Raw genomic sequence first — 69,216 nt, 5'->3', positions numbered from 1 at the left:
GGAGTTGGTTTGCTAAATGATCTTTGTTTTGCGTGTTCTGTTTTAATCGCCCCTTCTCATAAAATGAATTCCTTGTTTCACAAAATGATTTACTCCCTCTGTCCCATAATATAAGATGTTTTTTGACACTACACTAGTGCCAAAAAGCGTCTTACAGTATGGGACGGAGGCAGTATGTTTTATGTGTTAATTAGTTCGTATCATGTACTGCCTTGGAAATTTGGGTGTTTTTAAGATGACACTTTAACCTTGTGGCCAAAAGCAAAGCAAGAAACATCGCCGGCAAAGCAGACTGCAAGTTTACTCATCCATGAACCATCAAGTGTTATTGTTAACTGAAGAAACTGTAAAGGGTTGAACAAAAGCAGAAATTGATGGAGATACTACAGCAGAACTGCAAAAAAGCCATGAACAATTAACAGAACTTAGATTGCGCTTGCAGGCTAGATTGACGAACGTATATTCTGTGGACAAATGCACTAGGGTAAAGCGAACATAAGAAAATGCACTACACCTGCGACTACCCCTTGAATGCCGCTCATGCATAGCATATCAGAAGAGCACAGCTGAGAACAGAGTTTCTTCCAGGGAGATAAACATGCAGGCGGATAATTTGTGAGTCACACATCCCTAGAATAAAAGTGGCTCCTGCAATTTGACATCTGCTGTGAAGTCCTCGAACTGCATGAAGCCCCAGATTGATGCAACACGTTGAGGCAAACAGACCCACTCAAATCTGTTTCATAGCTCTTCTGTAAAAAGTTTGTGTGCTTCTTTCTCCATAACAGGAGCTGCAGAAGCAGAGTAACCAACCAAGGGAGTGATAGGTGTTCACCGGATAACCCAACACATATATGGAGGACTACCGTGTGTTGCCACTAACATGTTTTCTGCTTAAAGGGCAACAACACCAAGCCAGCAATCAGCGTACTCGGTCAGCTATTGCTATCTTCGCATGACACGGAATTTTTCTCGCTTGCGGAAACGCTCGAGCAACAATTCATCGGTAGCAGCTTCTCTACGTCCTGGAGGTGGACCACCTGGATTGTTACTATCTGTTGGTTTGCCTCCAGTTTCATTAGCTTGTGAATCTTGACCTTTGTACGACTCAGGATGTTCTGCATTGTAAACAATGGTTTAGTATGCTTATTAAATGACAAGAAACATAGCAAAGATGTGATATCAATAACATGACAACATAATAGCATTAAAATGGCATCACTGCCACTAGATTTTCCGTGGGACGTCAATTTGCAGAAGCACAGATTGTTACGCAGTCGGATTTAACCAACGGTGCATTTTTAATGATACGGAAATATGAATTAAAATCTTACGTTCGACTTTCTAAACTAATCCTACCACAGACTCAAAATACCAATAGCAGATACTCTCTGAAGAGTTCTGCTACAGGAACAAAACTGTCTTTTTGACACATACCATGCCAAACAATATCATATAAATATTTCGTGTAATAGTGATACATGTCCTCACTAAGAAAATAAAATTAAGGAAATGACCTTAAGCGTATACAAACCTCTTCGCAATTTTTCAGCATAATCTCTCCCACGATGGAAATAATCAGCACTGTAACTTGATGGAATGTTTGCATCTGATTTTGTTTTACCCGCAAGCCTTCTCTCTTGCAACATTTTTTTAGCTGCCTCGGTTTCTTCAATATTTCTCAATTTGTACCTATCATGCGACGATAGTTTCTGTTAGTGATGATATTCACAGAAAAATCTTTTGAGATCACCAAGATTAATTTCAGAAAGCAAGAAATATAATATATCACCAACATCGAATTATTGTAAGCACGAAACCTGGTTACTGAAAATCCTATATCCATGAGAAATTGTCTTGGAGAAATTTATTAACCTAGACATTAACCACACTGTTAGGTTACTGAAAATCCTATATCCATGAGAAATTGTCATGGACAAATTTATTAACCTAGACATTAACCACACTGTCAGGCCTTGAATATCAACAATAGCATTAGTGCAGCAGAGATATGTCTGTAGGTTTTCTGCATCCTTACACAACTTAATAGCTTCAGTTCCTATTTACTAGCATGCATCAATGACAAAGAAGATCAATAAACTAGCCATGATAGGCTGAACTCATTGCAAAGCAATCTTGAATTGGCACTGTATATATTACAGGGATAAAATGCATAAGCACACTTAATAACACCAAACGAGATCAGTATGCTTTCCTAGGCTTCGGGCCGCAAGGATTTTGCTGATCATGAAAAACAAAAAATAAAATTCTAAATGAACTCTAAAAAATAGGATGTTTGGAGTTCACACAAAATTAAACCTATCTAGCTGATTAAATGCAGCAAACACTGGAATAGAACTGCTAGCACCCAGCAAAGAAACTTTGTCGACAATGGACCATTGGATCGAATAGTTGGCACAGGTTATAACTGATGTGCACAAATGGGAATTAACTAGTAGGTTTCATGCACTTATCTAGAGATTTATGAACAGTAGTAAATTGCTCTCCCTCACTGGTCGATATAGGCAATAATAAGAAGTACACAACACTTGAGACTTCTTTTAGGCTAGTCATAGTGGGAGTAACATAGCGCACTCCAAGAAATTTTTGCTTATGTGGCAAGTAGTTAATGAGAGGTGGTAACATAATATGTTACTGTAACATAGCACTTCCCAAGATAGAATGAGTCTACAAGCTAATAAATGAAACCATATATGACACTACTACCATGTTATTTTGCACTATGAAGGTAGTAACTTAGACTAGTGTCATATGCATGACACTAGTATAAGTTACTCCCCACTATGACCAGCCGTAGGCACCTTCCCCTCTCAATCCAACATAATGACACAACTTTAGCAAGTTTTACTCTAAATGAAGACAGAAAAAGAGGGGTGCAAGCACACACTCGATGGGCAGCTGAACTTCAGCGATGCCGGTGGTCCACTGGGTCGAGCTCTCCTCCATGTTCTTCTTCCTCACCTGCAAGCAAACGATACAACATCAATATCATTGCAGACTCACGAATAATCTCACCCTGAGGAGTGAATCACAGGGCTGTTCAGCCACAAACAAACCTTCAGGTGGTCCGGCACCACATAGAGCTCATCCACCTCGTCCTTATCGTCCTTGTCGTTGACCTCGATCGTCTTGCCCCTCTTCTTCAACAGCTCGTTCTCCACATACCTCAACCTTGAACGATCATACCCAGGTTTATGTCAGTTCTGGAAATCGGATTGGCAAGAATAAGCAGATGCAGATGCAACAACGCACATATTGGGGTCTTCGATGGTAACAGCGGTCTCCTGCGCAAAGGTGTCCTGAAGCACGAGGTCCTCTTCGCCCGCTGCCCCTGCCCCGCTGCCACCTCGGCCCCGAGCGGAGGACGCGTCAGTGGTGGCGGAGGCGGCGGCGCCGGTGGCCACGGACGCCGCGGGGATGCCGAGCTTCCTCTCCCGGAGCTTCTGCGTGTACCTGATCTCCTCCAGAGCAACGCTGCGAGGGGTGAAGGGCAGGAGGCATCAGCAAGAAACCCTAACGAGGCAAGAGAGGGGGAGCGGGAGAAGGGTACCGGCGGGTGTCCTCGTCGTCGGAGTTGTCGGCGGCGTCCGACTCGAGGCTTCGCTTGCGGAAGTTCTTCACCATGGTGAACCCGCGCTGTGCTCGGGCCGGTGCCGGAGGAATTTGTGAGGATTCCTTGCCGGAGCGGGAGTCGCCGGCGGCGAGCGGTGGAGATTTGTGGAATGCTGAAGCGGATTAGGGTCGTCGTGTCGGAGTTTATTTTTATTTTTTTGAGGGGTCGTCGTGTCGGAGTGAACCGGTGGATAGAAGGAATCCTCACAAAAAAAATCCGGGCCCGTTGCTACCCAAAGCCCATAGACCGGGGTGGGCTTCCTCATTGTTGACAGTTTTCTCTTTTTCTGCGCATAATTGTTGACAGTTTTCTCCGCCGTGCACACGTCTAACAACACAAGTTCACAGCTCAAAAATAAAACTCAAGTTCACGAAATCACTAATTGAGAAGTACTCGTTGTAAAGACCACTCTCACCTTCTTAGGTTGTGACAAGTGGCGTGTTTCATATGCATCACTTGTCGCAACCTGAGAGTTTTCTTTTTTTCGTAGATCCGTTTATTTAAAATGTTTTATCTCTTAAACCGTGTGTTCAATTTTTGAACCGTTTTCACTGTTTGATTTCTCACGTCAAGATCCTCAAAACTATATCCCATGTTAATAGATTTTGACGAGCTTCTTTTTCACGAAAAGATCAAACAAAAAACCAAACTGAGAGCATGTTTTTTTTTCGTTTCCGAGAGGCACAACCATGCCCCTCGCGAAAAAGCACAACCGTGCCTCTCGCGAAAAAAAAAAAAAAAAACGCGTCTTTTTTCATTTCCGAGAGGCGCAATCGTACCTCTCGCGAAAAGAAAAAAATAAACGCGTCTTTTTTCATTTCTGAGAGGCACAACCATACCTCTCGCAGAAGAAAAAAAACAAAAAACGCATTCTTTTTTCTGTTTCCGATAGGCACGGCCATGCCTCTCGCGAAAGTACAACCGTGCCTCTTACGGAATCAAAATCGTGCCTCTCGCAGATGAAAAAAAAAACAGAAAACGCATTTTTTTCTGTTTCCGAGAGGCACGGTCGCGCCTCTCGCGAAAGCAAAACCGTGCCTCTCGAAAGAGAACGCGTTTTTTGTGCAATTTTTTCAAGAATTCCTTTTTGTTCCAAAAGCTAAGGAAGATGGTTGAAAAACCAAAAAAACAACACTAAAAAAGCTGAAAACGCGTGTGCAAAAATTAAAAAAAATCTAGAGAGAGCGTCCAGAGCGCGACACAATGTCCAGAGCTCTACTCCAGAAACCTGACTCTTTGAATGCTTGCATCTTAAAGTCTCCAAAATAGAGGATAATTCGTCCAGGGTGCACACCCACTACGACCGAACAAGCCGGCTCCCTAAGGACTGTACCAGTAGTGTGGGTTTCTAGCTATTTTTTCTCAAGGTTGGTTCATTTTTAATTCTTTTTGTCTATTTTTTGGCTGATTTTTGTTCACTATTATTTTTCTTTTCTTCTCCCTTTTCATTTTAATTTCATGAACTTCTATTTTTATAAAATTGTGAAAATTGTAAATTCACAGTTTTTTAAAAAAATGGAAATTTTCAAATTTGTAACCTTTCTTCAAATACGTAAATATTTTTCATGATTTTTTAAAAGTTCTTGATTATTTCAAAATGAACGAATGTTTTCCAAATCTGTGAACTCTTTCAAAATCCATAGAATTTTTTGGAAATCATGAACAATTTTCAAATTCACAAACAATTTTTAAAAATTGTAAACTTTTTGCCAATCCGCGTAATTTTAAAAATTCATGAACTTTTTTTACCAATTACATGATTTTTAAATCAAATTCATAAACTTTTTGAATGTGTGATGTTTTTTTTCAAATTCATGTACACTGTTATGGCAATCCCTGGTTTTTTTTTTGCAAATGTTTCAAAAAAAATCAAATGGTCAAGGATCAAATGATGTATGGACAATGGGCAGCAGTTAGAGGTCAAAGGTTAAGCTATTAGCCGTCAGCCGGTCAAAGGAGTCAGCGGTCAAAAACAAATCCTCGCTCATGTGAGAGTCAGTTGTTGGGCCGGCCCACAAATCCTCTCATGTTAGCGTTTGTTGCGTTACCTGCCGCAATGAGCACTAACAAGGACCTCTCCTTAAAGTCTGTGTATGACCCTACGAGATCTATTTTGGAAGCGAGCCTTGAGAAGCACACTTTGCAAGTTTGGTGGTCCATTTTTTAGGGAAGGGATACCCTCAAGTTGGGCCTCATTAACAAGATTGGCATTGTTGAAAACACGAAATTTGAAGGTGCGTCCGGTTTGCCAAGAATCTTTACATCTGTCGTAGCTGGTTAATGAGTCTATTGACCATACTTTGGCTCATGGAAGGTGGAAGCAATTGAAGAACATTTTTATGATATGGACAATGGCAGTTTCTCGGGCCAGGGCTACCTCGCTACGTTAGTTCCTGGCCCGGTGGATTAGGCTACATACCCCTAGGTCAGTTCCGTCCTAGATCATATTGGGCAGCCCATGATATTTATACGAAAGGCTATAAAAGACTTGTCGTACAAGACGATGATTCTAGAGCCGAGGAGAACTCTACCTCCACTAAGATAGTTGACTGGGACCTCTAACCCTAGAACTCCTGGTGTGCTATATAAGCCATGTGAAGGCTTGTCAATATATCATTATACAATTCCTTTGGTTCTGTACATGTACTTTATATACCCCTATCGCAATATACATGAGCAGGGTTAGGTTAATACCTCGATCCGAGAGGGCCCGGACCTATGTCAATCTTGCTCCTTGTTTCCCTTCTGACCTAATCGCTACGCTCTGGCACTTAATTGAACTATATTAGTTCTTTATGTTTTGGGCGCATAATTATAACTTTAGTATACATAAAACGAAAGTTTAGATCACGCGCTAGATGTAGTTTTTATCTGATGTAAAATTGTTTATGAAGTCAAAATTTTGATTGTCAGTTGTTCATAATAACATTGAGAGTAAACTTCAGACTGTATTTCTATATCCGATGCTAAATTGATTTGAAGATCTATCTTTCTCGGGCCTATCAACTAAGAATGTTTTTATGTTGGACTTATAGCTCAATTCTCTTTTGTTGTTGATCATGTGCTTTTAGTACATTATGTCATGAATATATTTGAGGCGTATATATTTTCATATGTGGATCGACGTCTAAATAGTCAGACAACATTATATGAATATATTTTTATGGTGCTTCTAGAACCATTTGATGGTATTTATGAATGAAAAAGGGAATAAATTGCTTAATGAACTCAATACAAATATATTCTCGCAAAAAGATTAATACATATATTGACATCTTACTATCTTGGTAGGTAATGCTTTTATTGTTGTGTGTCTTCACCCACATAAAATTTTCAATCCCATGGCACCGCCGATATCTTTATGAGCTGGCCACAAGTATCCTACGATATAATTTAAGGAAGTATGCACCAGACATGTGATTGGGCATTTTTATGTGTGTGAGAATTACGATGATATTTTCTATCTCGACCATAATTAAACTCTTTAATATATAATAATAATATATTAATATTTATTACTCCCTTCAAACAGGTGCATAAGGCATGCGTGTGTTCCTAGGTCATCAATTTGACTAACAAAATACATGTTATATACCACCAAAAATATATGTTTAAAAACTTTGTTCAATTACAAATCCAGTGATGTGCTTTTTATGGTATATAATACATGTTTTGTTAGTCAAACTAAGGACGTAAAACCCGCACCAACCTTATAAATTTGACAAAGGGGGTACTTGCTTAGCTGCAATACAATGGTCTGTTTATTGTGATCTCGTTAGGTACATTTGGTAAGATGAACCATTTGGGTGAATGCCTACCTTCTCTAATCCATTTGACCTAGGCTCCGTAGGAGCAATTGATATATCAGTAAAAAAAAGTCTACCACGTGCCGATAGCTGGATGTGTTTTTTGCGGTTGATTCGTAGTATATCCCTCATTTGTTGTACTATGTCTTTGTATCGAATAATAGATCCAAGAATTCCTAGACCATGTTAGATCGACATGAAATTAGTAGCTATTTTCTCTTACTATTAGAATGGGTGTGCTTCATATAGTAGTCCAGAACAACTGGGTAGCCGCCTATATGTGCCTTGTGTAGTTTGCCTCTATTTAATTGTTTGTTGTCAAGAACATAGAATCAAGTAAATCTATCATACGTATTTCAGAATAACCATGAATAAATGAATATGGTGAGATGTTGACCATCTGGACCAAACAACTAATATAATCAATAATAGAATCTTCATATTTTTCATTAACATCGAAGTTTGTAAAAGCTTTATTTTCTTGCATCAATATGGAAATTTCAATTCTCGAATGAAAATAACAGATGTGAAATTGAGGAGTAATGCTACACCTACGTATGGATTCTTACGTACCTACGTGATCGCCAATTTGTCAGTTTTTAATTCTTCATTAGTTGGGGGCACAGGCCCACCCTAGAAATCAGGGGGGTGGGGGGGGGGTTGATTAGTGGTTACGGTAATTACGTTTGTTAAGTAAGACATGTTCGTAGGTGTAGCATTTTTGGAACTTGAGTGCATCATCTAAAAAAAGTTATATAAATAATATTGGTTAATACAAATCAACTTGTGGATTACTTATTTTCCAACTCCTTAAGAAGTATGGACTGTTACCACTTATACAACTTTGGGATTATTTAGTCCTAACCGCAAATTCTACCAATCCATTTTTTATGCCACGTGCTTAGTTTTTTTTAGATAATGCCACGTGCTTAGGTAGTTTTTTTTAAACGCGTGTCTGTGTACGAAAAATAATAAAGAAATAGACGGAAGAAAAAGAAAGCGTTGAAGGTCTGGAGTCCACTGGGCCGGCCCATTCTGGTGCGCTTCAGGCAAGAGCTCGTTCAGGATTCCATCGTCTTCTCATCAAGAAAGAAAAAAACATAGGGTTCCATCGAGAGAGGAAAGAGGGGATCGGGAGTCCGTTATGCGCCGCCGCCTGCCTTCCGCCGGCGACGGCGGAGGCCTCGAATAAGCAGCTCCTCCTTCCCCGAGCGGCTCCACTCCGGAACCTAGCAGCTAATCTTCCGAGGAGACGCACGGCAACAGCAACTCTAGACAACAGTTTTCAGAAGACAATGGCGAGGACCAGTCGCCGGCGAGAGGCTGCCAAATTGATGGCCAAACCATCGGTCAAGGCCGGATCCTCCCTCGACAAGCTGGTGAGTTGCTCCTCCAAATCCCTTTTCTTATATAATAATAATAACATTACACGCAAAAAATACTATTTCTCACAACAAGGAATGGTAAAAAGTAGGAACCATGACCAGATTTGCGCCCTTCTGTTGGTAAGTATAATAAATTGTCATCAGCAGATCTACGAGGGAGCCATGGGGGGCGTCCTTAGCAAACCAGGGGTCAAATTTCAGTCTTTCACACAGCATTCAAATTGCATCTTTTGTCAACAACTTTGTGTTATCTTATATCCAAATCAAAGCCGCATCTTTGCGACAGTAGACAAATTTCATCTCTGATATTGCGTATTTTTTCTGTAATGTGATACCAACTCTGATTTGTTCCAAATGCCAAATGCAGAAAGTCGATCCAGATGATAGGATCAGCAAGTTGCCCAATGACATCCTGCTCAACATTCTTGACCGTCTCGATTTCCGTGACGTTACAAGAACCAGTGTCCTCTCCAGATGTTGGAGTCAGCTTCCTGCCAGTCTCTCACGGCTTAAAATAAGTGCTCTCAGTTTCATGCCCTCACAAACTAGCATATCTGATGATGAATCGGGTGGAACATTGCTTCGGATCAATGCAGTTAATGCAGCCAATGCAGCCGTGGTCAAAGCAACAAAGAGTATGCTGGCACACAGGGATCCAGGTGGATGCACCATCCGCCTCTTGAGCACGGTGTTCTACTTGAGAGGTGATGCCCCCATATCCATTGGGCATACTGTGGGCAATGCCATGGCGACACACAGGGTTGAGAAAGCTGAACTCATAGTTCTGACAGAGAAGAAGGGACACATGTGCAGTATTGCTGATCTGGCGAACTATGGGACACGGTTTGTGTCATTTTTTAATGAATGCCACAATGCATTTGCTGGTCTCACACGCCTCTACCTGGAGAATTTGAGTTTCCGTGAATCTGACTTTGTCTCCAACATCCTTGTCACTTGCAAGCAATTGAATTATTTAGGTTTTTTCAATTGTGACACAGAGGATTGGAAACCGCTCCAAGTTGAACACGCACAGCTCAGTGACCTCAGTATTGTCGATTGCTGTTTTGACATGGTCGAACTCACCTGGGTTCCGAAACTCACATGGCTGGCGTTGGAGATACTGGGATCTCCGGAAGAACCACCACTGGTGCTGGGCTATGTCCCATTGCTTCGGGTTCTGAGACTTTCAACTATTGCTCGCAAAATGGTCAAGTTGAGTTCATTTCTTCATGAGACCTCTGTTCGAGACCTGACATTGGGGTTTAAATGCGAAAAGGTAAGTTGCGGGTTGATTGCTTTGTTCTGGCTTCACTTGTTCTCTACTCACCCTATCACGTGCTTATTGTTGCAGATTTGGGTTCAACCAGAGAGTTTGACCAGAAGGCAGGCATATGTGTTCCAGCAACTAAGGATTCTCAATCTAGTTAAAATTCCTGAAGGGTATGATCTCACCTGGACAATGTTCTTCTTGGAAGCGGCGCCGTCCCTGGAGGAGCTCTACATGATGGTATGTTCTTAGCTAATAAATCTTGTTCTATTCTTACTTTTTTTTTGAGGAGTTGCTCTACTACGTGGCTGTATGTTCTCTCCTCCAGTCTTTTGTTTGAGGGGTTGCTCTATTATCTCTGCTTTCACTTGGAGTGCAAAAATTAACCTGTTTCATTTACCTTGTCCTATGGGTGGCATACATGTAGGTATGGGAGCATCGATGTGAAATGGAAATGAATCAGGAGTTTAGCGAGAACAAGGGCGTTGAGTGGGAATCGCGTACATCAAATTTCAAGCACCACCGTCTGGCCAAGTTCATCCTTGTCGGCTTTCAAGCTAATGACTACATGGTGAGTCATGCCAGGCGTGTCTTGAAAGCAGCGGTGAATCTACAAGATGTGTACCTGTATGATAGACTAGTATGTGCCAAGTGCCAAAACAAAGTAGAGGTTGCGCGCATGTATGATGCAGTGGTACGTGGCATGTGCCTAGGCGTGAATCTGCCTATAAAGTTCCCATATACAAATGAGGACCAGCGTGCAGTGCAGAAGCGAATGCCTCGGGGCATTGGGTCACTTGCCAAAATCCACTTCCTGACATCTAAGGAAATAAGGGCCGAACATCTTCCAAGGATAATTGGAGGCTGTTGAGGCAGATTGTTTTACTTGGAGCATTTGTCAGGTGCTTTTGTGGTTGCAACGCGTTATATAACTAAATTCAGTTGAATGTAATTTGCAGCACTAGTGTCCGTGAATTCAAGAATTCGATGATACAGTCAAATTTCATACCAAGTGCGTTGAGTTATATTGATCCGGTGATCTGTGATGGTGGTGAGTGCATCTGTTGATGTGGTTCTTTGAGAGCATATGTTTTTGTTTTTATTTATATTTATATAGAAGATGAAACATGTAATGATCATGTGCCCCTTTTGTCAACAATATAATTGCTGCAGCACGTAACTTGGGTGGCATTTGAAACAATATAAACCATTTGGTGAAACAGGGAACTCATTTTATGAGAGGAGGCGATTAAAACATTACACACAACACCAAGATCATTTTGCAAACTGACTCCAGCCAGCTAGAAAGTAGTAAGTAAATAAAGTAGGTTCATCAAACAAAGGTCCATAGATACAATAATATCGTCTACTAGCAATACAGTTTCTGTTGACCACATAAAAGAGTATGCAGGGCATTTCTCGACTGCCATATAAAACACACTTGCTAACACAAACTGTCAAAAGGGTGTATGTATACTCTTGCCCAGACCTTCAGATGACATAGCAAAATTCAGCCAAAGTAATGCAAACCCGGCAAATGAATCCCATGTCCAATATGTTCGCAAGCCGGCTGACTGTTTCTCCGCAGAAATATGCGCTTCCATGCTGTGTGTTTACAGTACTCACACATAGGCTTCTCATACATGTATACGTCCTCCAGGGCTGCCGATGTTTTCATGACACTTTTGATGCAATTCACGATCTCCGCCTCACACTGAAACCCAAAGACCCTGAGCATAGACAAATTGTGGTGCTTGAAATCAGATGAAGAAGGTGCTTTCCATAGTACGTGTGCATCCTTCTGCTCGTTGCTAAACCCATACTTAGTCCTCTCTTGCTCATCCACTGTCATTTCACATAGATGATCCCACACCTGCATTCTGGCAAGCAAAATTTAGAAATGTAAGAAAAAAAAAACTACTTATGTGATTACTCAAAAAAGTTAATGCGCTTGGGAAGCTTGAGATGGGAAAATTCCGCTGTAAGTTGAATGGGCAGCAGAAAGGGGAATTGTTTGGAGATTAGGTACAAAACTTTATTATGACCGGCTCAGGGGCACGGCTGGTGCTGTTTTGAGAGATGATAAAGGAAAATTCATTGCAGGGGAGAATTGGAGAATTGATTGGTGCACGGTTGTTCTGACGGCTGAAGCTATGGCGCTTGGTTATGGTCTATCTATTGCTCAAAGGGCGGGCTGCAACCGCTTAGTTATTAACTCAGATAACATGGAGGTTATCGAAACCATGAACAATGGAGGACGGTCATCTAGTATAGCGGCGGCAGTGTTTGACGATTGTTATTTTTTAGCATGTGACTTTCTCATTACTAAATTTGAGCATTGTAATAGAGAAGCAAATAGGGTCGCACATGAACTTGCTAAGTTAGCTAGATTTTCTTCATCTTTGAACTGGTTTGAGGAGCCCTTGAGTGAAATTGTATCCCTCCTCATAAACGATGTACTTGTTATCGCAAATGAATAAAGTTTCTATGTTTCTTTTAAAAAAAAGGTACAAAACTTTACCTTGATGCATAGCTCGTGAAGGGACGGTGCACCTTGGAGAATGAACATTGTCCAATTCAGATCACATTCTTCAGAAATGTGGGTCAAAGTCACATGCCTTAATTTGTGGAACACCTGCAACAATTGATTTGGTTCTTCTGGTTTAACCCAGATCTGCAGAAGACAAAATATGTTTGTGTTAACCTAAAGAACAGAACATAATGCTGGCGCGAAGAAGGAAACTTATAGATGACGACAAGATTATCACATTCACTAACCTTTTCACACAGAAAGTTCAAATTCAGGTCGCTGATGGTGGTTTTCCCAAGGAAGTCACTTAACTTGAGCACCTTCTGCCGGAAGCGAGCCCTATTAGTGATGCTCGGGGTCTGGAGCAGTGGCATATAATCTTTTCCCAAGGAAGATTATCATGCTCACAGGACCACCGAGCATAATTCTTTATCACATAATGACCATGGGTGGCCCTTGTAGGAAAAATACTCAATTGCACTGGGCCGGAGGGCCGGACCCATTGCCTATGTGCAAGGCATGTGACCGATGAGCCAAATAATGTCAGGGCCTAGCTATAAATGATCGGAATGCAACCGGCAGCCACCTAATAAAAAACGAATCGTTTTTTGTCACTAACGGGTAGCATTGGTGGGCAATTTCTATCAACTTTAGGGGTAATTTTTGTGACGTACGACCAGAAGCAGTAGACACTTTATTATTAGGAAAAGATTTGTCTGAAGTCAAACTTTGTAAAGTTTGACTATATTTATATACAAAAATATCAACATCTACAATACTGGGCTTCTTTGATTCGTAGGATTTTAAAAACATAGGAATAGGAAAAGTATAGGGTTGGAGTGGCATGCCCACTTGAACCCTATAGAATCACCAATGAGTGTTTGATGGCACGGAAATAACAGAGGAATTGTAAAAAGAGGTTGGAGTGGATGTTAAATTTCCTATGAAATGTAGTACAAAAGATTACATAGAAAAAAATCCCATGTGATTCAATCCTATGAATCAAAGGACCAACATAGGAAAAAATCCTAAGGATTTTAATCCTCCAGAATCCTATAAAATTCCTTTGAATCAAATGAGCCCTAAATGTATACAATATGAGAACTAAATTCCTAGCAAATCTTTTTTTAGGAATGCCATCATGGCTGATTATTATATTGATTTGGGGAATAAAGATGCATCCTCAGCCAGTACATCAACTAAGAAATCATGTGGGTCTGCCGTCCACACAATCGTTTGGGCATCAACCACTATACTAGCTACCACATGAGCTGCCATATTTGCTTCTCTAGGACAATAAGCAAAAAATAATAAAAATAAAACTGCGACACAGAAAGCTACACTCTTCAGAGGTCGTCGCCGCAGGTCCAATAAAGTTTCCCCCTTGCTGCATAGCCTCTACCACTTCCATGCAATCTGACTCAACAAGCAGTTTAGAGCATCCCATTTGACCAGTAAGAATCAAACTTTATTATTTTCTAAGTTCATAAAGATTTCGTATTGTGAATGTTGATACTCCCTCTGTTCACTTTTATAAGACCTTGAAGACATTTCAGACAATGTACAAAACAACCCATTTTGAGTTGTCTGAAATGACTTACAAAAGTGAACGGAGGGAGTATTATTTTCTATAAAGTTGATCAAGCTTTATGAAGTTTGACCTGACAAATATTATATTCGAGCTAAAAACATCAGTAGAACACCACAGACAACAGAGAAGCGAGCCACATCCAATGGCGAGATGCAGAACAGAGAGCTAGGGTACCAAAACGCACGCCTACAAGCCTGTAGAAGACTCGTGCTAATCTTCTCTCCTTTCTCTCGCGGACGTGCAGTTTGCTTGCCATGACAAAAAGAAAATGCTAGCTATGTTCCTTGTCAAAACTTTTATGGGAAGAATTCAGTCAAATGGAACCCCAGTTACGTGCTGCAGCAATTATACGGTTGACAAAGGGAACCATATATATCAACTGATGCACACTCACCACCATCATAGATCAATATAACCCTACACACTTGGTCTCAAATTTTAACTGGTTGTATCGACTTCTTCAATTCAGCTACAAATTACTTCAACTGAATTTAGTTTACACAAGCGTTGCAAGCACAAAAGAAGAGCAAACAAGAAAAGCTGGCACCTCCAACCGACTGGTATTAAATACGTTGTCCTAGCCTCGACAACATCCAGTCATCTTCTATGGCACCCATAGAGTATCCATCTATCCTTGGACCATGTTCAGCCCTTGTTTCCTTAGATGCCATGAAGTGGATTTTGGCAAGTGACCCAATGCCCCGGGGCATTCGCTTCTGCACTGAACGCCGGTCCTCATTTGTATACGGGAACTTTATTGGCAGATTCACGCCTGGGCACATACCACGTACCAGTGCATCAAACTTGAGCATATTCTCTACTTTCTTGTGACACTTGGCACATGCCAGTCTATCATACAGGTACACATCCTGTAGATTCACCGCTGCTTTCAGGACACGCCTGACATGAGTCACCATGTAGTCTTTAGCTTGAAAGCCGACGAGGATGAACTTGGCCAGACAGTGGTGCTTGAAATTTGATGTATGTGATTCCCACTCAACGCCCTTGTTCTCGCTAATGTCCTGATCCATTTCCATTTCACATGGATGGTCCCATACCTGCACCCATAGGACAAAGGTAAATGAAACAGGTTAATTTTGCACTCCAAATGACAGCACATGTGTGTGCAATCATGCAACCGACATAATAGAGCAACCCCTCAAACAAAAGACTGGAGGAGAGAACATACAGCCACATGGTAAAACAACTCCTCAAAAAAAAAAGTAAGAATAGAACAAGATTTATTAGCTAAGAACATACCTTCATGTAGAGCTCCTCCAGGGACGGCGCCGCTTCCAAGAAGAACATTGTCCAGGTGAGATCATACCCTTCAGGAATTTTAACTAGATTGAGAATCCTTAGTTGCTGGAACACATATGCCTGCCTTCTGGTCAAACACTCTGGTTGAACCCAAACCTGCAACAATAAGCAAGTGATAGGATGAATAGGGAACAAGTGAAGCCAGAACAAAGCAATCAACCCACAACTTACCTTTTCGCATTTAAACCCCAACGTCAGGTCTCGAACAGAGGTCTCATGGAGAAACGTACTCAACTTGACATTTTTGTGGAAACTACGAGCAGCATTTGAAAGTCTCAGAACCCTGAGCAATGGGACATAGCCCAGTGACAGTGGTAGTTCTGCGTGATATAACCAAAACAAAAACGCCAGCCAGGTGAGTTTCGGAACCCAGGTGAGTTCGACCATGTCAAAACGGCAATCAACAATACTAAGCTCACTGAGCTGTGCGTGTTCAACTCGGAGCGTTACCGAATCCTCTGTGTCACAATTGTAAAAACCTAAATAATTTAATTGCTTGCAAGTGACAAGGATGTTAGAGACAAAGTTGGATTGACGGAATCTCAAATTCTCCAGGTAGAGGCGTGTGAGACCAGCAAATGCATTGTGGCATTCATTAAAAAATGACACAAACCGTGTCCCAAACTTCACCATCTCATCAATACTACACCCGCGTCCTTTCTGCTGTGTCAAAACTGTGAATTCGGCTTTCTCGACCTTGAGTGTCACAATGGCATTGCCAACAGTATGCCCAACGGATATGGGGGTATCACCTCTCAAGTAGAATGTCGTGCTCAAGAGGCGGATGGTGCATCCACCTGGATCCCTGTGTGCCAGCATGCTCTTTGTCGCTTTGACCACAGCTGCATTGGCTGCATTGACTGCATTGATCCTAAGCAATGCATTGATCCGAAGAAATTTTCCATCCAATTCATCATCAGATATTCTAGTTTGTGGGGACAGAAAATCACGAGCACTTATTTTAAGCAGTGAGAGATTGGCAGGAAGCTGACTCCAACATCTGGAGAGGACACTGGTTCTTGTAACGTCATGGAAATCGAGACGGTCAAGAATGTTGACCAGTATGTCATTGGGCAACTTGCTGATCCTATCACGTTCATTAGCTTTCTGCATTTGGCATTGGAACAAATCAGAGTTGGTATCACATTACAGAAAGATACGCAATATCAGAGATGCAATTTGTCTGCTGTCGCAAAGACGCAGCTTTGATTTAGCTAAGATAACGCAAATCTGTTAACAAAAATGTACCAAAAACTTTTTTCTATAGACTGAAAAGATGCAATTCGAATGCTGTGTGAAAGACTGAAATTTGACCCCTGGTTTGCTAAGGACACCCCCTCGTAGATCTGCTGATGACAATTTATTATACTTTCCCACAGAAGGGCGCAAATCTGATCATGGTTCCTAGTTTTTACTATTCTTTGCTGTGAGAAATAGTATTTTTTGCGTGTAATGTTGTTATTATAAGAAAAGGGATTTTGTAGGGCCAACTCACCAGCTTGTCGAGGGAGGATTTGGCCTTGACCGATGGTTTGGCCATCAATTTGGCAGTCTCTCGCCGGCGACTGGTCCTCGCCATTGCCGCGCTGCTGGCCAGTCTTCGGAAAACTGATGTCTAGGTTCCCGCCACCGATGGAAACTCGGAGACAGAATTTGAAACAGGGCCTGTTTCTGATTGCTTCGATTGCCGGTTGTAGCTCGGGAAGGAGGAGTTGCTGCTTGGATTGGGGAGCTGCTTGGATAACTGACTCCCGATCCCCTCTTTCCTCTCTCGATGGCACCCTAGGTTTTTTTTTTTGAGGGGTTCGACGGAGGGGCGATCCTGTACGTACGGGTACCTTCAACGCTTTCTTTTCCTTTCGTTTATTTCTTTGTTTTCCGTACACAGACACGCGTTTAAAAAAAACTACCTAAGCACGTGCCATTATCTCAAAAAAAAGTAAGCACGTGCCAGAAAAAAATGCATTGGTAGAATTCTAATTTGCGGTTAGGAGTAAATAATCCCAAAAGTTGTATCAGTGGTAACAGTCCATACTTCTTAAAGAGTTGGAAAATAATCCACAAGTTGATTTGTATTAACCAATAGTAATAAAAAGTCATAACCATCCTAGATTAGGCGTTCAAAAGTTTTATATAACTTCTATTTTAGACGATGCACTCAAGTTCACATGTGTTATTTTTCATTCAAGAATTATTGAATTTCCCATATTGATTTAAGAAAATAAAGCTTTTACAAACTTCGATATTAATGAAAAATATGAACATTCTATTATTTTTAAATTATTAGGTGTTTGCTCATATGGCCAACATCTCACCATATTCATTTATTCATGACGGCAAACAATTAAATAGAGGCAAACTACACAAAGCGCATATAGACGGCTATCCACTTGTTCTAGACTACTACTCTTCAGTTCCAAATTACTTGACCCATATTTATCTAGATACGGATGTATCTACACATTAAATAAGTAGAGATACATCCGTTTTTAGACAAATTCAAGTCAATTAATTTGGAACGGAGGGAGTATATAAAGCACACCCATTCTTATAGTTAGAGACAATAGCTACAAGTTTCACGTTGATCTAACATAGCCTAGGAATTCTTGGATCTATTTATTTGATACAAAGACATAATACAACAAATGAGGGATATACTACGAATCGATCGCAAAAAAAACATCCAGCTATCGGCATGTGGTAGACTTTTTTTTACTGGTGTATCACTTGCTCCTATGGAGCCTATGTCAAATAGATTAGAGAAGGTAGGCATTCACCCAAATGGTTTGTCTTACCAAGTGTATCTAACAAGATCACAATAAACAGATCATTGTATTGCAGCTCAAGAAGTACCCCCTTTTGTAAAATTTATAAGGTTTGGCGCGGGTTTTACGTCCTTAGTTTGACTAACAGAACATGTATCGTATACCATAAAAAGCATGTAATTGGATTTGTAATTGAACAAAGTTTCTAAACATATAATTTTGGTGGCATATAACATGTATTTTGTTAGTAAAATTGATGACCTAGGAACACGTGCATGCCATATGCGCCCGTTTGGAGGTAGTAATAAATATTAATATATTATTATTATATACTAAAGAGTTTATGGTCGAAACAGAAAAATATCACCGTAATTCTCGCACACAAAAAAACGCCCAATCACATGTCTGGTGCATACTTCTTTTAATAATATCATAGGATATGTGTGGCCAGCTCATAAAGATATCGGCGGTGCCATGGGATTGAAAATTTTATGTGGGTGAAGATACACAACGATAAAAGCATTACCTACTAAGATGTCAATATATGTATTAATCTTTTTACGAGAATATATTTGTATTGAGTTCATTAAGCAATTTATTCTCTTTCATTTGTAAATACCATCAAAATTCAAATGGTTCTAGAAGCACCATAACAAATATTCATATAAAGTTGTGTGATTATTTAGCCGTTGATCCACGCCTCAAATATATTCATGGCATAATGTATTAAAAGCACATAATCAACAACAAAAGAGAATTGAGCTATAAGTCCAGCATAAAAATATTCTTAGTTAATAGGCCCGAGAAAGATAGATCTTCAAATCAATTTAGCATCGGATATAGAAAACACTCTGAATTTACTCTCATTGTTATTATGAACAATCGACAATCGAAATTGGACTTCATAAACCAATTTAACATCAAATAAACACTCTATCTAGCGCGTGATCTAAACTTTCATTATATGTATACTAATTTATGGTCACACACATGGTTATAGATATTTTATCCTTTTGGAAATGAAATGTTATAACTATGCGCCCAAAAAATAAAGAATAAATATAGTTCAATTAAGTACCACGGAGTAGCGATTAGGTCGGAAGGGAAACAAGGAAAAATATTTACCTAGGTCCGGGCCCTCTCAGTCGAGGTATTAACCTACTCCTGATCATGTATACTGCGATAGGGGTGTATAAAGTACATGTATACAACCGAAGGAATTGTATGATGATTTATTGACGAGCTGTCAGATTGCTTATATAGCAGACCGATGGTTCTAGGGTTATAGGTCCTGGCCAACTATGTCAGTGGAGGTAGAGTCCTCTTGGCCCCGGCATCCTCTTCTTGTATGACAACTCTTCTGTAGCCTTTCGTATAAACGTTATGGGCTGCCCAACATGATTTAGGATGGAACCGGCCAAGTGGTACGCAACCCGATCCACCAAGTTGGGAACTAATGTGGCGGGATACCCTTGGGCCAGATAATGTCATTGTCCATATCATAAAAATGTTCTTCAATTGCTTTGACCTCCCATGAGTCGAAGTATGGTCAATAAACTCATTGACTAGCTACAACGGATGTAAAGGTTCTTGGCAAACCGGTACCTTAAAATACTGTGGGGTCCAATTATCATGCCAAAATCTTCGTGTTTTCACCAGTGCCAATCATGTTAATGAGGCCCAACTTGAGGGTATCTCTTTCCTAAAAAATGGACCACCAAACTTGCGAGGTATGTGTCGGTGTTCTGAGACCGGGGGTACCTAGACCCGTCTGCCTGCGGCCCAGCGCGTGGCTTCACCAATGGCCCGGCATGGCCCAGCAGTAGGACCTCACGAGCAAGACCCTCGCGAGGCGAACAACATCAAGACCCCCCCTCCCCGAGTAGCGGCCACCTGAGGCTGCCTCCCAAGGAGCGGATATCTCTAGGCAAGCACCTCGCCACGCGAGGCGCGCGGTGACGTGAGCCATGACGACCAAGGCTAGTAGGGCGCTAGCGGGCGCAATCTAGGACAATTTCTTCTTTAGTTCTAAGGAGGCAAAGATGTACGCGGGTTCCCAAGGAATCCCCAAAGGTTTCCATTCTAGTGCAGCAAGACCAAGACCACGGGCTCGGCAGGACGAAGGTCATCACCAAGCCCACCACTGTGTCACGACCAGAAGCTTTGCAGGCGAAGACCACGCCTTTAGTCAGGATAGGGTGTACTCCCGTCCCCCTTCAAAATTTGCCGTTGTGGTATTCCTTCCCGCCTAAGCTATGATGGAAGAGGACCAAGGCCACTATAAATATAGATTAGTCTCCACCTTGGAGGGGGGATCGGATCCTTCTGCCATTGAGCCCCCCGAGACAGCTCACACTTGTACTAGTTCATACTCATCCTTCTCGTGAGGCAATCCACCACAAAGCAAAAGTAGGGTTTTACACCGCAAATTGGCCTGAACGTGGGTAAATCACCGTGTCCACTTCCTCTTCACGATGGCCCAAACTCGACGAAGCCAAGCTGTGGGCTAGTGAGCAGCGACTGTGTTGGGGAACGTAGTAATTTCAAAAAATTTCCTACGCACACGCAAGATCATGGTGATGCATAGCAACGAGAGGGGAGAGTGTGATCTACGTACCCTTGTAGATCGACAACGGAAGCGTTTGGTTGATGTAGTCGTACGTCTCCACGGCCCGACCGATCAAGCACCGAAACTACGGCACCTCCGAGTTCTAGCACACGTTCAGCTCGATGACGATCCCCGGACTCCGATCCAGCAAAGTGTCGGGGAAGAGTACCGTCAACACGACGGCGTGGTGACGATCTTGATGTACTACTGTCGCAGGGCTTCGCCTAAGCACCGCTACAATATTATCGAGGACTATGGTGGCAGGGGGCGCCGCACACGGCTAAGAATATGATCACGTGGATCAACTTGTGTTCCTCTGGGGTGCCCCTGCCTCCGTATATAAAGGATCAAGGGGGGGGTGCGGCCGGCCTAGGAGAGGCGCGCCAGGAGGAGTCCTACTCCCTCCGGGAGTAGGATTCCCCCCCCCCCCCAATCCTAGTTGGAATAGGATTCGCGGAGGGGGGAAAAGAGGAAGGGGGGCCGGCCCCCTCTCCTTGTCCTATTCGGACCAAGGGAGGGGAGGGGCGCGCGGCCCATCTCTGGCTGCCTCTTCTCTTTTCCACTAAGGCCCACTAAGGCCCATATATCTCCCGGGGGGTTCCGGTAACCTCCCGGTACTTTGATAAAATCCCGATTTCACCCGGAACACTTCCGATATCCAAACATAGGCTTCCAATATATCAATCTTTATGTCTCGACCATTTCGAGACTCCTCGTCATGTCCGTGATCACATCCGGGACTCCGAACAACCTTCGGTACATCAAAACGTATAAACTCATAATATAACTGTCATCGAAACCTTAAGCGTGCGGACCCTACGGGTTCGAGAACAATGTAGACATGACCGAGACATGTCTCCGGTCAATAACCAATAGCGGGACCTGGATGCCCATATTGGCTCCTACATATTCTACGAAGATCTTTATCGGTCAGACCGCATAACAACATACGTTGTTCCCTTTGTCATCGGTATGTTACTTGCCCGAGATTCGATCGTCGGTATCCAATACCTAGTTCAGTCTCATTACCGGCAAGTCTCTTTACTCGTTCCATAATACATCATCTCGCAACTAACTCATTAGTTGTATTGCTTGCAAGGCTTAAGTGATGTGCATTACCGAGAGGGCCTAGAGATACCTCTCCGACGATCGGAGTGACAAATCCTAATCTCGAAATACGTCAACCCAACATGTACCTTTGGAGACACCTGTAGAGCACCTTTATAATCACCCAGTTACGTTGTGACGTTTGGTAGCACACAAAGTGTTCCTCCGGCACACGGGAGTTACATAATCTCATAGTCATAGGAACATGTATAAGTCATGAAGAAAGCAATAGCAACATACTAAATGATCGGGTGCTAAGCTAATGGAATGGGTCATGCCAATCAGATCATTCAACTAATGATGTGATCCCGTTTAATCAAATGACAACTCTTTGTCCATGGTTAGGAAACATAACCATCTTTGATTAACGAGCTAGTCAAGTAGAGGCATACTAGTGACACTTTGTTTGTCTATGTATTCACACATGTATTATGTTTCCGGTTAATACAATTCTAGCATGAATAATAAACTTTTATCATGATATAAGGAAATAAATAATAACTTTATTATTGCCTCTAGGGCATATTTCCTTCAGTCTCTCACTTGCACTAGAGTCAATAATCTAGATTACACAGTAATGATTCTAACACCCATGGAGCTTTGGTGTTGATCATGTTTTGCTCGTGGAAGAGGCTTAGTCAACGGGTCTGCTACATTCAGCTCCGTATGTATCTTGGAAATCTCTATGTCTCCCACCTGGACTAGATCCCGGATGAAATTGAAGCGTGTCTTGATGTGTTTGGTCCTCTTGTGAAATCTGGATTCCTTTGCCAAGGCAATTGCACCAGTATTGTCACAAAAGATTTTTATTAGACCCGATGCACTAGGTATGACACCTAGATCGGATATGAACTCCTTCATCCAGACTCCTTCATTTGCTGCTTCCGAAGCAGCTATGTACTCCGCTTCACATGTAGATCCCGCCACGACGCTTTGTTTAGAACTGCACCAACTGACAGCTCCACCGTTTAATGTAAACACGTATCCGGTTTGCGATTTAGAATCGTCCGGATCAGTGTCAAAGCTTGCATCAACGTAACCGTTTACGATGAGCTCTTTGTCACCTCCATATACGAGAAACATATCCTTAGTCCTTTTCAGGTATTTCAGGATGTTCTTGACCGCTGTCCAGTGATCCACTCCTGGATTACTTTGGTACCTCCCTGCTAAACTTATAGCAAGGCACACATCAGGTCTGGTACACAGCATTGCATACATGATAGAGCCTATGGCTGAAGCATAGGGAACATCTTTCATTTTCTCTCTATCTTCTGCAGTGGTCGGGCATTAAGTCTGACTCAACTTCACACCTTGTAACACAGGAAAGAACCCTTTCTTTGCTTGATCCATTTTGAACTTCTTCAAAATCTTGTCAAGGTATGTGCTTTGTGAAAGTCCAATTAAGCGTCTTGATCTATCTCTATAGATCTTTATGCCTAATATGTAAATAGCTTCACCGAGGTCTTTCATTGAAAAACTCTTATTCAAGTATCCCTTTATGCTATCCAGAAATTCTATATCATTTCCAATCAGTAATATGTCATCCACATATAATATCAGAAATGTTACAGAGCTCCCACTCACTTTGTTGTAAATACAGGCTTCTTCGAAAGTCTGTATAAAACCAAATGCTTTGATCACACTATCAAAGCGTTTATTCCAACTCCGAGAGGCTTGCACCAGTCCATAAATGGATCGCTGGAGCTTGCACACTTTGTTAGCTCCCTTTGGATCGACAAAACCTTCCGGTTGCATCATATACAACTCTTCTTCCAGAAATCCATTTAGGAATGCAGTTTTGACATCCATCTGCCAAATTTCATAATCATAAAATGCGGCAATTGCTAATATGATTCGGACAGACTTAAGCATCGCTACGGGTGAGAAGGTCTCATCGTAGTCAATCCCTTGAACTTGTCGAAAACCTTTTGCGACAAGTCGAGCTTTGTAGACAGTAATATTACCGTCAGCGTCAGTCTTCTTCTTGAAGATCCATTTATTCTCAATTGCTTGCCGATCATCGGGCAAGTCAACCAAAGTCCATACTTTGTTCTCATACATGGATCCCATCTCAGATTTCATGGCTTCAAGCCATTTTTCGGAATCTGGGCTCACCATCGCTTCTTCATAGTTCGTAGGTTCATCATGATCTAGTAGCATGATTTCCAGAACAGGATTATCGTACCACTCTGGCGCGGATCTTACTCTGGTTGATCTACGAGGTTCAGTAGTATCTTGTTCTGAAGTTTCATGATCATTATCATTAGCTTCCTCACTAATTGGTGTAGGTGTCGCAGAAATAGGTTTCTGTGATGTACTACTTTCCAATAAGGGAGCAGATACAGTTACCTCGTCAAGTTCTACTTTCCTCCCACTCACTTCTTTCGAGAGAAACTCCTTCTCTAGAAAGGATCCATTCTTAGCAACGAATATCTTACCTTCAGATCTGTGATAGAAGGTGTATCCAACAGTCTCCTTTGGGTATCCTATGAAGACACATTTCTCCGATTTGGGTTCGAGCTTATCAGGTTGAAGCTTTTTCACATAAGCATCGCAGCCCCAAACTTTAAGAAACGACAACTTTGGTTTCTTACCAAACCATAGTTCATAAGGCGTCGTCTCAACGGATTTTGATGGTGCCCTATTTAACGTGAATGCGGCCGTCTCTAAAGCATAACCCCAAAACGATAGCGGTAATTCAGTAAGAGTCATCATGGATCGCACCATATCTAGTAAAGTACGATTACGACGTTCGGACACACCATTACGCTGTGGTGTTCCGGGTGGCGTGAGTTGCGAAACTATTCCGCATTGCTTCAAATGTACACCAAACTCGTAACTCAAATATTCTCCTCCACGATCAGATCGTAGAAACTTTATTTTCTTGTTACGATGATTTTCAACTTCACTCTGAAATTCTTTGAACTTTTCAAATGTTTCAGACTTATGTTTCATTAAGTAGATATACCCATATTTGCTTAAGTCATCTGTGAAGGTGAGAAAATAACGATATCCGCCACGAGCCTCAATATTCATCGGACCACATACATCTATATGTATGATTTCCAACAAATTTGTTGCTCTCTCCATAGTGCCAGAGAACGGTGTTTTAGTCATCTTGCCCATGAGGCACGGTTCGCAAGTACCAAGTGATTCATAATCAAGTGGTTCCAAAAGTCCATCAGTATGTAGTTTCTTCATGCGCTTTATACCGATATGACCTAAACGGCAGTGCCACAAATAAGTTGCACTATCATTATCAACTCTGCATCTTTTGGCTTCAACATTATGAATATGTGTGTTACTATTATCGAGATTCATCAAAAATAGACCACTCTTTAAAGGTGCATGACCATAAAAGATATTACTCATATAAATAGAACAACCATTATTCTCTGATTTAAATGAATAACCGTCTCGCATTAAACAAGATCCAGATATAATGTTCATGCTCAACGCTGGCACCAAATAACAATTATTTAGGTCTAATATTAATCCCGAAGGTAGATGTAGAGGTAGCGTGCCGACCGCGATCACATCGACTTTGGAACCGTTTCCCACGCGCATCGTCACCTCGTCCTTTCCCAGTGTTCGCTTAATCCGTAGTCCCTGTTTCGAGTTGCAAATATTACCAACAGAACCAGTATCAAATACCCAGGTGCTACTGCGAGCTCTAGTAAGGCACACATCAATAACATGTATATCACATATACCTTTGTTCACCTTGCCATCCTTCTTATCCGCCAAATACTTGGGGCAGTTCCGCTTCTAGTGACCAGTCTGCTTGCAGTAGAAGCACTCAGTTTCAGGCTTAGGTCCAGACTTGGGTTTCTTCTCTTGAGCAGCAACTTGCTTGCTGTTCTTCTTGAAGTTCCCCTTCTTCTTCCCTTTGCCCTTTTTTCTTGAAACTAGTGGTCTTGTTGACCATCAACACTTGATGCTCCTTTTTGATTTCTACCTCCGCAGCTTTCAGCATTGCGAAGAGCTCGGGAATAGTCTTATTCATCCCTTGCATATTATAGTTCATCACGAAGCTCTTGTAGCTTGGTGGCAGTGATTGGAGAATTCTGTCAATGACGCAATCATCTGGAACATTAACTCCCAATTGAATCAAGTGATTATTATACCCAGACATTTTGAGTATATGCTCACTGACAGAACTGTTCTCCTCCATCTTGCAGCTATAGAACTTATTGGAGACTTCATATCTCTCAATCCGGGCATTTGCTTGAAATATTAACTTCAACTCCTGGAACATCTCATATGCTCCATGACGTTCAAAACGTCGTTGAAGTCCCGATTCTAAGCCGTAAAGCATGGCACACTGAACTATCGAGTAGTCATCAGCTTTGCTCTGCCAGACGTTCATAACATCTGGTGTTGCTCCAGCAGCAGGCCTGGCACCCAGCGGTGCTTCCAGGACGTAATTCTTCTGTGCAGCAATGAGGATAATCCTCAAGTTACGGACCCAGTCCGTGTAATTGCTACCATCATCTTTCAACTTTGCTTTCTCAAGGAACGCATTAAAATTCAACGGAACAACAGCACGGGCCATCTATCTATAATCAAACATACATAAGCAAGATACTATCAGGTACTAAGTTCATGATAAATTTAAGTTCAATTAATCATATTACTTAAGAACTCCCACTTAGATAGACATCCCTCTAATCCTCTAAGTGATCACGTGATCCAAATCAACTAAACCATAACCGATCATCACGTGAAATGGAGTACTTTTCAATGGTGAACATCACTATGTTGATTATATCTACTATATGACTCACGCTCGATCTTTCGATCTCAGTGTTCCGAGGCCATATCTGCATATGCTAGGCTCGTCAAGTTTAACCTGAGTATTCTGCGTGTGCAAAACTGGCTTGCACCCGTTGTAGATGGACGTAGAGCTTATCACACCCGATCATCACGTGGTGTCTGGGCACGACGAACTTTGGCAACGGTGCATACTCAGGGAGAACATTTTATCTTGATAATTTAGTGAGAGATCATCTTATAATGCTACCGTCAATCAAAGCAAGATAAGATGCATAAAAGATAAACATCACATGCAATCAATATAAGTGATATGATATGGCCATCATCATCTTGTGCTTGTGATCTCCATCTCCGAAGCACCGTCATGATCACCATCATTACCGGCGCGACACGTTGATCTCCATCGTAGCATCGTTGTCGTCTCGCCAATCTTATGCTTCCACGACTATCGCTACCGCTTAGTGATAAAGTAAAGCATTACAGCGCGATTGCATTGCATACAATAAAGCGACAACCATATGGCTCCTGGCAGTTGCCGATAACTCGGTTACAAAACATGATCATCTCATACAATAAAATTTAGCATCATGTCTTGACCATATCACATCACAACATGCCCTGCAAAAACAAGTTAGACATCCTCTACTTTGTTGTTGCAAGTTTTACGTGGCTGCTACGGGCTTAAGCAAGAACCAATCTTACCTACGCATCAAAACCACAATGATAGTTTGTCAAGTTGGTGCTGTTTTAACCTTCGCAAGGACCGGGCGTAGCCACACTCGGTTCAACTAAAGTTGGAGAAACTGTCACCCGCAAGCCACCTATGTGCAAAGCACGTCGGGAGAACCGGTCTCGCGTAAGCGTACGCGTAATGTCGGTCCGGGCCGCTTCATCCAACAATACCGCCGAACCAAAGTATGACATGCTGGTAAGAAGTATGATTTATATCGCCCACAACTCACTTGTGTTCTACTCGTGCATATAACATCAACACATAAAACCTACGCTCGGATGCCACTGTTGGGGAACGTAGTAATTTCAAAAAAATTCCTACGCACACGCAAGATCATGGTGATGCATAGCAACGAGAGGGGAGAGTGTGATCTACGTACCCTTGTAGATCAACAACGGAAGCGTTTGGTTGATGTAGTCGTACGTCTCCACGGCCCGACCGATCAAACACCGAAACTACGGCACCTCCGAGTTCTAGCACACGTTCAGCTCGATGACGATCCCCGGACTCCGATCCAACAAAGTGTCGGGGAAGAGTACCGTTAGCACGACGGCGTGGTGACGATCTTGATGTACTACTGTCGCAGGGCTTCGCCTAAGCACCGCTACAATATTATCGAGGACTATGGTGGCAGGGGGCGCCGCACACGGCTAAGAATATGATCACGTGGATCAACTTGTGTTCCTCTGGGGTGCCCCTGCCTCCGTATATAAAGGCTCAAGGGGGGGGGTGCGGCCGGCCTAGGAGAGGCGCGCCAGGAGGAGTCCTACTTCCTCCGGGAGTAGGATCCCCCCCCCAATCCTAGTTGGAATAGGATTCGCGGAGGGGGGAAAAGAGGAAGGGGGGTCGGCCCCCTCTCCTTGTCCTATTCGGACCAAGGGAGGGGAGGGGCGCGCGGCCCATCTCTGGCTGCCTCTTCTCTTTTCCACTAAGGCCCACTAAGGCCCATATATCTCCCGGGGGGTTCCGGTAACCTCCCGGTACTTTGATAAAATCCCGATTTCACCCGGGACACTTCCGATATCCAAACATAGGCTTCCAATATATCAATCTTTATGTCTCGACCATTTCGAGACTCCTCGTCATGTCCGTGATCACATCCGGGACTCCGAACAACCTTCGGTACATCAAAACGTATAAACTCATAATATAACTGTCATCGAAACCTTAAGCGTGCGGACCCTACGGGTTCGAGAACAATGTAGACATGACCGAGACATGTCTCCGGTCAATAACCAATAGCGGGACCTGGATGCCCATATTGGCTCCTACATATTCTACGAAGATCTTTATCGGTCAGACCGCATAACAACATACGTTGTTCCCTTTGTCATCGGTATGTTACTTGCCCGAGATTCGATCGTCGGTATCCAATACCTAGTTCAGTCTCATTACCGGCAAGTCTCTTTACTCGTTCCATAATACATCATCTCGCAACTAACTCATTAGTTGTATTGCTTGCAAGGCTTAAGTGATGTGCATTACCGAGAGGGCCTAGAGATACCTCTCCGACGATCGGAGTGACAAATCCTAATCTCGAAATACGTCAACCCAACATGTACCTTTGGAGACACCTATAGAGCACCTTTATAATCACCCAGTTATGTTGTGACGTTTGGTAGCACACAAAGTGTTCCTCCGGCACACGGGAGTTACATAATCTCATAGTCATAGAAAGCAATAGCAACATACTAAACGATCGGGTGCTAAGCTAATGGAATGGGTCATGTCAATCAGATCATTCAACTAATGATGTGATCCCGTTTAATCAAATGACAACTCTTTGTCCATGGTTAGGAAACATAACCATCTTTGATTAACGAGCTAGTCAAGTAGAGGCATACTAGTGACACTTAGTTTGTCTATGTATTCACACATGTATTATGTTTCCGGTTAATACAATTCTAGCATGAATAATAAACTTTTATCATGATATAAGGAAATAAATAATAACTTTATTATTGCCTCTAGGGCATATTTCCTTCAGACTGTAGCAAGGCAGGATCCTTCGTTCACGCCCCAGAGTTCAAACCTTGTTTGGGTCCGCGGAGCCTCGATTCCGACAGTATGCTTCTCGAGGCTCGCTTCCAAAATAGATCTCGTATATGGTCATACACAGACTTTAAGCCTTTAAGGAGAGCTCCTCGTTAGCGCTTGTTGCGGCAAGTAACGCAGCCATCGCTAACATGAGAGGATTTGTGGGTCGGCCCAACAAACCGACTCTCACATGAGCAAGGATTTGTTTTTGACCCGCTGGCCGCTAATAGCTTAACCTTTCATATCTAACCGCCGACCATTGATTTTTTATGTAAACATTTGCAATTTTTTGAAAAAAAACAGGAAATGCCATAACGATGTACATGAATTTGAGGAAAAAAACTATAAATTCAAAAAAATTCATGAATTCGATAAAGGTAATCGTGTATTTGAAAAAAATTCGAGAATTTTAAAAATTACATGGATTTAAAAAAGCTCACAAATTTCAAAAAATATCATGAATTTTTAAAAAATCATCATTTTCAAAAAGTCCATGGATTTTGAAAACATCAAGAGATTTAAAAAACATGAATTTGACAGCATTCATGTATTTTAAAAGGTTAAAATTTTGAATAGGTTCATTCTTTAAAAAGGTTGTGAACTAGCAATTTCCGCAAATATGTAAAAAAGAAATTTTCATGAAATAAAAATGAAAATAAAGTATAAAAGAAAAACTAAAGAGAAATCAACATAAAAACAGCCAAAAAAGAATTTTAAAAAATAAACCGGCCACGAGAAAAAACACTAGAAAGCCACACTACTGGTACAGTCCTTCGTGACTCGTCCTGTTCGGTCGTAGTGGGTGTGCATCTTGTACGAATTATCCTCTATTTTGACGACTTTAAGATGCAAGCACTCAAAGAGTCAGGTTTCTGGAGGAGGCGTCAGATTGAACAATTCTAATATCTCGGAAGTCCATTCCTTTCATGAACTTGGGTTTATTTTTTAAGCTATGAACTTGGGTTGTGTTTTTTTTTTGATAAAAATGAACTTGGGTTGTTAGACGTGTGCACGGAAGAGAAACTGTCTCTCTTTTTTTTTTAGAAAACTGTCAACAATGAGGAAGCCCACCCTGGTCTATGGGCTTTGGGTAGCAGCGGAGGAACGGGCCTCAACTTCCTTCTATCCACCGGTTCACTGTTCACTCCGACACGACGACCCCTCAAAAAAAAAAAAAAAACTCCGACACGACGACCTAATTCGCTTCAGCATTCCAAATATCCACCGCTCGCCGCCGGCGACTCCCGCTCCGGCAAAGGAATCCTCACAAATTCCTCCGGCACCGGCCCGAGCACAGCGCGGGTTCACCATGGTGAAGAACTTCCGCAAGCGAAGCCTCGAGTCGGACGCCGCCGACAACTCCGACGACGAGGACACCCGCCGGTACCCTTCTCCCGCTCCCCCTCTCTTGCCTCGTTAGGGTTTCTTGCTGATGCCTCCTGCCCTTCACCCCTCGCAGCGTTGCTCTGGAGGAGATCAGGTACACGCAGAAGCTCCGGGAGAGGAAGCTCGGCATCCCCGCGGCGTCCGTGGCCACCGGCGCCGCCGCCTCCGCCACCACTGACGCGTCCTCCGCTCGGGGCCGAGGTGGCAGCGGGGCAGGGGCAGCGGGCGAAGAGGACCTCGTGCTTCAGGACACCTTTGCGCAGGAGACCGCTGTTACCATCGAAGACCCCAATATGTGCGTTGTTGCATCTGCATCTGCTTATTCTTGCCAATCCGATTTCCAGAACTGACATAAACCTGGGTCTGATCGTTCAAGGTTGAGGTATGTGGAGAACGAGCTGTTGAAGAAGAGGGGCAAGACGATCGAGGTCAACGACAAGGACGATAAGGACGAGGTGGATGAGCTCTATGTGGTGCCGGACCACCTGAAGGTTTGTTTGTGGCTGAACAGCTCTGTGATTCACTCCTCAGGGTGAGATTGTTGTGGGACTGCAATGATATTGGTGTTGTATTGTTTGCTTGTAGGTCAGGAAGAAGAACATGGAGGAGAGCTCAACCCAGTGGACCACTGGCATAGCTGAAGTTCAGCTGCCCATCGAGTGTGTGCTTGCACCCCCTTTTTCTGTCTTTATTTACAGTAAAACTTGCTAAAGTTATATCATTATGTTGGATCGAGAGGGGAAGGTGCCTAAAAGAAGCCTCAAGTGTTGTGTACTTGTTATTGTTGCTATATCGATCGGTGAGGGAGAGCAATTTACTACTGTTCAGAAATCTCTAGATAAGTGCATGAAACCTACTGGTTAATTCCCATTTGTTCAGATCAGTTATAACCTGTGCCAACTATTCGGTCCAATGGTCCATTGTCGACAAAGTTTCTTTGCTGGGTGCTGGCAGTTCTACTTCCAGTTTTGCTGCATTTAATCAGCTAGATAGGTTTAATTTTGTGTGAACTCCAAGCATCCTATATTTTAGAGTTCATTTAGAGTTTTCTTTTTTTGTTTTTCATGATCAGCAAAATCCTCGCGGCCGGAAGTCTAGGAAAGCATATGGATCTTGTTCGGTGTTATTAAGTGTGCTATGCATTTTATCCCTGTAATATCTACAATGCCAATTCAAGATTGCTTTACAATGAGTTCGGTCTATCATGGCTAGTTTATTGATCTTCTTTGTCATTGATGCATGCTAAATAGGAACTGAACCTATTAAGTTGTGTAAGGATGCAGAAAACCTACAGACATATCTCTGCTGCACTAATGCTATTGTTGATATTCGGGGCCTAACAGTGTAGTGTGCTTAATGTAATAAATTGCTCCATGACAATTTCTCATGGATATAGGATTTTCAGTCATATAACAAGGTTTCGTGCTTACAATAATTCGATATTGGTGATAATATTATATTTCTTGCTTTCTAAAATTAGTCTTGGTGATCTCAAAAGATTTTTCTGTGAATATCATCACTAACAGAAACAATCGTCACATGATAGGTACAAATTGAGAAATATTGAAGAAACCGAGGCAGCTAAAAAATTGTTGCAAGAGAGAAGGCTTGCGGGTAAAACAAAATCAGATGCAAACATTCCATCAAGTTACAGTGCTGATTATTTCCATCGTGGGAGAGATTATGCTGAAAAATTGCGAAGAGGTTTGTATACACTTACGGTCATTTCCTTGGTTTTATTTTCTTATTGAGGACATGTATCACTGTCATGAAATATTTATATGATATTGTTCGGCATGCTATGTGTCAAGAAGACAGTTTTGTTCCTGTAGCAGAACTCTTCAGAGAGTATCTGCTATTGGTATTTTGAGTCTGGTAGGATTAGTTTAGAAAGTCGAATGTAAGATTTAATTTATACTCCCTCCGTCCCAAAATAAGTGTCTCAACTTTGTACTAACTTTAGTCCGTCCCAAAATAAGTGTCTCAACTCTAGTATAACTTGGTACTAAAGTTAGTACAAAGTTGAGACACTTATTTTGGGACGGAGGGAGTATTTCCCTCCTCAGACCCCACCTTTTGTGGGAGCTTGAGGGCAGGCCTGGCGCAGTGGTGAACCCACTTGTGTCAAGAGGTCCTGGGTCCGAGCCAGCCACTCTGCATTGCACTTCACAGGGTAAGACTAGGTTCCTAAACCCCTCCCCAGACCCCACCTGTGACTGTCCTTAAAAATGCACTACTTGTTAAATCTGCCTGCGTAACAATCTGTGCTTCTGTAAATTGACATACCATGGAAAGTCTAGTGGCAGTGATGCCATTTTAATGCAATTATGTTGTCATGTTATTGATATCACATCTTTGCTATGTTTCTTGTCATTGAGGGTACTAAACCATTGTTTACAATGCAGAACATCCTGAGTTGTACAAAGGTCAAGATTCACAAGCTAATGAAACTGGAGGCAAACCAACAGATAGTAACAATCCAGGCGGTCCACCTGCAGGACGTAGAGAAGCTGCTACAGATGAATTGTTGCTCGAGCGTTTCCGCAAGCGAGAAAAATTCCGTGTCATGCGAAGATAGAAATAGCTGACCGAGCAGGCTGCTGGCTTGGCGCTGTTGCCCTTTAAGCAGAAAACATGTTAGTGGCAACACACGATAGTCCTATATGTTGGGTTATTCACTGAAAACCCACACTAAAGCAGGTAGGGTCCCTTGGTTGGTTACTCTGCTTCTACAGCACCTGTTATGGAGAAAGAAGCGCACAGACTTATTATAGAGGAGCTATGAAATAGATTTGAGTGGGTCTATTTCCTTCATTGTGCTGCATCGATCTGGGGGCTTCATACAGTTTGAGGACTTCACAGTGGATGTCAAATTGCAGGAGCCACTCTAATTGTAGGGATGTATGACTCTTATTTTAGTGTCCGCCTGCATGTTCATCTTTGCTGGAAGAAACTCTGTTCTCAGCTGTGCTCTTCTCCTATGCTAAGGGGTGGTCGCAGGTTGTAGTGCATTTTCTTATGTTCACTTTAGCCTAGTGCATTTTTGTGCGGAATTTACGTTCATCAATCTGGCCTGCAAGTGCAATCTGCTTGTGTGAATTGCTCACAGCTTTTTTGCAGTTTTACTGCAGTATCTTCATCAATTTGTACTTCTGTTCAAGCGCTTACAGTTTCTTCAGTTTACAATAACACTTGATTATTCATGGACTACAGTAAACTTGCAGTCTGCTTTGCCGCGATATTTCTTGCTTTACTTTCGGCCACAAAGATTACAGTGTTAGCTTAAAAACATCCAAGTTTCCAAAGCAGTACATGAGACGAACTAATTAACACAAAACATAAATCATTTTGTGAAACAAGGAACCATTTTATGAGAGGCGATTAAAACATTACACGCAAAACAAATATCATTTTGCAAACCAACTCCAACCAGCCAGATAGTAGCAACTAAATAAAGTAGGTTCATCAAACAAAGGTCCATAGATACATTCCCAGTTGACCATATAAAAGAGTGTGCAGGGCATTTCTCTACTGCCAAATACTAGAACACACTTGATAACATAGGAGTTACACAGCAAACACAAACTGTCCAGGTGTATACTCAAATTCAGCCAAAGTAATGCAAACCCGGCAAATGAACCCTTACACGCAAGCTGATTCCCATGTCCAATATGTTCGCAGGCGTGGCCGGCTGACTGTTTCTCCGCAGAAATATGCGCTTCCATGCCGTCTGCTTACAGTACTCGCACACAGGCTTCTCATACAAGTATATGTCCTCCAGGGCGACCGATGCTTTCATGACACTTTCGACGCAATTCACAATCTTCGCCACCCACTGAAACCCAAAGACCCTGAGCACTGACAAATTGCGGTGCTTGAAATCAGATGCAGGTGCTCTCCATAATACGTGCGCATCCTTCTTGTCCTTGCTGAACCCATACTGCCTCCTCTGCTCCCCATCCACTATCATTTCACATAGATGATCCCACACCTGCATTTTGGAAGCAAAATTTACAAATGAAGGGAAAAAAACTTATGTGATCACTCAAACATTTTAATGCGCTCAGGAAGCTTGAGATGAGAATTTTCCACTACAAGTTGAACGGGCGGCGGAAAGGGGAATTGTTTGGAGATTAGATGTACAAAACTTTGCCTTGATGCATAGCTCCTGAAGGGACGGTGCACCTTGGAGAATGAACAATGTCCAAGTCAGATCACATTCTTCAGAAATGTGGGTCAAAGTCACATGCCTTAATTTGTCGAACACATGCAACAATTGAGTTGGTTCTTCTGGCTTAATCCAGATCTGCAGAAGACAAAAATATGGTTGTTAACCTAAAGAACAGAACGTAACGCTGGCGCGAAGAGGGAAACTTATAGATGACTACAAGACTACTATCGCCTTCACTAACATTTTCACACAGAAAGTTTAAATTCAGTTGGCTTATGGTGGCTTTGCCAAGGAACTCACTTAACCTGAGCACCTTATCCCGTAGACGAGCCATATGAGTGATGCTCAGTGTCTGGAGCAGTGCGACATAATCTAAAGACAAAGGATCATGCTCACTGACCCACCAAGAAAAAGTCAGCATTGTTAGCTTTGGCAGCCACTTAAAATCAACCCTCTCAAAATTACACCTGACTAGCTCGAGTTCACGGAGTAGTGGGTGTGACACTTGTAGCAAAGACAGGAACCCCATGTCGCAGTTAAACAGGCGTAGGAACTCCAGTCGCTTGCATATGCTGAAAATTTTCTAGCTGGAGTCGTGCAAGACCACTGAATGCGTTTGGACAGGCGTCAAGAAATGACTTGAACTGCTTCCCGTAAGTGAGAACATCATCATCTGTGCATCGTTTGCCTTCTCTCATTGTAAAAAGAGTTAGCTCCGCTGACCCAACCTTCTCCGTCGCCATGGTGTTGGCAACAGTCTGGCCAATACTGAGAGTTCCATCGCCCAAGAAGAATCACACACACAGGAGGTTAATGGTGCATAGACTTGTAGTCCTGCTTTCCAGCATGCTCCTGGTCGCTCCAAGCACGGTGGCATTGGCCCGAGCTACATCATCAGAGGTCAACCCTCTATTGCGCACATCGTCAAAGGGACCAACTGTTAATAAAATTTTAGAGAGCATAGTGGGAATCTCCTTCCACCGTCGGGCGAGGATTCTGGTTCTGGCAGCACCTGCGATGTCAAGTCGCCCTACAAGATCGAGCAACACGCGATCAGGCAAATTACTGAGCCGGTCCAGTTGATCTTCTTCCCCTAATGATCGAGCAGGTAGTTATCAGCTTCAAGGTAATTAGCGATAACAAGCGTGAACACTTGTACCTGCCCCCCCCCCCCCCCCCCCCCCTCCCTATCACGTGAACGTAAATTCTGGGAAAGGCAAAGGGCCCATGAGAAAGCCCGCTAACGGCCAGATGGCCTCGTCCGCTAGTAGTTTCCTAGGTGATTGCGCTCTCCCGTGATTAGTGAGTGCGTGGGATTAGCCCTTTCGGCGCCGCCATCTGCTTTCCCCTTCCTGCCTCTGCTCTCCCTGCTCAACTCAGGAACAGATTGGATTCAAACGGCGATGCAGGTGCCTCACTCGTCGATTCTTTAGGCTCGAGCCAACGTACTAAACTTGCCAAGGTTAAGGCCCTGCAGTATATTTTCTAAGCTTATTAGTGATCTGTGATTTATTTTGAATGTATCGATTCTTTCTCAATTCTTTATTTTGTATGTGTTGAACTTATACAACAGAATTTATTTATTTTGTTTGGGTGATCTGTGATGCCGTCAGAGTCTCAATATTGTATTTGTTCTAGAAATCACCGTAATGGAAATTATCGTATATACTAGTTTCTATATGTGGTGCAAAATTTTCATATGACAAGCTTATAGACAATATAGTGAATTTTGAAACTTCAGTTCAGCCGCTATGAAGAGAAATGCGCTAGTACCAAATATCATCAGGATTAATTCATTTCAAAGCATGTTGCTGCAATTAGTTATATATAACTCTCGCTATCTCAACGGCAAGTGCAAACCTTTTTTTATTTTAAAATTATGAACACATGTATTAGAAGTAAAATGTGAGACGGCTTGCTTTGTTATTGCTTGATAATCTACATTAAAAGATAATTAACAGATGCCTCTTTTTCTAATAGAATGTGGTGGGGAAACCCTTTTTTGAAAAAGAAAAATTGAAAATTAACAGCTAAGATCCCTCCTGATGAAATTATTAATATCTTCCTTTTTACTATGAATCATGGAGTCAAATTTAAACCAAAACAAATGTACATGTTTATATAGCATCAAAGCACGACCTTGTTATAGTACTATGAAAAAAATTGCGCTAGATTTTTTCTGTCAACTTGGCTTGGCCCCCCCTATGTCCAAATCCTGACTCCGCCCCTGCCAATAGATCTCCAATAGTTCCAATCTCTCCACGAAACAAACACATCAATACAATAAGGCATGCTGGATATAGGGTATTACTTCACCACGAGGGCATGAACCTGGGTAAAATCCAGGTCCCGTGTGTATCTTATTCTAATCCTCAATGGGCGCTCCGCCCCATGAGTAACCTTATGCAGGTATCTGCCAATTTTTGCACCGTCAACATGTACCTTGCTGATATAGAGATCCGACTCTAGCAAATGCATCGCTGAAGGCTCCAGTTCGGGCCGGGCCATGTCATGTCGGCCTATCTGGCCAGGTTTGCTCTTAGCCCATCCGTGCCATCATTTCTCCATAGCAGGCCGCCCCTCTGGGAACTCCTATACGCCGCACATTGCGGCAAACAATCGGTCTCGGAGTGCCCCGACTGGTTTGGCCCATGTATAGTGCAGAAAAATCGTAAAAGAGATGTGAAGCGCTAGGAATCAAACTCACACAAACGCGGTCACTACGAGCACTGCTAGCCACCACACCAAATGGGTGCTCATGAGTTTAGAGCATGCAAGTTATTTAAAAACTCAATATAGCGGGATATTAACTACAGGACCATAAATACTGTAGCGTATAGATTTTTGAATTGTCTAAACACATTTTAGAAAACAGGAACAATTTTTTCGAAATAGTTTTTGAATTATACAAACATAATTTAGAATTAGAAAAAGTTTCTAAAAAAAGAACAAATGTTGTAAACGTGAACATTTTTAAATTCCAAACATTTTTCGAACAAATTTTGAAATCTGAACATTTTTTGAGAAAAGTGAACAAATTTTGAAATAGTGAATGTTTTTAAAAAGAGTGAAACAAATATTTGAACCAAATAAAATTTTAAAATGTTTAAACAAAATTTGAAGATTTGACATTTTAAAAAAATAAAAAGAACAAAATTCCATAATTGTTTAAAAATGCGAACAAAATTTGAAATTCCCGAACAATTTCTGAATAAGTGAGTAATTTTCAAAATTCCGAATATTCTTTATAGAAAGAACAAAATTTAAAATTCCCGAACACTTTTTGGAAAATTATTTTTTGAATCCTATTTTTTGAAACAAAACAAAATTTGAAATTCTCGTGTATTTTTATAATGGAGAGGAATTATTTTTGATATTATCAACATGTTTTCAACATTTGAACATTTTTTAAAATTTCTATTTATAAAAATAAAAATAAACAGATAGGAAAAACAAAAGTAATAAAGAAATTAATGAAAACCCGAAGAAAACCGAAAAAATAAGTGAAACGCGCAACGGGCCGGCCCATTTAATCGGTCGCCTCGCTCTATCCGTGCGTTTGAACGACAACTTGACACAGTAAGGGTCGTATAGGGTTTTCCGCCCCTCCCACCTAGGGTTTCACCAGAGAGCAAAGGGTTGTCTCAAAAAAAAAGAGCAAAGGGGATCGGGAATAAGTTCCTCCTTTGGGAGCCGCACTCCCCAATCGAGACAGCGGCAGCTCCATTTCGAAGCTGCTCATTTCCGAGTTGCAACCGGCAATCGAAGCAACTCTTTCGAGTTCAGTCTCCGAGTTTCCATTGGCGGCACCGCGGCACCCGCCAATCTTCGGAGGAGACGCACAAAAACTCTAGGCAATCAGTTTTCAGACTGACCGGCGGCAGCTCGGGCGATGGCGAGGACTTGTCGCCGGCGACGGGCTGCCAAATTGATGGCCAAGCCATCCGGTTCGACCATGGGCCCCTTCCTCTGAATGTCTTATTTTATCTTAGCAACCAGGGTCAAATTTCAGTCTTTCAGACAGCATCAAAACCTACCTTTTTCGGTGCAGATAAAATAAAACCTGTGTCATTTTGAGTAGATCAAAGCTGCATCTTTGCGACAGTGGCCAAATTGTATCTCTGAGACAATCAAACTTGCAGTTTTTTGAGACTTATCAATATTGCATATTTGACTGTACCGTGATATCAACTCTGATTTGTTTTGGTGTCAAATGCAGAAAGGCAATCCAGATGATAGGATCAGCAGCTTGCCCAATGGCATCCTTGTCAACATTCTCGACCGACTCGATGTCTGTGCTGCTGCCAGAACCAGTGTCCTCTCGAGACGGTGGAGTCAGCTTCCTGCCATGCTCTCACGGCTTACAATCAGTGCTTGGGACCTCCTGCCTTCAGAAAATAAAACCAGCTTTTGCAATGCTGAATTGGTTCGGACGACCGCTGCAGCTGTGGCCAAAGATTTGGCCAATGCAGCAGTGTCCAATGCTGAATTGGTTCGGAGGATCAATGCAGCTGCGGCCAAAGCCTTGGCCGATGCAGCAGCTGTAGCCAAAGTTGTGGCCAATACAGCTGTGGCCAAAGTGACAAAGAGCATACTGGCACGCAGGGATCCGGTCTAGATCTGACGTGGTGGAGCACGCAGGGCAGCAGAAGAGGAAAGGGGCGACCAGATCTGGAGCCGCAAGAGGCCAGAAGCCCCACCGCCGGCGTCGCAGATCTCGTCCGCCGGAGAGCTTGCTGCCCGCGCAGCCAAGCCCACTGGACCACACCCGCACCACCACCAGCCAAGGGGACGGTGGCGCCTCACCGAACGAGGCCGCCGCCCCGGATTCCGACGCCCCCCGCTGGAGAAACGGAGCAGCAGAGGCCCCGCCGCCACCTTCCTTGGCCACGCCCCGGGCTTGCCCGGCGGATGCCTCTGGCGGCGGCGAGGAGGGAGGGGAGGAAGGGGGGAGGCGGCGGGGGCTAGGGTTGTCGCCCTCGAGCCGCCCGAGAGGGGCGACGCGAGGGGGGAGGGGGAGCCAATTGGGGTCAGACCGGGTTTTCACCCCGGTCCTTGATACTGGTACTCTGTTAATATATTTCTATATATACTTGGTCAAACTTTACGAAGTTTGACTTATGACAATAGTAGAACTTCAATTATTTTGGAACAAGGAAATACTCCCTCCTCCCCGAATTACTTTTCATGGAAATGAATGTATCTAGACGTATTTTTAGTTCTACATACAACCATTTCTGCGACAAGTAATTTGGGACGGAGAGAGTATTAAGAAGTGTGTGTGTGTGTGTGCATGCGCGCGTAAGCACGTGTGTGGTTGTTAGTGTGTGTATGCATGTGCATGTGTTGGGAGCCGGATCCTCTAACTTAGAGAAGCAAAGTCACAGTGCTACAGTGTAATCCTAGTGTAAAATGAAGAAGTAATGTTAGAGACGTTTAGCAGATTACTTACTATTGATATTTACTGCTGATATAAATAATCCAAAATTAATTTTATTGCACCATCAAATTGTTTGTATGTAATAATTATGAATGTACACATTAAATCTGTTATTTGCATATTAATTTAAATCATTTTAGCTTTAATCATATGGATTGCAAGAAGGTAAGTTAGGGTATTGTAGCTTCTCTAACTTTCCTTCTTAATGTTAGAGGATCCAGTTCATGTTGATCAGATAGAGATAGGAGAGGCGACACCATTGACATGAGATGTAAACCAATTTTAATGGGTCGAGAGACGATTAATCTCACACATTCTTATTTTGTTGTTTGAACACAGAGTACAACATGGAAGTATATATGCGATTTATATTATTATATTATTGTTTTTGCATACTGTGGACAGTACAAGTTATATTCATTTTTTGTGAGAGTATTTTGTCATTATTTCTTTTAAATTCATTTTTTTCAGGGAAGTACCAATGTACTTAGTTCACTCTTTAGAAAAACAAATTCTATTTTTTGTTTGTGTTTTTATTTTTTGTTTTTGTTTACTGAAAATAGGGCACGACGGAGAGATCTACACTAATATATGCATGCTTTTCATATTACGGAACAGTGCAAGTTTCGTGAAATATGAATGCATATTTTTTTTCATGATTTGCTTTAAATTTTATTTCTAAAAAATCTCCTTTTAGGTAATACCATGTCCTTTATTCATCCTCGGTAATCTTTTTGTTTTTGTTTTTGCATTATTATGGGAGCACAAAGGATGCGCGCTACCGTGGCTTCCGATGCATACAGTGCAATATAGGAGGTCCCGTCTCGCTTCATGCGAGATGAAGCGAGCGCTTGCATCAAGCCAAGCCAGTGGGGACGGTGGGCATTCGATCTTTTTTAAAAATAATAATATTAATTAAGCATTTGAAAATGTTAAATATGTATAAAACGTGTTGACAATGTATTAAAAATATGGAAATTTTTATCATATATATTAATTAAGGATTTGAAAATGTTAAATTTGAATGCAATTGAAAAAAGTGGAACCATAATTTCAAAAATGTTTATAAAACAATTTTAAAAAAATAAATGTGTATAAAAAATGTTGATCATGTTTTAAAAAAAGGTAATTTTACATATAAAAAACGTTCATCAAAGCAATTGAAAAAATGTTAAATGTGCATAGAAAACAATGTTGACCACATATTAGAAAAATATTAATCTTTTATTTGAAAAATGTTAATAAAGCATTCGGAAGTATTTAAAATATATATAGGAGAAAAGTTGATCGTTTGTTAATTTTTTTAGTCCTGTATTTAAATTTTTTGAATCAAGCATTCGAAAATGTTTAAAGTGTGTATAAGAAATCCATCCACTATATCTCGCTTATAGCAAGCCCTATGTTTCACTCTCCTGAAGGTGTTCTTGCATCGTGTTTTAATGGCTCGGTCCAGTTTTCCTCGCTCGCTTGCTGTACTTTATTTTATTCTAGTTATTTGCTTGTTTTCTTCTCCTTTTTATATTTTTTTTTCATTTTTTCTTCTTCATAATTTCCTTTGGTTTTCTGTTTTTCTTTTTTCACTATCTCTTTTTCATTCTTTTCACGGGTTTTATTGGATATTTCGCTCGTGATGACCATGTTCAAGGCTTGTTGTCCTTCGTTTGCGGATATTTGTTAGGATATAGTCGTCGACCATTTACACGCTTCTACCGATGGTCTCGGGCCGCTTATGGATGGTCATGGTGGCGGGTGGCCAGCCCCTGAGGGTTCGATGACCGGTGTTGAGGACACATGGCGGATACACGACTAGTGTTGACATGGCCACTCATGTTACGCTTGCTAACGTGTCGAGCTGCATTTGGCCACGGGTGTGGGTGACAGGTCCATATCTTCTCTATGAAGGCTTGGTTTTTCATGAGCCTGTTGAAAATACGTGGACCTTCTAACCCTTTATTAATCGGAGAGGAGATTTGTTCGTGTTAAGAATAAAATTTTGTGTCACGGGTTGGAGAGGCGATGGCCAAAATGCATGCGTATGTGCGTGCGCCAAACATGCACCGAGCCACGCGTTGGAGAGGCGTGCATGCATGCCCTGGTGCCCTGCGAGAAAACAGTGGGCGTAGCCAGGCCCACAGTGATGCCCAGCTCTCTCAGGGCATCTTCAACAACTGTAAGATAGGTGTTGGTAAATTTGCCACCTAGGACATAGTGTTGATGTGGCATGTAATAAATATGAAGAGAGAGCAAAGTTGTATGTAGAATAACCAACAACCTTTGCATAAGCTCAAAGGTGAAATAGAGAGCAATCACATTTATTTTCTCATCATTTATTGGATACCTTAGATACAACCCATTGGAATAGTTGTATGATAGCTTGTTGATTGATGACATGGACATTTTACCAACAAGACAAACATACAATCTATTGAAGATGCCCTGAGGGGGTTAGATTCGTCTTGAGCGAGTCGACGACTTTTCTAGTAGTATGGGGCACAAAACCGGGCCTCGTGACCTCGTGCTCTCACGTGCCTGTCACCCTCGTCTCATACTATTTTTCTTGTCCCGATAGAAATGCTCGGGTAGTCTGAAAGCTGAACTATGGCAAGATAGACTAGGCAATAGGCAACCCACACTCTGGCAATAATTAAAGGCATCTCCAACCCTAAAAGCACGCCCCGTCTAACCAAGTTGTTTGTACGCAATTTGCGATCTAACATAATAACGGTTCGGAAGTTCGTTTTCTCACAAATCGGAGGTGGACAGAGAGGAAGGCTTTATGGAAGGTCAGGCCACCAACACATAGGACTCTGACACCCCGACCCACTCAAATCTCTTTTTGGTCCACTTTTCTTTCACTTCGGCCCTTCTCCCTCTTTGCTTTGCATATGCACACTCCTCGTCTGACATAACCGTTGTACCTCTCCACAATATTATCGATATGATTTCTCTTGAATTATTCTCTATGTCGTTTGGTGATTCTTCCCCAATGCGTGAGTAGTTCCCCTAGGCATGGGAGATTTAGGTGGTCGGCAAGATTCATTAGTGCCTATCCTATATGTTGTCATTCGTGGTTACAGTTTTGTGTTGTTTATATGTGATGAACATATGCGTATTGTCCAATTTAAGGGCCCGGACAACATGATCCAAAGACCTATACAGGTAACACATATTGTTTAGTGAATTCGTGTATGTGAGCAACTTCATTTGTACTCTGTTAAAAAGCGAATTCATGACATCCAGCTGATAGGTGGAGACATCTACGTGGATCTAAGATAGTATGAGATAACGGTGATCCACCAAACCTAACGCATTGTTCTGATCTAACAACCTCAATTGCGGAGACGACCACGATGTGACAACATCAAAACAGGACTATTGAGGAGAATGGAATCTCGCGTGGAGGAGTTCTACAACTCAAGGATGACCCGCCTACCGAACAAACAATCAACACATTAGAATCATGATACAAGATAGTTGGCATTACCGTCGCACTGTCACACTTGATGTACACCATGATCCGAAGTTTCTCCGCGCCTAATCTCTGTCCTGTAGGAAGCCATTTCCATTCTTTTAATTTATATTCTTTACTTTAAAGTTATCATTACGCTCACTCCAACAATCAATCCTTATTACCACTATGGTATATTGGGACAATAGTACCGTTTGCAGGTTCTCAAACAGTTACTTCACATGTGATATGTGACAACTTGTGTGTGAATGAAACGCCACTTATTTAAACTCTCCTCTCTTTGTTGGGATGATAACTATTGTGGTACTTACATTAAGGTGCTACAGTACATGTGGTACTTATATTATGGTGCTGCTGGATTTGACACTTTGACAAAAGCTTGCTAGAGACCACCACTTCAAGGGAATCTTCTTCTCATGGGTTCGATAATCCAGGGTCACCTCTCGGGAAATAGGTGTGGGATACTCTTTTTTGTTCCAATATAGGATCAATAAGAGGAGGTATTGATAACCCACGAGTATAGGGGATCGCAACAGTTTTCGAGAGTAGAGTATTCAACCCAAATTTATTGATTCGACACAAGGAGAGCCAAAGAATATTCTCAACTATTAGCAACTGAGTTGTCAATTCAACCACACCTGGAAACTTAATATCTGCAGCAAAGTGTTTAGTAGCAAAGTAATATGATAGTAGTGGTAACGGTAGCAAAAGGTAACAGTAGTAAAAGCAATGTTTTTGGTATTTTGTAGTGATGATAGCAATAGCAACGGAAAAGTAAATAAGCGAAGAACAATATATGGAAAGCTCGTAGGCAATGGATCGGTGATGAAGAATTATGCCGGATGCGGTTCATCATGTAACAGTCATAACCTAGGGTGACACAGAACTAGGTCCAGTTCATTGATATAATGTAGGCATGTATTCCGAACATAGTTATACGTGCTTATGGAAAAGAACTTGCATGACATCTTTTGTCCTACCCTCCCGTGGCAGCGGGGTCCTTACGGAAACTAAGGGATATTAAGGCCTCCTTTTAATAGAGAACCAGAACAAAGCATTAACACATAGTGAATACATGAACTCCTCAAACTACGGTCATCACCGGTAAGTATCCCGATTATTGTCACTTCGGGGTTAACGGATCATAACACATAATAGGTGACTATAGACTTGCAAGATAGAATCAAGAACACTCATATATTGATGAAAACATAATAGGTTCAGATCTGAAATCATGACACTCGGGCCCTAGTGACAAGACTAGTCAGAATATGAAACCGGGAGATCAAAAAAGGAGAATGTTTTGTCCTGTGATGTGATGTCCATACCGATGTGAAATGGTTGTTCATACATATTCTTCTTTCTAATCAACACATTGGTTTTTCTTTTTTGAGATAAAATCGTAGCAACATTTTCTAGGTTTTCTCAAAACATAAAATGGGCAAGAGAGAAACAATAAAGAAACCAAGCCTGAATAGTGTGACAAAGCCATATGCCTCTAAGAGCATACGGAAGAAAGGCCACCCCATCAGAACTAGGAAAAAGCCAGCGCCAGTTTATTATGCAATACAAATGTTAAAAATCGGAACAGCTGTAGCGATTTTGTGGTTGCCTAACCTTGTACTCCCTCCGTCCCATAATATAAGAACGTTTTTGACACTACACTAGTGTCAATAACGTTCTTATATTATGAGACGGAGAGAGTAATTCTTAGGCTTTGCGAAGAACTGCGTGGTTGGTTTCAGACCAATTGTCAAACCCAAACCTGTCAAGATAAGTATCTGAAAGAAGATGTGAGAAAACGTCAACCATATGCATACTGGTCGACACAACTATTGAAAAGATTGAGGGGAAAAACTGAGAAAAGGGAACTCACAATGCCCATTGCAAATAAGCCGACGAGGATCATGCCCACTGCCACCAGCGTCACCGTCGCTGTTGCAACTGATGCCGCGAGCCCCAAGCCACGGGACGTCTCGCACGACCACCACCTCCACCACTGCCGTGGAACGTCTAGGAAGAGCAGGGCCGCTGTTGCTCGCGTATCACTGTAGGTCGCTCGATGTGCTTTGGTTTCTTTTTTTTTCTTTTCACTGGTTTTCTTCGGGTTTTTTCTTTTCGTTTTTCATACGTTACTTTCATGTGTTTTATCAATGGTTTTTTCTTTACTTTTAATTTTTTCCATGGTTTTATTCGTATTATTTGGGTTTCTTCTTGTTTTTTAACACATGTCTTCTTTTTCTCATTAAACAATGTACATTTATAGCGCACATGCGAAACATTTTGTTAATACACTTCGAACATTTTCCAAACAGTTGACAGCCATGTTTTGAACACTTTTCTGAATACACTGTAACATTTCCCAAATACACGTTTTACATCAAACTTTTTTACAATGTATAAAGTTTTTTGAAATTTCCATTGACATTTTTTGGAAACATGTGTATCTTTCTTTCAAATGTTACCTACCTTTTTTTAAGGGACATAAACAATTTTTTGAACCTACGGGGAGAATTTTTTACATTGTATAAACATTTTTTTAGAAAAGTCATGAACTTTTTTGGACACTGTAGAATTTTTCCTTAAAATATCATGTATATTTTTTTAATGGGATGAAACATTTTGTAACATTTGAACACAATTTTTTATATTGCATACAGTTTTTTTAATGTCACAAATACAATTTTGAAAGTTGTGATTTTTTTGGAATGTTCAAAACATGGTTTTGAATTATGCAAACATTTTTGGTACATGATATAAACATTTCTTAAAATGTCATGTACATGTTTTTTAACAATGTCACATTTTTAAAACGTCACAAACATTTTTGTACAGATGATTAACATTTTTCAATATTTTATGTGAAGTATTTTTGTAATATATCTACTTAGAATATTTGTAAATATACATTTTGCAATAGAAAACAAAAAAGGGGGGAAAATGTTAGTAAAAAAGGAAGAGAAACCAAAAAGAACATGACGTCAGATGGCCCGCGGTTATCGGGCCGGCTCAACTCGTGCAGCGGGCGGCACATAGCTCAACTCGTCGCGCCCACTGGCAAAGGCCGTCTCTCCTCTCGCTCTCGTCGCCTTGCTTCTGCCGACGTCGACAGCAAACAGCCACCGCCGTCACCGTCGCCGCGGCGGCCGATGCCGCGCGCCCCAAGCCGAGGGACGCCGGGCGCGGCCGCCAACTCCGCCGCTGCCGCGGAAGGGCCGGGAAGAGCAGGGCCGCGGGTGCCAATGCCGCGGCGGGCGAGGGCTCCAAGGAGAGCCCCGGCCCCGACCCTGCCCCCAGGCCAGTTCCGGCTCCGCCGCTCCATAGTCTGCTTGGACCGCGCCCAACGCCTGTGTTTCCCGCAGATGGGGGCGGAGTACGTGCCGGAGAAGCCCGGCCTCGACGCTGGCGACCCCCCCTCCTCGGCGCCTCCGCCCTCCGCTGCCGTCTTCGAGAAATTCGGCTTCAAGGAGCCCCCGCCGCCGCACCTCCCGCGGTTTCCGGGTCCTCCTCTCCTCCCGCCGAGGTATCCCAGTCTTCCTCCTCCCTTTTTGCTCATTTCTAAGAAATAGTGTAGGGTTTATGAAGGGGTTTCGGTGATTTAATTTGGGCGTGAGGGTTTGGTGCGTGGTAACAGCAAATGTGCTTTCTGGTTGAACTGGAATCGGGACTTGAAGGACTAAACTTTTGTTGCTGGTAGGGCGAGGAGAAGGAGAATGCAGGCGCACCCCAAATGCCACGAAGAAGAAAGGGGTCAGATGCAGTTGCGGAGGATGAAGATTGCAGAGGTGAAGCAGATGTGCGACAAGCCTGATCTTGTTGAGGTGCTTTTCCTCGTGGATCACTCGTGCATAACAGTGCAATGTCTAAACTTGTCGAACTGCCACGCTGTTGGACATATTGATGCTGTTGGATATCCATATGGCATGTTTACATGGATGCATCATCTCACATGTGCCTTGTTGTTTGTTTCCCTTGCTAGATCTGAAGTTGCTGGTTTATCCGAAGTCCTACTGGAACACCGTCCCTGTTCCAAGACACTGGTGCCAGGAACGGAATTTCTTGCAGGTTGGTGAGTTTTGAAACATCTATTTTTTTAGTATGGTAACAAATTAGTTGCTCGGTAAGTCGGTATGCAGAAGATGGTTGCATTTTCTTCCAAGTCAGCCAGGGAGTCCCTAAGATTTGGTCGCTTGGCCTAATTCCAATATTTAGTGTGCTTTGCAATATTTTGGTTGTGCCAAGGCTTTTGTTGGTGCAAAGTAGGAAAACTCAACTCATTGGCACGCCTGTTGCTTGTGCCCTTTTTGCTGACATGGATAGAGATAGTTGGCTATACTAATTAGTTATTTATTTGAGGCCCCCGTTTGCTGACATGGCTAGAGATAGCTGGCTGTACTAAATAGTTATTTATTTGAGTAACATACTTTAAACATTAATTCTTCTGAAATGTCAATCCAATTTGCGATCCGTTTGAACAGCTATATACCTTGTGATTTAATCAGTAAACCAAGACCTACATTAACTATATTTTGATGGAAAGTACTAGTATATGACATGTGGGACACATTTGCCACAGCAACAACTAGAGTTGTCATTGTCTGTACTCCAATTATCTCAACTTTACTGTCATTTTGGAGACATATTGAACTCTTGATTATGCTTTACAAAAAATTGTGGCTTGGCTATTTGGGGCAACAAACCAAACATGCCCATAATGTCCAACATGTTTCACCCTTCTTATATGGATGTTTAATTCTTGCAGAGACTGCTGTTACAATCGAGGAAGCTGAAAATGGTGTTGCGCTACTTGAATGGTTTCTGTAGTGTATATAGGATAGTTTTTTTTTGGCAGGGGTATATAGGATAGTGAATCTACTGTGTATCATTTGATGCCTGTTCTGCTGTACAAATTAGAGTCCAACTAGAGTCCATGGCTTTTGATATTCCATGCATTAGAATCAGATCGCACTTCTTGAACTGTTATCTTTTCCTTGAAGACTAAAAAAAATTCTAAACTCAAGATAGCATCTGGCACTGCCATATTTTAACATATTGCTCTGTTCATATGTTTGGATTTATGCATTATATTCGTTTTCAGGGAAAGATGGATATTGAAAAACAACCGTTCCAGCTTCCTGACTTCATTGCTGCAACTGGAATTGAAAAAATAAGACAGGTAACATACTTTCTTGGAGCTGAGGAACATACATGACCTGTTTATGTTGGTGTCAATGAAGCTACTATTTGGGTTTATTGGTTCACTGGCTGGTAAATCTAGTGTTATATTCGCAAGCTGATAAATTTCATAAACTTTCCTGCACAAAAAGGAAAGCCTAATTGATAAATGTTTATGCAAGCATACATTGAGAATGAGAACAGCAAGACATTGGAACAGAAGCAGCACGACCGTATGCAGCCCAAGATGGGGAATATGAATATGGATTATCAGGTCAATATCTCCACCTGCATATCATATTAGTTTAGTTATGTTGCCAAAGCTATATGAAGCAGATTGTGGGTCTTGCTTCCTCTGCTTTCTTCCATACAACCATGAGTTATATTGCTACTTTTTAGTGCCCTCTCTAGTTTTCTTGCTGTGTTTGTATTTTAGGCCCTCTTTTTGATGCAAACCTAAATTCTCCCTGAGTTATCTGCAAATATGAACCCATGAGAGTAACTTCCTGAGTGCCATTCTAATGTTTAGGGAACTTACACAACTAATAATGCTAGTTCTGGTGTGTAATTGATATTTGATGTAACTTTAATATATTATATCTGCCCAGTTATCAGTTTGTACCATGGTTGTCATTCAAGGCTAATAATGTTTTGTTTTCCACAGGTTTTTCATGATGCATTCTTCAAATATCAACAAAACCCAAGTTGACTAGTCATGGTGATCTGCATTATGAAGGGAAAGAGTTTGAGGTACGTACTCTACAATATTTACACAGCAAAAAAGGCAGAGACCATCCATGAGTCCATTTATGGGTCTGATGCTAAGTTCTACTTGCACATTCTACAGCTGAAGCTTAAGATAATGAAACCAGGTATGCTGTCCCAGGAGCTTAAGAAAGCTCTTGGTATGCCTGATGGTGCCCTGCCCCCATGGCTTACCAGGATGCAGGTATGTATTAACTAACCTATGTTCATCAGGTTTTCTTATTGGCAATGCTTTCATCATTAGCCAGTTGACCCCGCTTCATTTTGCCAGTTCGTCGGTCCTCCACCCTTTTATCCTTATCTGAAGATCCCAGGTTTAAATGCCCCGATCTCTCCTGGAGGTAGTTTTGAGGATGGTACCTTACCTAAACCAAACCTGCTATTAATCTATTATTTCTTTGTACCATATCCCAGTATATGAACATGTTTTTTGGATTCCTGCAGCAAGTCAAATCTTGTCAATAAAGTTAGTTGCAGTGTATTGTGGTTTTCGTGAGCAGCACTAACATTTGCTTTCTGCGATTATCTAGGAAGAACCTCTCAGTCGCAGCAAACACTGGGTAGATTCAGACGACGAAGAGGATGAAGAGGAAGAAGAGGAGGAACTAATTATTCATGCGGAAATAGAGAGTATTTGACAAAAAACTACCACATTAGGGGTTGCCATCCCACAGAACTACCACATTCAAAAAAGTGACTGATAACTACCAAAAAATTTTAATTTTGTGACTAAAAACTACCACTTTTGAAAAATGGTCAGTTTAGACGATTTGAGCACGTTTATGACATGCGGGACCCATCTGTCAAGGCTGACGTGGCGGCAAAGTCAACTCGTTCATTTTGACCATTGAGCTGACCGTTATGACAGGTGGGCCCACACGTCATTCTTCTTCTTCCTCTCTCTATCTCGCTGCCGAAGCTAGTCGCTGCCGTTCGTCTCGCCGCTGTGGCCGCGGCCCTACGGCTGCTCTCCTGCTCCTAGGCGCGGCCGCTACCGCCGTTGTCCCCGCTGTTGCCCTCTGCTTCCCGCGCCGGCGAGCCCTTGGCCTCCCCTGCTTGCTGCCGCGGAGCTCCTGCCCCGCGCCCCCTGCTGGCTTGCTGCCGTTGCGGCTTGCCGGCCCGGCCACCGCAAACTGCCCGCGCTGCCCGCCGGCCTGCGTGCCCCGCCGCAGCCCCGCTGCTGCTTGGCTCCCGCCTCTGCCGCCGCCGTGCGAACCCTCCCCGACCCGCGCTCACGACTCGCCCCGCCTCCTCCTCCCAGTGCCGCACCGCCCCCTGCAGCCCACACACGGCCACGCTCGGTGGTCGGCCAGGCCCGCATCTACCATCGAGCAGTAGCTCGCGACACCGACAGCCGGCTCCGGCGACGAGCTCGTCCGCAGGGACCCGATTGCTTTTACTAAAAAACTGAAAAGGACTTGATTGCTTTTTTATAAAACTTGCAAGGATCTGATTGCTTTTTTAAAAGTTATAGGGACCTGGTTGTTTTTATTTTTTTAAAGGGACCGATGTATGGGCCCCACCTGTCATAATGGTCAGCTTAACGGTCAAAATAAATGGAGTTGACTTTGCCGCCACATCAGCCCTGACAGGTGGGTCCCGCATGTCATAAACGTGCTTAAATCGTCTAAACTGACCATTTTTCAAAAGTGGTAGTTTTTAGTCACAAAATTAGAAATTTTTGGTAGTTATCAGTCACTTTTTTGAATGTGGTAGTTCTGTGGGACGGTAACCCCTAATGTGGTAGTTTTTTGTCAAATACTCGGAAATAGAAGAAGGCATTCGGTCTGTTGACACCATCTCAAGGTAATTCTCTATACTCCTGTTCTTTTGTTGCCAGTTATTTTAAGTTCCAGTTACCAGTTTTCTTATATCAATTAAATAGTGCAGTAGACACTTAGTTTCTAATTTTCGTTGTTGCTGTAACAGTACTCCAGCTGCTGTGGAAACACCTGATGTTATCGACCTTCAAAGCTGCAGAGGAAGGATCCAGATAACCAGCCAGGTTAGTAAACTGCTCTCTGTGTACGAGAAAGCAAAGTGGTGTTAATCATCAATGTCTTGATGGTTGACAAATCATTCTGTTATGGCACCGCTTGGCTTGGCTAGTCATTGCTGTTAATCATCAACACGCTGTTTCTTCCCTCTGAAAGTTCTTGAACACAAAGAAGAAATGATCACCCCACGGTCGCTGTTCGCGTCGAGCCACCCATATGCTTCCCTAGCCAAACCTATCGCGTAGTTCTCCCTCGATTCCCATATAGTTTGTCAACCATAAAAGTCACACGCCGCATGGCCTCACTTTGCAGGTACGTGCTGGTGGCAGCTCAAGATAAACAGTGTCATCAGGCGGCAGTATTGGTGATGGACCTGGGGAATTGGGAAAGCCTCCAAGTGACAGGTAACTTACCTATTAAAAAGTTTCGTTTTACACCATCTAATAATTGCTACATTTCCTTTGTAAACCTGCTATCGTTTCTTCCCAACCGCATAGGCACCCAACCCAGTATATGAAAATGTTTTTGGATTCCTGCATCACGATGAACCTTGTAAATTAAGTTAGTCGCATTGCAGTATGGTTTCTCTTGAGCAGAACTAACATTTGCTTTCTGCAATTATGTAGGGAGAGGAATTGGACGAAGAAGAGAAGGAACCGGAAGATGGGAAAATAGAAAAAAGCATTCTAAAAGAGGAAGAGGTACTGGAAGATGGGGAAATAGAAGAAGAAGAAGGCACTCAGGAAGAGGAAGATGAGGAGGATGAACTGGAAGATGGTTAAATAGAAGAAGCTATTCGGGAAGACGTAGAAGAGGAGGAGAACTGGAGGAAGACGGGGAAATAGAAGAAGCTACTCAGCAAGAGGAAGAAGAGGAGCCGGAAGATGGGAAATAGTACAAGGTATTTTGGCAAGAAGAGGAGGGGGGGGACTGGAAGTTGGGGAAATAGTGGAAGGCATAGGCAAAAGGAAGAAGAGGAGGAGGAGCTGGAAGATGGGGAAATGGTAGAAGGCATTCACTCTGTTGACACCATCTTAAGGTAATTATCTATACGTGTGTTCTTCTACTTTCAGTTGCCATTTTATTTTCCAATTTAATAGTGCAGTAGACACTAGGTATTCACTTGTCCTTGTTACTGTGACAGCACTCCAGCTGGCGTGGAAACACCTGATGTCATTGACCTTCGGAAGCCATCGATGAAGGAAGCAGATAATAACCAGGCAGAAAGGCCATTATACCAGGTGATGTAATGTGCTCTCTGTGTCCAAGAAAGAAAAGTGCTATTGATCATCAAGTTGTTGGTAATTAACATAGTGCTCCCTGTTAAGTTTGCTAGTCGGTGCTGATAGCCGTCAGTTTGCTCTTTCCTCCCTCTGTAGGTTCTTGAACAGAAGGAAGAAAGGACCGCCTCTGCCGGGGGCACTGTACACTGCCGCCTCCCTCGATTCACGCTTAGCTTGTCAGCCATAAAGTCACAACTCACAAGCTGCCGCATGCGCATTCTCGCGTTAATCACAGGTACGTGCTGGTGGGAGCACAAGATAAACGATAAACGTGCAGTGTAGTTGTTGTCACGTGTTATTTAAACATGTTCCTTGCCTGATATCGAGTCTTTGCTGCTTAAGAACCAGGGGCTGGAGAGAGTGGACGTCACCATCTACCTGGACCAGCTTGACGCCGTGCACGACACTCTGGTGGCAAAGTAAGACCGTCTCACCGGCCATTTTCTGCTGCAGAGTGCAGGGATATTATGCATGGTGCGACATGTTTTGGTTACCTACCTATGTGTTTCGGTTGACAGGTGCAGGGAGTTATGGGAGGAGGGAGAGAGGTGCGGGCAAGAGGAAGAGGAGGGGGGAGATCGGCAGGGAAGGGAGTTGGCCGTCGCGGTTTTCTTGGAAGAAGAAGAGCAAGAAGATGGACTTCAAGTTTTAGAAAAGTAGGAGAATGACCTTTATTTTGCGTCTGCAAACTAAACTCATTGGAGGAGGTAGATTAGCGCTGATGACCTGATGAACAGCTCCCGCCGCACGGAGGAGAATGTGAAGCTCATGCGGAGTAGTGCACATGCCGGAGTAGGAGGAACGTGGTTTAGGTGATGACTTAGGTAAGATGTAAAGTTTGATTTTTGTAAAGTGGGATTCGGCAGCGGCCTTGAAGATAGTGTCAGTGGCTAGACTTGTGAGACTGAAGATAGTGACAGTGGCCTTGAACAGGCTATTCGACTAGGAGGATGCAAAAAATAGTCGAAACATTAGAAGACTTGTTTTTCACCGTGCAGTATTTCTGTAGAGGTGGGTTTGTTTCTTCTTGTGCACGCATAATAATCTTATTATGCTCTTAGTTCTAACTCTTGTTCTAAAACTTCACACATGGCAGGTATAGTTGATCAATCCCACTACATAATTTGCCTTCTTGAGTCTGAATCACCAGATGGCCATCAAATAGCTGTTGAAATGATATCAGGAGATGGGCACTCTCACACTGCTAATCTTCCCACTTCTGTGAGCACTGTTTATGATCTAATTTAGTTTTCCTAGTGTAATACCTCTTGATCTCTGTCAGCTACATGATATTCTTTTGCAGGATCAAGCAAGGAAGTTTGTGGATCGATCATTCTTCTGGTAAGTCAGCATTTTGCCCCAAGGAAACCATTTCCTTGATAAATAAAGAACTTGTATATTTTTACAATTTTGGTTAAGTGAGGGATCAAATATGTAGTCAACTTTATTTGATGGTAGCTTGGAGGATTAGAAATATGACTATTGCTTTCCAATTAGCTGTTCTTGCATTAATTGCGAGCGAACCTTTCTGTCTGTGGTCATTTGTCTCTTAGGCAGTGACAGGCTGTTGATATGTTTAAATACTACTATGTTGTTTCTTGTTTATGGAGTGGGCATGCTAAACTAGTTCCTGCCCTGGATGAATTCAGAATTTTAGGAACCGTTGTTTTCCAATGATGCTGAAATAATATTTCAGCTCTATTTCTGAGTCTTGGATTGTGTGTGCAGATGAAAGTGAATGGCTACGCACTATGCAACTCTACGGAATGCAATGGATTCTCTGATCTCAGGCGGGTAAGATGAGGATTCTTTTTATTAATACTCGCAATTACTCCCTCTGTTCCTAAATATTTGTCTTTTTAGAGATTTCAAATGGTTACCACATACGGATGTATATAGACATATTTTAAAGTGTAGATTCACTCATTTTGCTACGTATGTAGTCACTTGTTGAAACCTCTAGAAAGACAAATATTTAGGAACGGAGGAGTAGATTAGAATCGGCCCAGTTGCACCTTCATTAGAATCAGCCAAAAAGCTGGCATCAACAAAGTGTGATGCATTTTTTTGGGGGTAAGGCCTAATCTTTATTGATTAAAGACCACATAGAGTGGGATAACGTTCACATTTAAGAGCAAATCTGGCTAATCTATGAGCTTCTACATACACATACAAAGTCAGTAACATTGGACTGGACTACTCATCTCCCCCACCGCCATCCACCGCTCGGCCCAGCTCGGCCTCACGTCAGGAACAATGGGCCTTAGCCCATCATTCCTCCATCGCAGGCCGCAGTATATAAATGGCGATCCTCCTTTCCACGCCGCCCCCTCCCACCTAGGGTTCCACCATCTTGTCAAAAGAAAAAGAAAAAAACTAGGGTTCCACCAGAGAGCAAAGGGGATCGGGTGTCAGTTATGCGCCACCGCCTGCCCTGCGCCGATCTCCCCCCTCTCGCCGTCGCAATCGCCGTCGGATGCCTCGAATGAGGATCCACTGCTGCTTGCGAACAGGCGACCAAATAAGCAGCTCCCCCTTTGGGAGCTGCAGCCCCCAATCGAATCAGCAAGAGCAGCAGCTCTTTTGGGAGCGGCGGTCCGCAATCAAGCGGCTCTTTCCGAGCTGCGACCGGCAATCGAAGCAATCAAGCGGCTCCTCTCCGAGCCGCAGTCCGCAATCGAAGCAGCTCCCTTCTTTAGTGGCTAATCCGGAATCAAAGCAGTCCTTTCCGGATTACAATCAGAAACAGGCCCTCTTTCGAATTCAGTCTCCGAGTCTCCATTGGTGGCGGCAACCCAGCAGATATATACATATCTGGCCGGGCGGACACCGCGCTTCTCGCAGCCAATCTTCGGAGGAGACGGCAACTCGTGAGCCAATTCACGGTGACCAATTCTTCTCGGGCCTCGACGGATCTACGCAGGAGCCATGGGGGTGAGTTCACTGTCCTCTTCTCCTCTCGGTCTTCTGTCTAAAAATTGTACTCCAAATTGCATCTATTTGAAGTCTTATTACAGGGAGTAGTTTTTTTTTTGCTCTTGGACTACATCAAATCGCATCTCTGCAATTGTATAAAATTTAACATCTTCGAAACTGAATCAAAATTTGATAATTGCAATTTTTGCGTGCCAAAAAATATGCAAGTCTGTGTGGCTTGTACTACATTGGAATTGCCCTTCCTTTACATAAGATATTTTGTTTTCAGAGAGAACCCTTTAGTGGGAGTTAAAAATTATGCAATGGAGCATCCTGTTATTCTAAGAAACTTGCAACTTTGTGATTGTATAAAAGTTGCTTTTTTAATATTGCAAGAAAAATATGCCAAGTTTGTAATATTTATACTAAATCAAAGTTATGTCTTTGTGATTGTAATTGCATATCTGAGAATATTTGCGACTTGTGAAATTAACTCTTATTTGTTTCCATGCCAAATGCAGAAAGGCAGTAGAGATGATATGCTCAGCGCATTGCCTGACGACATTCTGGTCAACATTCTTGACCGACTCAATGTCCCTGAGGCTGCAAGAACCAGCATCCTGGCCAGACGGTGGGGTCAGCTTTGCGGCAAGCTGTCTCGGCTTATAATAAGCGTGCAGGACTTCCTCCCCGAGGGTGTGTTACACAGCAACGTCTCTGTTGATGAATTGGTCCGGACCAATGCGGCTGTGGTCCAAGCGACAGAGAGCATACTGGCACGCAGAAATCCTGGTGAACACACCATCCGCCTACTATCTACGACATTCTACTTGAGAGATGATGCCCCCCTATCCATCGGACGTGCTGTTGGTCATGCCATGGCGACGCACTTGGTTGAGGTTGCCAAATTCAGTGTTAGGACAGGGACGGATGACATTGCTGAAATAGACAATGATGAACTTGTCACCTGTGGGAGAAAATTCATGGTGTTCTTTGATGCTTGTTCAAATGCATTTGTTGGTCTCACTAGCCTTGAACTACAGAATTTGAGATTTGGTGAATCGGACATATCCAGCATCCTAGTCTCCTGCAAGCGGTTGAAGCATCTGCACTTGTACAATTGTGACTCTGGTGAACACAGCACGCTCCAAGTTGAACATGCTCATCTCAATGAGCTTTGTATCACCCAGTGTCGTCTCACACATGTTAAGCTGAGCTGGCTCCCTCAACTCACACTGTTGGTCTTTGATGGTTGGATAGATTTTGATGATCCACTATTTATTGGTCATGTCCCATTGCTCACGTCTGTAAGCCTCACAAACGTTGCCCTTAGTTTCAACAAAATGTTCAAGTTAAGTGAGTTTCTTAGCAGTACCTCTGTACAAAATCTGAAGTTGGGATTTAGATCCGAAAAGGTAAGTCGAGATTGTAGCTTTGTGAGCCGTACTTCACTTACTCTGCTCATCTCATCATGCGTTTTTATTCCTTGCAGATTTGGGTTCAGCCAGAATGTCCAACTCAAAGTCTGGCATCTGTCTTTTGCCAGCTAAGATTTGTGAATCTGGTTAATCTTCCTGAAGGGTATGATCTCACCTGGACAATGTTTATTCTTGAAGCTGCACCCTTACTGAAGGATCTATACATCACAGTATGTGCTTACCTATACATCTCTTTTTGCTACATGGGCTTAATATGAGTACAAATGTCTGCTCTATTGAATTTATTTTCATCTTTGTTGTTTTTATGTCATGCAGGTATGGGATCATGCGTGTTCAATGGAGATGGATGAGAAGAGGAAAAAAAAATTATATAGTGAGGACAAGGGTGTAGAGTGGGACTCGGCCACAGCTGATTTCCAACACCGCAGTTTGGTTACACTTGTCATCTGTGGCTTTGAATCTGAAGATTACTTTGTGAATTATGTCAGACGTGTTATGGTAGCGGCCGTGAATCTAGAGGATGTGTTCCTGTATAGTAGGTTGTTGTGTGCTAACTGCAAAGACGAAAAGCAGGTCAGGTTCCCCTGGACTAAAAGGCAGAGGATTTCATTGAAGAAGAGAATAACTGTGGGGATTGAGTCCTTTGCCATAATTCACTCCAACAAGATGGTAAGGGATGATCATCAAGCAAAAATTCTGTACCCGGAGTGCTCACGGTTTGACACAAGTTGCTGATTTAACATTGAAGCTGTTGGAAGTGTTAGTTACTCCTCAATGGAGATGGATGAGGAGAAGAGGAAAAAAGAATCATATAGTGAGGACAAGCTGATTTCCAACACCTCAACACCTTGATTTAACATTGTTGGAAGTGTTGTTACTTTTGTTAAGGTGTTGTTTGGATAGGCAGTATACGCAAAACCGGATCTCCACAAACCAGGGAAACGGTGTAACAAACTAAAATCTTGTTTGGCAACTCTAACCAATCCGTGAATATAGAAAACTTGGCTTTCTAAAAACCCAGATTTCAGGTATATAGAAAAACGACTAATAGTCGTTTTTTCATAAATGAGATTTACATAAACTGGATCCCAACTGAGAGCAGAGCAAGTGTTTGCCGGCAGCTGCACGCGGGGTCGTGCAAGACGGAGGGGACGCGACGAGGCGGTTGGTCCGACGACCTCGGGGAGCAGAGCAATCGCCCCCTCCGAGGCGGTTGGTCCGACGACCTCGGGGAGCAGAGCAATCGCTCGCCAGCGGCTGTGTGTGGAGTCGTGCAGGCCAGAGGGGACGCGAGAAGCAGCTGACGGCAGAGTCAGTGCATGGGGACGACCGGACGACGACCTCGGGAACCAGCAGATGCCCTCGCCTGCGGCCGAGTGTGGAATCAACGGAGGTTGAGGGGAAGCGAGAAGCAACCCGAGGAAGAGTCAGTGCAGGGGGGCGACCACCCAGGGGCCAACGGATGCCCTCGCCGTCTGCCGCGCGCGGAGTCAGTGGAGGTCGGAGGGGATGCGAGAATTAGCCTGGGGCGACTACCTCGGAGACCATGGGAAGTGCGAGCAGGAGGCCGCATGCAGAGTCATGGAGGCCGGAACGAAGTACGGCAGCAGCATGGGATTCGTACGGCATGTTGTCGAGCTTGTATGTCTCGTCAATGGGAAAGCAAGGATGAAGGTCATGGACGAGGTAGGATAAAGCTAATGTTTGTTATCCAAACAAAAAACTCTAAGGACCTTAGTTTATTAATTCTCTACCCAAACAAAGATTCCTGTAAACACGTTATTCATAAAATGAATAGTAAAACCGGTTTCCCTAAAAATGAGCTAAAAACTTGTTTTCTACAACCCCACCACTAATCCTCGCTATCCAAACAACCCCTAAGAGTTCTTCTAATTTTGTTTTGACCTTATGAACTGTATTCTTATTTTATGATGATGGAAGGATGATGAATACTGAACTATTATTCGCATAAATTTAAGTGACATGTTGGCTAATGTGTCGTCAATTGTTCCAAAAGAAGGAACATGAATAAGCATGCCTTGTTTTGGTAAGCTAAGTGTATTTACAATGAAAATGCAAATCGGGAGCAGCTCCCATTGAAGCAGAACAGTCCGTAGCAATGAAAAATAAGCTTCAAATCATCATTTTATTTCTGTACATCAAAAGATAAGGTTCTGTCGTCTACATCAAACAATAGCTTGAATAGCATGAAACAAGTTCATTACCAATAGTGTCTCCATCAAATATGATGTTATTTCTATGATTACAAATGCTGCAACATCCTAGGATGAGGTACATGTTGCTTCCGATATTGTACTCCCTCCGCCAAATACAAGTCTTTTTAGATATTACAAGAAGTGACTACATACGAAGCAAAATGAGTGAATCTATACTCTAAAATATATCTACATGCATCCTCCATATGTTATAGTCCATTTGAAATGTCTAAAAAAGACTTATATTTAGAAATGGAGGGAGTACATCAAGTATGTCGAGAGTGGCACGTCTGGGCCCTTCTCCTAGTTGAGCCTCTATAATCTTCTAATAAAGAGAAGTGAGAGGAAACCATACATAAACTGGATTAACCTGTGCACCCATGGCACATTTTGAACTCTGAACAATCGTACTGGTAAACTATCCTTAATAATAAACAAAAGAGAAGGTCAACTCGGATCACAGCTGCTTCAATATGCAGTGAAGCACGGTTTTTTTTTCTTTTCAAAATCGCCAGTCGCACCTGACCTGGTCGAACCGCGCCGCTCCCACCTGGTCGGACCGCACCTGACCTGGTCGAACCGCGCCGCTCCCCCTGGCTGTCGCTGTCCTCTGAAGAAGAGAAGAGAAGAGAAGAGAAGAGAAGAGGATGCAACAGACCAGCTGTTTGTGCCAGCGGGGCGGGGCGGGGCGGGGCGGCGCAACGCTGCAACCTGCGGAGACGTACAAGAGCGGTACGGCGCGTAGGAGCAGGAGCACGACGATGCGGGGGTGCAGCAAGGCGGGCGCGGTCCAGGACGAGGAGCGGGCGACCATGCCAAACAGCCGGCGTTCACGTTTTCTCCTCGACGCCTCGTGCACCTCCGCCGGTGCCGCCTCGTGCCACGCTCGCCCCGGCCATCGTCGGCGTTGCTCGAGATCCTCTCCGGCCGTCTCCCGCCGAGCTCCTCCCCTCCCGCTGACCTCCGCGTTAATGGCTCCCCTGTAGACGCCCTGTTGGGTCTAACCCTAGCTAGCTTGAACTAGTTTTCAAGGACGGAGGTAGATGAAAGCAAACAGGGACTCGCATGTTTCTGGCAACGTACGCCACGGCGCCAAACGCCCTCTTTCTCCTGTTATATAAAGCTGGACACACCAGATCGTATCTGGCCTAACAACCTACGTATAACAACCTGGACGCTCTGCCAAACTCAGATCACAGCCAGGTTTGTAGCTAACAGAAACGCAGCGCTAACGGAGCCTCCTAGCGATCCGGTCTTCCATCGATCGTGAGCCCGGCTTGCTCGTCCGCCCGACCTGGACGCCAGGTTCCTCCTGTTACACCTGCTGTACGCTATCTCGATCGCCACAAACCGGCTAGACTCGACCCAAACACACGCGCACACCTACGCTAGCTGGTGACCATGGACACGAACGTGCACACACACACGCGACGCACATCCGCACACACGGTTTATTCCTAACAGCCTCTACGGCTACGTCACCCAGACCCAGCGGCAGCGCCACCTTCTCTTCCCGCTCCTCACCGTGCGCGAGACGATGAGCTCCACTTCAGCGCACGCCTCCGCCGCGGTCGACGACCTCGCCCTGACCCGCATCGCGGGCACCAGGGTAAGGACCTCTCTGCCCGCCATCGTCGGCCCCAACGGCGCTCGCCACCTTCCAAGAAGACCAGCACGTACTACATGGTATCATCATGTGCCACTCCACTCCAAGCTCACTCTCCCATGGCCATGCATGTACACCCACCGAGCAAGCCAAACTAAGCTCACCCAAGCCCAATCATCCACGCTTCACTGAGCTTCAGCCAACGCAAACGATAAAGCTAGCAACCACGAAGCTCATCGTCTTCCACCATGCATCCGGCAGGTGAAGCACCCCCTTCACTAGGCTAAACTAGCTAGCAACCATCCAGGAAGACGACGAGCTAGCGAGCGAATAAATGAAGAGCGGAGGAGTAGAAAGCAGCAGGTGCGAGGTGGAGGCCGCGGGCATCAACTACCACATCACTGTCTCTGCCCGGCCTCAACCGCTCAAGATATGGAGCAGGCCCGACGAGTCGACCTCCTCCTCGACGCCGCTGGCGACCCTGCTGCGCCTACACCTCCGCCGGTGAGCCGCAGCAGCCTAGTGCTCCGCAACGTGAGCTGACGCGCGCGCCCCCGGCGAGCTGCTCGCCATCGTCGGCGCCGGCAAGTCCACGCTGCTCGAGATCCTCTCCGCCCACCTTGAGCCCAGCTCCTCTCCTCCTACTGAACTCCGCGTCAATGGCTCGCCTGTGGACGCCGCGGCCCTGCGCGGACTCTGCGGCTACGTCACCCAGCGCGACATCCTCTTCCCGCTGCTCACGGTGCGCGAGACGCTCCACTTCAGCGCGCGCCACGGTTGACGCGCTCGTCGACGACCTTGTGCTCGCCCCGCGTCGCCGATGCCAGGGTCAAGGACCTCTCCGGCGGCGAGCGCCGGCGCTTGTCCATCGGCGTCGAGGCCGTGCGCGACCCCGCCGTGCTGGTGCTCGGGCCTCGACAGTGCGTCCGCGCTCAAGATCGTGGGCGCGCTCCGGGCCATGGCCGAGACGCGCGGGCGCACCGTGGTGCTCAGCATCCACCAGCCCGGCGCGCGCATCGTCAAGATGTTCGATGCGTGCTCCTGCTCGCCGCCAGCTCTGTGCTCCACCACGGCTCCGTCGACGTGCTCCACTCGCTGCTCGCCGGCGCCGGCCTCCGCTTGCCCCCGCATGTGGACGCCGTCGAGTTCGCCATGGACTCCGTGGTCCAGCACTCCAGCTCCGCTTCCACCTGCACCCTCCAGCAGCAGCAGCAGCGCGACCGCCGTTACACGCTGCAGTAGCTCTTCCAGCAGCACAAGCTCCAGGCCCAGGCCGACGGCGTGGATTTCAGTGATGCGATCCTTCGCTGTCCTAACAGTGAATTCGGCATTCTCGACCATGTGTGTCGCCATGGCATGACTAACAGCATGTCCAATGGATATTGGGACATTGTCTCTCAAGTAGAACGTCATAGATAGAAAGCAGATCATGTGTTCACCTGGATTTCTGCGTGCCAAGCCTCTTCCTGCAGCCAGAATTTTATTCTGTTTCTAATTTAGGTGGTGATTTTCAAGCTATAAAATTGTTAGTGAAACTATTTTTTATTAAATGCTACTTAAGTTTGATGATTACCTATGGAAAATATGGCTGATGATTATTTCTGAACCTGCACTTTGAATTGCTGGCATGGTCTTACACGAATTGTATGGTTTTGTAGTACAAGTCACAAATTTGACAGATACTCTAAATGAAACAGGTTGACTCCAACAAATACTATATATGCCACAAATTTGTAGACTATACTCGTACTAATTAAATGACAGCTCATGCATGAAAAGAAAATAACATCTCAGCATTGTTATACTGTCATCATACAAGTTTCACGCATAGATACCAACTGCCTAAAATTGTTTGCCACAACTGAATTTGAACGGCATGCATATATATAGAGCATTTGCCCATCAAACATTCTTCTATTCAGAAAGCTAGCTGTATGAATGTCTTATGACCGATCTTTATGATCAAATCAACAGCTGATCTGTTACTTTAGAAACCAGAAGGCTAAACAGTCCATGTACTTTTCTCTCTGCTATGAAATTAACCAGGTCGGATATTGAAATACAAGACAAGAACTATTAACCAGCAGACTAAACACTCTATGTGCCTTCCATTCAGCTCATTTTATAATTTATATACAAGTCATTTTGGGGGCTTGGGTTCAACCAATCACTCATACAGCAAGCGAAAGTAGAGTTTTCATTTGTTTTCCAAGCCACCAAAACGCTATAACGAACAACCCTATAACGAACAATCTGTCAGAACTCACCTGTATGGCTAGAACTCAGCAAGACACAAGGACACCTACTGGGTATCATAGCAAAAGTAAGCGAAGCAGGATTCGACACACTGCAACTTTCAGCGGTGGATACAACGTCGACCTTTCTTACAAAATTTAGATTTCCGCACATTTGCTTTCCATGGACAGACCATTGCCATCACTGAGATGACCTTTCCTCTCGATTCACTTCACATGATATCTTTCTCTGTTTTGTTGCATAATGTGTGTTCATGTCAGCCATAAAGCACCCTCTGCTTACCTTTTTTGGCTAAGTTTCTTAAATTTATTCGAACATATTGTTGAGTTGCCCTGCGATCATCAACACATAAATGCTGACGGTAGCACATTCTTCATTATATTTAACAACATTTTCCCACATGTTTACTGCAGAGTCCAGGCTCGAGAGAATTTGGAAACTCGGTATTTAAATCTGTGAGTAAGTTGATAACCCAATTCAAGAAATCGGTGATTCACATAAGTGGTTCTTTAGTTGATTGGCTTCTCTAGGAAAAAAAACTGAAAAGAAAGACAAAGCGTCTCTGTGATGTGCCTTTTCCAGTTTCAGTTTTTTATATAGGACTGTGATATTTGGTATATGTGTGCTATATAAGCAAAATTGCCACACTTTTACTTCTTTCATTTTAAAGTACCACATGACCCCACTTCCTTCGACCCCACAGGCTCGCCCGAGAAACTTGCTTCTCCTGCACATCTCGTGCGTCCACCCTCGAGAAACTGTCACTTCTTCACGTCTACCACATGATAAAAAAAATATTGTGCATGTGGGATTCGAACCCACACCTCCTTGGCACCAAAGCGCGCCACCACAACCAACTCACCCTTAGGTGTTTGTTGGTTAAACTAAAGAAACTAATCGTTTTGACCCCTTTTCTTTCCAATTGTGTTGCTACAAAAAAGTACAGAAAATTACCACGATTTCCCCTCAGGACAAAGTCACCATGGTATTCGCATGCAAGTTATCAAGTCTGTGTTGCGTAAGTTATCGTGCTATTTACATAGAACTTACCAGGTACTATGTTTCAACAACTACACCCCTTTCAAAGTTACCACTATGTTTGTACACAAGTTATAAGGTCTTCGATGTGTAAAATACCATGGTACTTACACATAAGTTATCAGGATATGTGTACATCAACCTCGCCCCTGGTCAAAGTTACCATTGGGGATTGTACATGAGTTATCGGATCTACAGTTCATATATTATCATGGTACTTACACCTAAAAACCTGGGTGTGTTTCGGTAACTTTTTCCATAGGTCAAAAATTACCATGATGTTTTTGCGTAACTTATCATGCCTATAGCGGGTCAAAGTGGGCCGTTTTTCTTGGCCAACCCACGAGCACGTGTGCCCCTCATGACACTAAACATTATGTGGCTTTTCCGTGGCACATATGTGGTGTGTTCATCTAAGAGGCCCCGCAAAGTGAATGTATGTTTTTAACAACTTGTTTTCCTTTGGTAAAAAGTTACCATCATGTTTATATTGTAAGTTATTGGTTATGCGGTGCTTATATTATCATGTTATTCACACAAAAAATATAGGGAATGTTTTGAACAACTTTTTCCCGGGACAAAAGGTTATCATGGTGGTTCTAGGTAATCTATCAAGCCCGCAGTGCTTAAAATATCGTGCTATTTACACAAAATTTATCAGGGGTATGTTTCAGCAAAAATTTCCCCCCACGGGTCAAAAACTTATAATGGTGTTTAGTTATCGCGGTGCATATGTTTTCATGCTATTTACACATAAAAATACCAGGGGAGGGATGTATAGTACCGTGCTATTTACCGGAGTATCTTTTTCAAAAAAAAATCCTTATGGTCAAAGTTACCATGGTGTTTCTACCTCAGTTATCATATGTGCGTTGCGTATATTACCATCTATTTACATATAAATTATCTGGTATCTTTTCACATTTTTCTTCCCCAATGGTTAAAGTTACCATAATGTTTGTATCTAAATTATCAGGTCTATGGTGTGAATGTTATCGTGTTATTTACAGAAATTACTGGGGGCCGGGGTTCAACAAATTTCTTCCCAATGATCAAAGTTACCACGATGCTTTCACCAAAGTTATCACGCCTTCAATGCTTATGACCGTGCTACTTACACATAATGTACCACGTGGTATACAAAAGTTATCATGTTGGTGGTGCGTCATTTATCATGGTGGTGATGGAGAATTTACCACGGGAAAAGTTTATGTGCCAGATTTGATAAGTGAAGCAAAAGTTTTCCGGTGCTAAAATATTAAATACAAAACATGTCAAAAACAGTATTTTTCTTAGCTTGTTCAACAATGAGTGTCATAGGCAAGGTGGTTAGCTCTCTTTGTTGATTACCTGCAGACCAGAGATCAAATCTCAATCCAAGCATTATTTTTGTCCATAAATCGGGAAGGCGCGTGGGGCCGTAACTGATGATTGAAAGGAAGGAGATCGGGAGGGCAGCCGGAATTGACGGTGCTGGATGCGTGTGGCAGTTTTGCAATCTGCCACACGATTGCCACTTACATATTTCGTTTTATATATTTAGGTGCTGCACTTTTTTTTGTACTGATGATAAATTCTTTTAAGATGAACGCACACCTTTGATAACAGGGTTCATGAAGGAGCGTTTTATACAAGGCACTAGCTCATCTATCCAGAATAATTTTCGCTCGAAGAACAGCTATGGATCCATTCGTTCCTCAACCGTAAAACTTTCCTAAGTTTAGATACACCACTTGGAAAAATGGATTGGTTTAAAAACTTTGATTTCAGGTCAGGTTACTATAAATACTGTTTCCATTGCAGTCTTATTTACAATGCACAGATTGTCGATTTAGGTGATAATTTGCAAGGTTCCAGGATTATGACATTTGCGTCTACCTGTTACTCATGTGAAAATCTATCATTAACCATTCTTTGTCGTACTATGATTTCTAAGAAATGGGGCAGATGATGCTACTTTGTAATGTGCCAGACAAAAAATTAACATAAGGAGTCCTATGATGTCAGGACAAGATAATCGTGTTCTCTATCAAATCCAGCGAGAGAAATTATACGAGTTCTCTCTGATTGTGGTAACATTAATTTTAGTAATTGGTAATACGAGAGTTACTGGTAGGTGAAGGATAGTAACAAATAAATAAATTGGATAAATCAAAAGCGATAAAGCGTTGGGAAGCCGTATCTTGGCCGTCAGATCACATTGCATTTTTTGTTCAAATGTATTAGTTGTGTATATAGTATATCTGGAACGTTCATGTCTTGCCCAGTGGAAATCATTGTAGATTGCATTTTTTTTTCAAATGTATTAGTTGTGTATCTAGTATATCTGGAACGTTCATGTCTTGCCCGGTGGAAATCATTGTAGATTGCATTTCTTTTCTTCAAAAGCTGCTTATGTGCACTTTACTTTGTGCTTCAGAAACAGCTATGCATATAAAGGCTTTTGCTCAGTCAAACCTGAGTAACAACATAAATGAACTTCCACACGACTAGCTCGAACAAAATACCACTGCCATCCGTTCTTTTACTTCAAACCAGAAAACATCCTACATGCACACGCAGGTTCCAACATGGGTGCGGCAGGTTGTTTTCGACATGCTTCGGCATGTAAATCAACATGAACTCTGCCAGTGCGGACGCCCTGTTTTGCTGGTGATTTGTTCTTTCTCTCTAACCACCACAAAAGGTTGCAAGAATTACAGTAGTTATCTCATGGCGTAGGGGGCAAAGAGGCCTTTGAACTCATCAGACATGTATCTCCACCACTAAGCTTCCTAACATTGTAAAACATAAGATTAGTAAAATGAAGTAGGAAGCCGTTGAAACAAATTATCAGATTTAAATATATTTTTTCCTGCAAAATAAAAGATTTAATGCACCAAGTCAGGTCGTTGATGGCTCATAGCAAAATCTTGTACAACACAATCTGTTTATGGTCCTAACTCTGGTTGAAGTCCATTTTTAATTTCTTATTTGGTGTGCAAGATGATAGATCACTGTTTGTTTCTTGGAATAGTTCACCCGTTGCATGGAAAGTGGAGCTTTCCAATCTCAATGTATTAAAAAAAACATTTGTTTGCGTTGGCATTTGCTGATTGCGAACAGTTCAACCTCACTATCCTGTGTTTGGTGTTTGTGATGAACCGAGCAAGCAACATCACAGATGGGGCAACTAAAGCCTTAGTCGGTTAAACCTCTCCTGGAGGGGATTTAAGAGGTTTGGAGGGGATGGAGTGAGGTTTTGACTTGTATAGAATTTAATCCACTTCAATCCCCATTTTGTAGCCCTAAAGTATATTCTGTTTGCAACAAACCGAGGAAACAGAACGCAGTTGGCGCGACCATCGTCTGATTTCAAAAAACTAACTAAGAAAGAGAATTCAGCTTACCGACTACAGCATATCTACCCATTCATCCACCAACACCACAAACATTGACCATACTAAAAGTGAGATTCCAACGGAAGCAAAATGATAGCTCAAGTGAAGCCTCAAATAAACAAACAGCTACTGCAATCTACTCCTTACCAGTATGCTGCACTACTCCAGCACTTCAAAAAGCAAAACAAGGGAAATAAGCACTTACTTTTCAACCCCGATTTTATCATAAACAAAAAGCATTTTGTTCCATCACATTCGGATAACAAGACATATAAACGAGTGAAGTGGCATAGCATAGTAGTTAACATCTCAGCGTAAGTGGCATCTCAGCACAAGTGGCATAGCATAGAGTCGTTAACATCTCAGCATAAGTGGCACATAGCGTATAAGGTGACGGACGTTATACAGACCACAACAGGAGTTCGAAAATCAAGAGGAATGTTCGCTAGGCACATGGAAGATCATTTAACTTGCAGCAAAGACTCAGCAAAATGAGACGAGAACCTTCACCTGAAAAGTGAATCAAAATACATTTTAGGAAAGAGAAATATATTAAGGATTATAATTATTTGCAGCAAGCCATTCAAAAGTTATGACAGTTAACTGTACAAATAAAAAGAATAATTTAAAACATGAAAGGTCATTCATCAGAACATTACAAGAGCTTATAAACAAACAGATACTGCAATCTACTCCTTACCAGTTAACTGTACAAAAAAGGGCAATTAGGATAAAGAAATACAATATTTACTGGCAGCACAGGGAAATGTAGAAGCCTATATGATTCCAGCTAAAGTACTTCACAATGGTAAAAGATGTAATTAAGAAATACAATGTAGTTAATTATTAGGTAACCTTGGAAAGACAAGTTACTATAATGCAACCATGTTCAAGAGCACAAAGAGATAGCACTTCACAACTACCAGCTAAAGAAAGACAAGTTTCTACAATGCAACCATGTTCAACAGCACAAAGAGATAGCACCTCACAACTACCAGCTAAAGAAATACAATATTTACTGGCAGCTGGAAATGTAGAAGCCTATATGATTCCAGCTAAAGTACTTCACAATGGTAAAAGATGTAATTAAGAAATACAATGTTGTTAATTATTAGGTGAC

At 42.9% G+C, this 69,216-nt stretch overlaps 7 protein-coding genes, 1 long non-coding RNA gene and 2 pseudogenes across 16 annotated transcripts in view; 5 read left to right on the top strand and 5 right to left on the bottom strand.

Annotated features, from left to right (window-relative positions):
- Positions 1-408: 408 nt before the first annotated feature.
- Positions 409-3,794, bottom strand: LOC125515576 (protein COP1 SUPPRESSOR 2). 2 transcript variants are annotated; one of them, XM_087529200.1, is made up of 6 exons: positions 3,572-3,794; positions 3,274-3,495; positions 3,078-3,192; positions 2,909-2,982; positions 1,518-1,692; positions 409-1,118 (listed from the first exon to the last, which is right to left on the bottom strand). In XM_087529200.1, the coding sequence occupies exons 1-6, from the start codon at positions 3,643-3,645 to the stop codon at positions 936-938; spliced, it is 843 nt and encodes a 280-aa protein (XP_087385326.1). In that variant the 5' UTR covers positions 3,646-3,794; the 3' UTR covers positions 409-935. The 2 variants fall into 2 exon arrangements, with proteins under 2 accessions (XP_087385326.1, XP_048537028.2); XM_048681071.2 differs by having other exon boundaries at positions 1,535-1,692; positions 3,572-3,791.
- A 4,715-nt stretch (positions 3,795-8,509) lies between these two features.
- Positions 8,510-11,178, top strand: LOC125515574 (uncharacterized). The gene is made up of 4 exons (XM_048681067.2): positions 8,510-8,819; positions 9,193-10,101; positions 10,177-10,332; positions 10,520-11,178. The coding sequence occupies exons 1-4, from the start codon at positions 8,736-8,738 to the stop codon at positions 10,961-10,963; spliced, it is 1,593 nt and encodes a 530-aa protein (XP_048537024.2). The 5' UTR covers positions 8,510-8,735; the 3' UTR covers positions 10,964-11,178.
- Positions 11,179-14,743: 3,565 nt separating this feature from the next.
- Positions 14,744-17,129, bottom strand: LOC125517079 (uncharacterized). Its single transcript, XM_048682287.2, has 4 exons — positions 17,029-17,129; positions 15,705-16,640; positions 15,474-15,629; positions 14,744-15,271 (listed from the first exon to the last, which is right to left on the bottom strand). The coding sequence occupies exons 1-4, from the start codon at positions 17,110-17,112 to the stop codon at positions 14,777-14,779; spliced, it is 1,671 nt and encodes a 556-aa protein (XP_048538244.2). The 5' UTR covers positions 17,113-17,129; the 3' UTR covers positions 14,744-14,776.
- Positions 17,130-30,717: 13,588 nt separating this feature from the next.
- Positions 30,718-34,098, top strand: LOC125515577 (protein COP1 SUPPRESSOR 2-like). 2 transcript variants are annotated; one of them, XM_087529197.1, is made up of 6 exons: positions 30,718-30,942; positions 31,019-31,240; positions 31,322-31,436; positions 31,531-31,604; positions 32,492-32,666; positions 33,351-34,098. In XM_087529197.1, the coding sequence occupies exons 1-6, from the start codon at positions 30,869-30,871 to the stop codon at positions 33,531-33,533; spliced, it is 843 nt and encodes a 280-aa protein (XP_087385323.1). In that variant the 5' UTR covers positions 30,718-30,868; the 3' UTR covers positions 33,534-34,098. The 2 variants fall into 2 exon arrangements, with proteins under 2 accessions (XP_087385323.1, XP_048537029.2); XM_048681072.2 differs by having other exon boundaries at positions 30,723-30,942; positions 32,492-32,649.
- A 331-nt stretch (positions 34,099-34,429) lies between these two features.
- On the bottom strand, positions 34,430-40,240 carry LOC147966959 (uncharacterized; annotated as a pseudogene). Its single transcript, XR_015609124.1, has 4 exons — positions 39,297-40,240; positions 35,358-36,146; positions 35,099-35,251; positions 34,430-34,936 (listed from the first exon to the last, which is right to left on the bottom strand). The product of XR_015609124.1 is annotated as an uncharacterized LOC147966959 (transcript).
- A 6,825-nt stretch (positions 40,241-47,065) lies between these two features.
- Positions 47,066-49,953, top strand: LOC125515579 (uncharacterized). The gene is made up of 7 exons (XR_015609125.1): positions 47,066-47,322; positions 47,388-47,548; positions 47,723-47,846; positions 48,005-48,090; positions 48,788-49,201; positions 49,383-49,474; positions 49,865-49,953. It is a non-coding gene; the product is annotated as an uncharacterized LOC125515579 (long non-coding RNA).
- A 283-nt stretch (positions 49,954-50,236) lies between these two features.
- On the top strand, positions 50,237-53,667 carry LOC147966958 (uncharacterized). 2 transcript variants are annotated; one of them, XM_087529198.1, is made up of 8 exons: positions 50,237-50,306; positions 50,496-51,771; positions 51,895-51,970; positions 52,275-52,366; positions 52,589-53,001; positions 53,107-53,203; positions 53,342-53,480; positions 53,588-53,667. In XM_087529198.1, the coding sequence occupies exons 5-8, from the start codon at positions 52,847-52,849 to the stop codon at positions 53,635-53,637; spliced, it is 441 nt and encodes a 146-aa protein (XP_087385324.1). In that variant the 5' UTR covers positions 50,237-50,306; positions 50,496-51,771; positions 51,895-51,970; positions 52,275-52,366; positions 52,589-52,846; the 3' UTR covers positions 53,638-53,667. The 2 variants fall into 2 exon arrangements, with proteins under 2 accessions (XP_087385324.1, XP_087385325.1); XM_087529199.1 differs by having other exon boundaries at positions 53,594-53,666.
- Positions 53,668-53,917: 250 nt separating this feature from the next.
- On the top strand, positions 53,918-58,616 carry LOC125515578 (F-box/LRR-repeat protein At3g26922). 5 transcript variants are annotated; one of them, XM_087529193.1, is made up of 7 exons: positions 53,918-54,069; positions 54,179-54,256; positions 54,549-54,586; positions 54,974-55,039; positions 56,683-57,576; positions 57,654-57,809; positions 57,916-58,616. In XM_087529193.1, the coding sequence occupies exons 2-7, from the start codon at positions 54,196-54,198 to the stop codon at positions 58,333-58,335; spliced, it is 1,635 nt and encodes a 544-aa protein (XP_087385319.1). In that variant the 5' UTR covers positions 53,918-54,069; positions 54,179-54,195; the 3' UTR covers positions 58,336-58,616. The 5 variants fall into 5 exon arrangements, with proteins under 5 accessions (XP_087385319.1, XP_087385322.1, XP_087385320.1 ...); XM_087529194.1 differs by having other exon boundaries at positions 53,923-54,069; positions 54,166-54,256; XM_087529196.1 differs by lacking the exon at positions 54,549-54,586 and adding an exon at positions 54,342-54,466 and having other exon boundaries at positions 53,921-54,256.
- A 2,976-nt stretch (positions 58,617-61,592) lies between these two features.
- LOC125517082 (uncharacterized) lies at positions 61,593-62,883 on the bottom strand (annotated as a pseudogene).
- A 5,485-nt stretch (positions 62,884-68,368) lies between these two features.
- LOC125515580 (uncharacterized) overlaps positions 68,369-69,216 on the bottom strand; it is a 6,125-nt gene continuing 5,277 nt past the window's right edge. The window contains exon 5 of the mRNA XM_087530989.1: positions 68,369-68,606. The gene's annotated coding sequence lies outside the window, so the exon portion shown is untranslated. The remainder of the gene's footprint in view (positions 68,607-69,216) is intronic.

Source organism: Triticum urartu, chromosome 6A (assembly GCF_056163025.1).
Source record: "Triticum urartu cultivar PI428250 chromosome 6A, HENAU_Tu73, whole genome shotgun sequence".
NCBI classification, from domain to species: Eukaryota; Viridiplantae; Streptophyta; class Magnoliopsida; order Poales; family Poaceae; genus Triticum; species Triticum urartu.
This window is presented reverse-complemented; position numbering and strand designations above follow the sequence as displayed.

Coding starts and splice junctions, on each gene's coding strand:
- LOC125515576 (XM_087529200.1), bottom strand. CDS start 3,645: ATGGTGAAGAACTTCCGCAAGCGAAGCCTCGAGTCGGACGCCGCCGAC. Junction 2,983..3,077: donor TGGTGCCGGACCACCTGAAG/GTTTGTTTGTGG, acceptor GTTTGCTTGCAG/GTGAGGAAGAAGAACATGGA. Junction 1,693..2,908: donor GAAGTTCAGCTGCCCATCGA/GTGTGTGCTTGC, acceptor GTCGCATGATAG/GTACAAATTGAGAAATATTG.
- LOC125515574 (XM_048681067.2), top strand. CDS start 8,736: ATGGCGAGGACCAGTCGCCGGCGAGAGGCTGCCAAATTGATGGCCAAA. Junction 10,102..10,176: donor TGGGGTTTAAATGCGAAAAG/GTAAGTTGCGGG, acceptor TTATTGTTGCAG/ATTTGGGTTCAACCAGAGAG. Junction 10,333..10,519: donor TGGAGGAGCTCTACATGATG/GTATGTTCTTAG, acceptor GCATACATGTAG/GTATGGGAGCATCGATGTGA.
- LOC125515578 (XM_087529196.1), top strand. CDS start 54,196: ATGCAAAAAATAGTCGAAACATTAGAAGACTTGTTTTTCACCGTGCAG. Junction 55,040..56,682: donor GATTCTCTGATCTCAGGCGG/GTAAGATGAGGA, acceptor TGCCAAATGCAG/AAAGGCAGTAGAGATGATAT. Junction 57,577..57,653: donor TGGGATTTAGATCCGAAAAG/GTAAGTCGAGAT, acceptor TATTCCTTGCAG/ATTTGGGTTCAGCCAGAATG.
- LOC147966958 (XM_087529198.1), top strand. CDS start 52,847: ATGGGAAATAGTACAAGGTATTTTGGCAAGAAGAGGAGGGGGGGGACT. Junction 53,204..53,341: donor CAGAAAGGCCATTATACCAG/GTGATGTAATGT, acceptor CTCCCTCTGTAG/GTTCTTGAACAGAAGGAAGA. Junction 53,481..53,587: donor CATTCTCGCGTTAATCACAG/GTACGTGCTGGT, acceptor TTGCTGCTTAAG/AACCAGGGGCTGGAGAGAGT.
- LOC125517079 (XM_048682287.2), bottom strand. CDS start 17,112: ATGGCGAGGACCAGTCGCCGGCGAGAGACTGCCAAATTGATGGCCAAA. Junction 16,641..17,028: donor AATCCTCCCTCGACAAGCTG/GTGAGTTGGCCC, acceptor TGCCAAATGCAG/AAAGCTAATGAACGTGATAG. Junction 15,272..15,473: donor TGGAGGAGCTCTACATGAAG/GTATGTTCTTAG, acceptor CTATGGGTGCAG/GTATGGGACCATCCATGTGA.
- LOC125515577 (XM_087529197.1), top strand. CDS start 30,869: ATGGTGAAGAACTTCCGCAAGCGAAGCCTCGAGTCGGACGCCGCCGAC. Junction 30,943..31,018: donor GACGACGAGGACACCCGCCG/GTACCCTTCTCC, acceptor CACCCCTCGCAG/CGTTGCTCTGGAGGAGATCA. Junction 31,437..31,530: donor TGGTGCCGGACCACCTGAAG/GTTTGTTTGTGG, acceptor GTTTGCTTGTAG/GTCAGGAAGAAGAACATGGA.